This window comes from Carassius carassius, chromosome 11 (assembly GCF_963082965.1).
Source record: "Carassius carassius chromosome 11, fCarCar2.1, whole genome shotgun sequence".
NCBI classification, from domain to species: domain Eukaryota; kingdom Metazoa; phylum Chordata; class Actinopteri; order Cypriniformes; family Cyprinidae; genus Carassius; species Carassius carassius.
In genome coordinates, this window is record NC_081765.1 from 8,267,662 (window position 1) to 8,339,750 (window position 72,089).

General features: G+C 39.1%; 4 protein-coding genes across 7 annotated transcripts in view; 2 read left to right on the plus strand and 2 right to left on the minus strand.

The window, feature by feature from the left end:
- The first annotated feature begins 3,050 nt into the window (after positions 1-3,050).
- LOC132152567 (charged multivesicular body protein 2b-A-like) lies at positions 3,051-14,659 on the plus strand. Its single transcript, XM_059561320.1, has 3 exons — positions 3,051-3,150; positions 14,183-14,289; positions 14,573-14,659. The coding sequence occupies exons 1-3, from the start codon at positions 3,051-3,053 to the stop codon at positions 14,657-14,659; spliced, it is 294 nt and encodes a 97-aa protein (XP_059417303.1).
- Positions 14,660-16,034: 1,375 nt separating this feature from the next.
- On the minus strand, positions 16,035-23,711 carry LOC132152384 (pituitary-specific positive transcription factor 1-like). Its single transcript, XM_059561153.1, has 7 exons — positions 23,556-23,711; positions 20,812-20,973; positions 20,580-20,678; positions 17,148-17,372; positions 16,515-16,679; positions 16,337-16,397; positions 16,035-16,245 (listed from the first exon to the last, which is right to left on the minus strand). The coding sequence occupies exons 1-7, from the start codon at positions 23,695-23,697 to the stop codon at positions 16,035-16,037; spliced, it is 1,065 nt and encodes a 354-aa protein (XP_059417136.1). The 5' UTR covers positions 23,698-23,711.
- A 33,747-nt stretch (positions 23,712-57,458) lies between these two features.
- LOC132152720 (5-hydroxytryptamine receptor 1F-like) lies at positions 57,459-62,423 on the plus strand. The gene is made up of 2 exons (XM_059561557.1): positions 57,459-57,586; positions 59,248-62,423. Exon 2 carries the CDS (start codon positions 59,250-59,252, stop codon positions 60,321-60,323), a length of 1,074 nt encoding a protein of 357 aa, XP_059417540.1. The 5' UTR covers positions 57,459-57,586; positions 59,248-59,249; the 3' UTR covers positions 60,324-62,423.
- A 6,003-nt stretch (positions 62,424-68,426) lies between these two features.
- Positions 68,427-72,089, minus strand: part of LOC132152385 (uncharacterized) — a 9,619-nt gene continuing 5,956 nt past the window's right edge. For 2 of the 4 annotated variants that reach the window (XM_059561157.1, XM_059561155.1), the window contains exons 4-9: positions 71,985-72,058; positions 71,570-71,767; positions 71,339-71,476; positions 69,294-69,383; positions 69,035-69,178; positions 68,427-68,873 (exon numbers count right to left, since the gene is read on the minus strand). In XM_059561157.1, coding sequence (XP_059417140.1) covers positions 68,745-68,873; positions 69,035-69,178; positions 69,294-69,383; positions 71,339-71,476; positions 71,570-71,767; positions 71,985-72,058 — 773 coding nt within the window. In that variant the 3' untranslated portion in view covers positions 68,427-68,744. Of the gene's footprint in view, positions 68,874-69,034; positions 69,179-69,293; positions 69,384-71,338; positions 71,477-71,569; positions 71,768-71,984; positions 72,062-72,089 lie in introns of all 4 variants that reach the window. The other 2 variants (XM_059561156.1, XM_059561154.1) reach the window with 1 other exon arrangement.

Sequence of the window (72,089 nt, forward strand, 5' to 3'; positions counted from 1 at the left end):
CACTTCGAAACAGGTAGGTCACGTGGCCTTCATCTCTCTTTAAGTTAAAAACTGTTCATGGCTCAATATTTATGAGGATGACTTGAAACACTTCCCCTCGCTCCCTCCATTTACGTTAATTGTTTCATAAAAATGTTCATAATTGCTTCCCAAAGGGGGGCGGGGGTTCCTTTTTTCTTCAACTTTTTTGCAATTAGACATGGTTGTGCTTTGTTGTTGAATTTTTTTTTTAATGACCTATATTGTAAGATAGCTGCGGGGCAGTCTAACATGCTTACAGTGGGTCCAGAAATCTAATGTAATACAAAATCTTATTTACATATAAAGACACTTTCTGGATGCCTGATGCTACAGCTTCGTCTCACTCAGCTCTCATCATTTTTATCATGGTGCAACAGTAAAAAAAGCCCTAGTCCAGTCATATTTTGTTAGTGACAGGTAAACATGGGCAATATTCTCAGAAGCAGCGTCGTTGTGTGTTAAAGTAGGACATTGGGGTGTGTGTGTGTGTGTTTTGTTTAGCAGGCATCATGTGAGGTGAGTGCAGCACCTGCTCTAATGTGTGTGTCACTAGAGTTTATTCTGCCTAATGTGCCTTTTTAGCCCATCAGCAGGAGTTTACCTAAGAGACAAACATTAGGAGCACACAAGAGAAAACAGGATCTGCTGAGGTAACGTTAAATGTTTAAAAGAATATGCCTAGATATAATAATAATGACTGTCTTAAAGGTGAATTGTGTAATTTTCTGCACAACTAGTGAAACCAAACTGCATTATATTGTTTTATTTTATATTTTATATATTTTACACATTAAAATGTAATTTATTCCCGTCATGTAAACCTGAATTTTTCAGCATCATTACTCCAGTCTTCAGTGCCATGATCCTTCAGAAATCATTCTGATATGCTGATTTGATGCTCAAGAAACATTATCAGTTTATCAATGTAAAGAAAAAACTTGTGCTTAATATTTTTGATTATATTTGATGAATAAAAGGTTCAAATGAATAGCATTTATTTGAAAGAGAAATCTTTTGTTACATTGGAAATGTCTTGATTAATTTAATGCATCCTTGATGAATGAAGTCTACACTTCCCAAAACGCTTCTTCTACATCACCTGCCATCGTCGAAACTGAAATATACACTTTGGACCAGCCGAGTCTGACAAAACAACACAAAAATAAGCCCAAATGATTCCACATACACATTTTATTAATGACTTTATGAGTCCCAGTGAGTGGAAATGGCCATACTGCTTATATTCTTTATACATTACAGGAATAGTCCTCCCAAAAATGAAAATTACATTTTTTGTTTACTCCTTGTGTCGTTCCAGTCCCTGTAGCCGTTCCTGTTATTTTCACATGAAATGCAAAAGGAGACATTTTGAAGAATTGCTGCCCTGTTCCATACAAAAACAATGAGTGGCATCGTGTCACCCTCTGAAAAGAGCAAAACACATCATAACAGTAGACCATATGACTTCTGCACTGTTCCAAGTATTCTGAAGCCACACAGCAGCTTAAAAGCATAAGATGTTATTCATTGATGGCATGAGGCTCCATAAGTATTAAATAATTTAAAGTGCCCCTTTTATGGGTAATGAAAGGGTCATATTTTGGTTTTGGGAATCCCCAACAACAGCTTGACATGCATTCTAGGTCTATATTTGCATTCTTTATGTGCTGATTCACAATTTACTCATTACTGTTCATTTTTTCTATGATGCTTGAACAGAATTTTAAATATGAGACATATTGTTCCTTAGAGCAGCTGAGTAAATTGGTTTCTTTCTTTCTTTCTTTCTTTTTTTCAATAAATGTGAATTATTACTGCAATGTTTATGGTGTTTTTTAAGCAAGCTTTCTTAAGGACTTAAGAAGATCTTACCAGAAAAAGTTTTGGAATTTTTTATATGTATATAATATGAAGTTTAGTTTAGTTTAGGAAAAATAAGAGAATTTAAGCAACCCCCTCATTAGAATTCAAACTTGAGTTATTTATTATTATTTTTTTATTTTTTTAATAGTTTTTGTCTCAACTGGTTTTAAATTATTATATTTTATGTGTTAGTTAGCATTTTGGTAATTTGGTTAAGTTTTTGTAAATAGTTTAAAAAAATGTTTTTTATATATATCGATGTAGTTTTTATTCATTTTAATTTCAGTTTTGGTTATTTCAGTACAATAAACTTTAATTATTATTCTTTTTAGCTGAAAATTAAAATTTATTTTTTAAATTAAAAAAAACTTTTATGGTTTTAGTTTTAGTTAATAACCCTTCTATAAAAATCTAGTTAAGATAAGTTATTGATCATTAAAATATTGAAATATGTTCCAAACAATTTTATTGATTTAATTTAACTGGCATAAACAACACAGTTTTTTCCCTTAGAATAGCCTCAGCAATGGGATTACCTAACCCTAACCCTAACCTCTGGAGACAATATTTTGTTGAATAAGGAGACGTGCAAATACTCAGCATGCATTTCTAATGCACACACTTCACAAAGCACTGTTTATCTTTACCAGTCACTACAAGCATCGCATAAAATGCCACTCAGCCAATTCCTTCTCTGATCTTTCCTGTACTCCCACAAAAGATTCAGTGTGTCTGTATGCAATCCATACTGTATTAGGAAGGAAGCTATTCATGTTTCCTCACCTGATTGTTAATGCATCGTGGGATTTGTACTCAATCATAAGGAGGTTGCTGGTGTAACAGATCTGAGATGGATGATAATGAGGCTGTGTGTAAATAATTCTCCCTAATCAGACAGGACCCAGAAACCCAGAGGGCCAGTAAAACACACTTCTCTCCATGCAACCTATTTTTATGTTCTGTGTCATCTACATACTGTACTCCCGCTTCGCACCAAATGGTGTGAATTAGAAATTTATGTTGAGCTGCATTCAAAATGTATTCGTCCGTGGTGGATTTTTGTCAGCGCTTGTGCTATTTTTATTACTATTTGTGCACCGTAAGGATGCTCTGTTTATTCTCTGGGAGTGTGATGGATTGCTTGACTTCTTTCTGTCTTTCAGACTATGCAGACTGTCAATAAAAGATTGGACCCCAAGAAGACGCTAGAGACGATGCATGACTTCCAGAAAGAGAACTTAAAAACAGGAATGACGGAGGACACGAGTAAGTTCTTCAAAGCGTCTGACACACATTAGAGGCTGGATTTGTGGTTCTCAACTGACGGATCTGTTCTGGTCAGTTTTAAGAGGGGTAAAAACCTTGCTAAACGATACACTGAATATGCATTATATATTGAGTTGCTTTGTATTTTTTAAATTCATCGAATCATATACTTATGCGTCGTCAGGATAGCCAAATAAATAGGCTTATCCGCACTTCCCATACTTTACTTCATATCATAAGTTATTCAGCCAGTCAGTTCTCTTACGAGAGCTCTCTCGTACTGCGTCTTAGCTAAGACGCTACGGGAAAAGTCTCTTTTCACGAAATACTGAAGCAAAAAATTATCCTTAATTTTGTATTTTTGTAAAGCGCATTTGCAGCAGTACACAGCCATAGGCGAGACGGCTCGTTCGCTCATTGGCTTGTTCTGCGGCAACTGCACAGCCTATCGAGCGCAGGCTGATGCAACATCAGACCAATAAGGGCGCTTCGCGCCCTTCTTGCCACTTCCCGCCGAAACGGGTGTGGCTCAACCTATAAAAGGAGCTCGAAAAGGCTGACTCACCTGATTTTTCATCTCTTCAGCGAAGCTCACGCATCGCTGGATCACGAGGAAGCAAGCACCGTCTGGAAGAGCATATCAGCAGGACGAGCCATCCTGAAGCCGCTGGCACCGCCGCCTTCCACTGCCGTTCCTGCTGCGCTATCCGGCGGCCATATCTCGCGCCCGCTGCTCAGAGGCCCAGCAGACTGGGGGATATCGATAAGGAGCTGATGCGTGTACTCTCGTTGGCCGCGACGAGCCTCGGCCTCGAGTGGTCTGCACCAGCGCCCCCTTCACGTTCCCGGCTGGATGGTAGCTATCTTCCGGATGAGCGCTCTTCCTCAAGCTCAAAACACGCCCCTTTTCTTCCTGAGCTTCACGAAGAAGTGGCGAAGGCTTGGGACGCTCCATTCTCGGCGAGAATCCTCTCATCTGTTTCGTCAGCATTCTCCACACTGGACGGTGCTAAGAACAGAGGCTAGAAGAACAGAAGATTTTCCAGGGCGATCTTCTCCGCAAGCTGGATGAGATGGGACCTGAAGCGATCTGTCTCGCGGATCTGAGGAGTGCTTCGGATCTCTCCCTCCGCGCTACTAAGTCCGCTGCACAGGCCATGGGACGGGTTATGGCTTCCGCTACGGTGGCTGAGAGGCATTTGTGGCTGACACTTTCTGACATCAAGGAGTCTGAGCGCGCTGCGTTTCTTGACGCTCTGCTAACTCCTGCCGGCCTCTTTGGATCTTCCGTCAACGAGTTTGTGGAGAGATTCGCCGAGGACCAGAAAGCTTCACAGGCGTTCAAGCACTTCTTGCCGAAGCGCTCCAGTTCTGCAGCTAGCCGCTCTAGACCGGCCCCACAGAGCTCTCAGTCACGCCCACCGCCTCCTGCTGCGCCATCACGACAGCGTCAGCAACGCAGCTCGGGACCCCGTTCTCGCTCTTCGAGCCGTCGCCCCGCGCCGCGGGAGCCGCGGCAGAGGATTGCGGTGAAGCCAGAAGCCCCGAAAGCATCCTAGCACTGCTGGGAAAGCGCCGGTGTTCGAGTTCCGCTGCGGCCGAGCTCTCACCCAAGCGCGCCGCTGTTGCAGTTCCAAGAGTTGTGACTGCCTCAGTGTCTTCTGCAATGCACAAGCCTGCACGAGTGCCCGCTTGCCTGCACACAAAAGCCGTTATCACGGCTACCCAGATGTTTCACAAAAAGAGTGTGTTTTCTGGTGTTCCGGCCACGGCCGATGGTGCTATAAATGTTGTGACGATGCCCACTCCTCAGTGCCCATCTCCACATGTAAGCACAGCCCTACACACAGGGCCTGCGCCCATAATGTCGACTCAAGTCGGTCGCGCACACTACATAGTAAACGTGCCCACCCCTCAGTGCCCACAATTACTATGTCACACGCGTCATGTGGTTTCTGTAAAAACGAAACCCGTGCACGCTCGTCCGGCCACGGCCGATGGTGCTTTAAATGCAGTGACGATGCCCACTACCCAGTGCCCATCCCCGCATGTAAGCACAGCCCTGCACACAGGGCTAGCGCACATAAGATCGACACAGATCGGTCGAGCGCGCCGCATAGTAAACGTGCCCACTTCCCAGTGCCCACATACACTATGTCACTTACGGCGCGGGGCTTCTGTAAAAACGAGGCCTGTGCACGTACATTCTGCACAGGCAGACGGCGAGTTGAAAGTGGTAAAAGTGCACACATGCAGCCCACGTTTACTCGCAGATATATCGAGTCCCACGGGACCCGCTCAGCCTCCCTCCAGTCGGTTAAGCGCCGGAACGGGGTCGAGGATGAGCGATCTGCCCGCTGTGATCAGCGCGCTCCCCGCCTCAGATGCGCAGCACACTCGAGCGCCGCCGTTGCCCAGTCAACAGAGCGCGTGTCGCATCCAGCCCTTAGCCATTCATGCAGATGCATGGTCAGCGCTTCCAGGGGTTTCGGATTGGGTGCTAGGCATTATAAAGGGAGGCTACTCGCTACAGTTTTCTCGACACCCACCGCGCTTTTCAGCGCGCGTCGAAACTACGGTCAAAACAGAAGTAGCACACATACTTCGGGCCGAAATATCAAAACTGTTGAGCAAAGGGGCTGTAGAGCCTGTGTCTCAAGCTCAAAGCGACGGGGGGCTGTACAGCAGATACTTTCTGGTGCCCAAGAGAGACGGGGGTCTCAGGCCCATACTGGATCTAAGACAGCTGAACAAGGCATTGATGAAACGCAGTTTCAAAATGCTCACGACCAGGAAGCTCCTCGCACAGATTCGCAGAGGGGACTGGTTCATGTCAATAGATCTGAAGGACGCGTATTTTCAAATACAGATAGCGTCAAACCACAGGCGGTTTTTGAGATTCGCCTTCGAGGGCCAGGCATACCAGCTTGCAGTCCTGCCATTCGGCTTGTCCGTAGCTCCTCGTACGTTTACGAGGTGCATGGATGCAGCGCTCGCTCCTCTCAGACTCAGAGGCATACGAGTGCTGAATTATTTGGACGACTGGCTGGTTCTGGCCCGATCACGAGCTGAGCTCGTGGACCACAGGGCCGTTTTACTCGATCACCTCGAGAAGCTCGGCCTCAGTGTCAATTGGGCGAAGAGTTCGCTGAACCCCAGTCAGACGATCCTGTTTCTGGGTATAGTTCTGAACTTGTGTTCCATGACGGCGCGACTGTCACCACAGCGCACGATGGGCATTCAGCGCGCAGCGAGTTCTTTCCGCTGCGGCGCGACTGTGTCGCTCAAACACTGTCAAAAGATGCTGGGTCTCATGGCCTCAGCATCTCCGGTTCTGCGGCTGGGCCTGCTCCGCATGCGCCCCCTGCAGTTCTGGCTGAAGGCTCGGGTGCCGTGCAGAGCGTGGGCGTCTGGCCGGCTGCATTTCAAGGTCGATCAGAGCTGTGTTGCGGCTCTAGCACCTTGGACAGCGAACGGCTGGTACCGATCAGGTGTAAGCCTGGGGACTTCCCCGAGTGTGAAAATGGTGTCGACGGACGCCTCCACTTCGGGATGGGGAGCGCTGCTCGAAGGCAGACCGTCCTTTGGCCTATGGTCAGAACGGGAAAAGCTCCATCATATCAACTGCCTGGAAATGCTGGCAGTGGAGAACGCGCTGACGCTCTTTTGTCCCCATATCAAGGATCACTACGTCGTAGTCCGTTCGGACAACATGTCCGTGGTGTCCTACATAAATCGCCAGGGCGGTCTCGGGTCCCGAAACCTGTGCAGGCTGACGGAACGCCTCCTGATTTGGGGCTCAACGCAACGTGTGCTCGCTGAGAGCAGTGCATGTGCCTGGACTGCAGAATCTGGGTCCAGACAGGCTGTCCAGAGGCAATGTCCCTACGGGCGAATGGTCTCTACACCCACAAACAGTCCGGCTGTTGTGGGAGAGATTTGGCATGGCGGAGGTGGACCTCTTTGCGTCCCACGAAAACGCTCACTGCCCCGCGTTCTTTTCCAAGAACGAAAGCGCGCTGTCACGGAAATGGCCGTGCTGCCCGCTTTATGCGTTCCCTCCCGTCTCCCTCCTTCCGCAGGTGATAGAACGGGTGAGAGAACCGAGATGTTCAATACTGCTTGTGGCACCTCTTTGGAAGAACCAACCATGGTTCCCAGATTTGATGCAATTAGCAGATGTCGCCCCATGGCCGGTACCGTTGAGGAGAGATCTCCTCTCGCAGGCCAAGGGCTCGATTTGGCACCCTCAACCGGAGTTGTGGTCCCTCCATGTATGGGCACTCAACGGTTACCCGCTGATCTCGCAGTGGGAGTGCTAAATACCATCACTCAGGCTAGAGCTCCGTCGACACGACGTCTGTATGCCTCGAAGTGGTCGGTGTTCTCCAGCTGGTGCACAGCTCGAGGTTATTCACCCCTTAGTTGTGAGGTGACGGAGGTCTTCTCCTTCCTACAGGAGCTGTTGGATAAGGGCAGAGCCCCATCCACGCTCAAAGTTTATGTGGCGGCCATCGCGGCGTTTTCTGAAACGGCGTCCGGTCAGTCAATAGGAAGGAACGATTTAGTCATCCGGTTCCTCAGAGGAGCTAGGAGGCTGAATCCTCCCAGACCTCCGTCAGTCCCTATGTGGGACCTCGCGGCGGTTTTGGAGGCCTTGAAGGGTCCCCCTTTTGAGCCTATCCAATCGGTTAGCCTTCAGCATCTGTTGTTCAAGACAGTATTCTTGTTGGCTCTCGCTTCTGTGAAGCGTGTGGGTGATTTGCACGCGCTCTCGGTGAGCCAGTCGTGCTTGGAGTTTGGGCCCAATGACTCAAGGGTCATACTCAAACCTAGGCACGGTTATGTGCCGAAATCCCTCAACACACCGTTTCGGGCTCAGGTTATTGCCCTGTCTGCCCTGCCGGTGTCAGGGGAGGATGGAGACTCGAGTCTTCTTTGCCCTGTCAGGGTTTTAAGAGCTTATGTGTCTCGCTCTGCTGCCTTTCGGCAGACGGAGCAGCTATTTGTCTCGTTCGGTGGACGTTCCAAGAGAATGGCTGTTTCGAGACAGACTCTATCCAGATGGATAGTTGACGCCATAGCGTTAGCTTACGCTTCCAGGGGCCTTCAGTGCCCGTTGGGCGTCAGAGCACACTCCACAAGAGGCGTCGCCTCGTCGTGGGCGTGGTCTACTGGGATCTCCTTGCAGGATATATGTATGGCGGCGGGTTGGGCCTTGCCGTCTACATTTATCAGGTTCTATAACCTGGAGGTTCCCGCCTTGCAAGCAAGGCTGCTGTCGGTATAGAAGAATCGGGGCCCTGAGGGGAATTCTGAGTTCATGAGCGCTATGTCCGTAGCTCCTCGTAGGTTTACGAGGTGCATGGATGCAGCGCTCGCTCCTCTCAGACTCAGAGGCATACGAGTGCTGAATTATTTGGACGACTGGCTGGTTCTGGCCCGATCACGAGCGGAGCTCGTGGACCACAGGGCCGTTTTACTCGATCACCTCGAGAAGCTCGGCCTCAGTGTCAATTGGGCGAAGAGTTTGCTGAACCCCAGTCAGACGATCCTGTTTCTGGGTATAGTTCTGAACTCGTGTTCCATGACGGCGCGACTGTCACCACAGCGCACGATGGGCATTCAGCGCGCAGCGAGTTCTTTCCGCTGCGGCGCGACTGTGTCGCTCAAACACTGTCAAAAGATGCTGGGTCTCATGGCCTCAGCATCTCCGGTTCTGCGGCTGGGCCTGCTCCGCATGCGCCCCCTGCAGTTCTGGCTGAAGGCTCGGGTACCGTGCAGAGCGTGGGCGTCTGGCCGGCTGCATTTCAAGGTCGATCAGAGCTGTGTTGCGGCTCTAGCACCTTGGACAGCGAACGGCTGGTACCGATCAGGTGTAAGCCTGGGGACTTCCCCGAGTGTGAAAATGGTGTCGACGGACGCCTCCACTTCGGGATGGGGAGCGCTGCTCGAAGGCAGACCGTCCTTTGTCCTATGGTCAGAACGGGAAAAGCTCCATCATATCAACTGCCTGGAAATGCTGGCAGTGGAGAACGCGCTGACGCTCTTTTGTCCCCATATCAAGGATCACCACGTCGTAGTCCGTTCGGACAACATGTCCGTGGTGTCCTACATAAATCGCCAGGGCGGTCTCGGGTCCCGAAACCTGTGCAGGCTAACGGAACGCCTCCTGATTTGGGGCTCAACGCAACGTGTGCTCGCTGAGAGCAGTGCATGTGCCTGGATTGCAGAATCTGGGTCCAGACAGGCTGTCCAGAGGCAATGTCCCTACGGGCGAATGGTCTCTACACCCACAAACAGTCCGGCTGTTGTGGGAGAGATTTGGCATGGCGGAGGTGGACCTCTTTGCGTTCCACGAAAACGCTCACTGCCCCGCGTTCTTTTCCAAGAACGAAAGCGCGCTGTCACGGAAATGGCCGTGCTGCCCGCTTTATGCGTTCCCTCCCATCTCCCTCCTTCCGCAGGTGATAGAACGGGTGAGAGAAACGAGATGTTCAATACTGCTTGTGGCACCTCTTTGGAAGAACCAACCATGGTTCCCAGATTTGATGCAATTAGCAGATGTTGCCCCATGGCCGGTACCGTTGAGGAGAGATCTCCTCTCGCAGGCCAAGGGCTCGATTTGGCACCCTCAACCGGAGTTGTGGTCCCTCCATGTATGGGCACTCAACGGTTACCCGCTGATCTCGCAGTGGGAGTGCTAAATACCATCACTCAGGCTAGAGCTCCATCGACACGACGTCTGTATGCCTCGAAGTGGTCGGTGTTCTCCAGCTGGTGCACAGCTCGAGGTTATTCACCCCTTAGTTGTGAGGTGACGGAGGTCCTCTCCTTCCTACAGGAGCTGTTGGATAAGGGCAGAGACCCATCCACGCTCAAAGTTTATGTGGCGGCCATCGCGGCGTTTTCTGAAACGGCGTCCGGTCAGTCAATAGGAAGGAACGATTTAGTCATCCGGTTCCTCAGAGGAGCTAGGAGGCTGAATCCTCCCAGACCTCCATCAGTCCCTATGTGGGACCTCGCGGCGGTTTTGGAGGCCTTGAAGGGTCCCCCTTTTGAGCCTATCCAATCGGTTAGCCTTCAGCATCTGTCGTTCAAGACAGTATTCTTGTTGGCTCTCGCTTCTGTGAAGCGTGTGGGTGATTTGCACGCGCTCTCGGTGAGCCAGTCGTGCTTGGAGTTTGGGCCCAATGACTCAAGGGTCATACTCAAACCTAGGCACGGTTATGTGCCGAAATCCCTCAACACACCGTTTCGGGCTCAGGTTATTGCCCTGTCTGCCCTGCCGGTGTCAGGGGAGGATGGAGACTCGAGTCTTCTTTGCCCTGTCAGGGTTTTAAGAGCTTATGTGTCTCGCTCTGCTGCCTTTCGGCTCGTGGACCACAGGGCCGTTTTTCTCGATCACCTCGAGAAGCTCGGCCTCAGTGTCAATTGGGCGAAGAGTTTGCTGAACCCCAGTCAGACGATCCTGTTTCTGGGTATAGTTCTGGACTCGTGTTCCATGACGGCGCGACTGTCACCACAGCGCACGATGGGCATTCAGCGCGCAGCGAGTTCTTTCCGCTGTGGCGCGACTGTGTCGCTCAAACACTGTCAAAAGATGCTGGGTCTCATGGCCTCAGCATCTCCGGTTCTGCGGCTGGGCCTGCTCCGCATGCGCCCCCTGCAGTTCTGGCTGAAGGCTCGGGTACCGTGCAGAGCGTGGGCGTCTGGCCGACTGCATTTCAAGGTCGATCAGAGCTGTGTTGCGGCTCTAGCACCTTGGACAGCGAACGGCTGGTACCGATCAGGTGTAAGCCTGGGGACTTCCCCGAGTGTGAAAATGGTGTCGACGGACGCCTCCACTTCGGGATGGGGAGCGCTGCTCGAAGGCAGACCGTCCTTTGGCCTATGGTCAGAACGGGAAAAGCTCCATCATATCAACTGCCTGGAAATGCTGGCAGTGGAGAACGCGCTGACGCGCTTTTGTCCCCATATCAAGGATCACCACGTCGTAGTCCGTTCAGACAACATGTCCGTGGTGTCCTACATAAATCGCCAGGGCGGTCTCGGGTCCCGAAACCTGTGCAGGCTGACGGAACGCCTCCTGATTTGGGGCTCAACGCAACGTGTGCTCGCTGAGAGCAGTGCATGTGCCTGGATTGCAGAATCTGGGTCCAGACAGGCTGTCCAGAGGCAATGTCCCTACGGGCGAATGGTCTCTACACCCACAAACAGTCCGGCTGTTGTGGGAGAGATTTGGCATGGCGGAGGTGGACCTCTTTGCGTTCCACCAAAACGCTCACTGCCCCGCGTTCTTTTCCAAGAACGAAAGCGCGCTGTCACGGAAATGGCCGTGCTGCCCGCTTTATGCGTTCCCTCCCGTCTCCCTCCTTCCACAGGTGATAGAACGGGTGAGAGAAACGAGATGTTCAATACTGCTTGTGGCACCTCTTTGGAAGAACCAACCATGGTTCCCAGATTTGATGCAATTAGCAGATGTTGCCCCATGGCCGGTACCGTTGAGGAGAGATCTCCTCTCGCAGGCCAAGGGCTCGATTTGGCACCCTCAACCGGAGTTGTGGTCCCTCCATGTATGGGCACTCAACGGTTACCCGCTGATCTCGCAGTGGGAGTGCTAAATACCATCACTCAGGCTAGAGCTCCATCGACACGACGTCTGTATGCCTCGAAGTGGTCGGTGTTCTCCAGCTGGTGCACAGCTCGAGGTTATTCACCCCTTAGTTGTGAGGTGACGGAGGTCCTCTCCTTCCTACAGGAGCTGTTGGATAAGGGCAGAGACCCATCCACGCTCAAAGTTTATGTGGCGGCCATCGCGACGTTTTCTGAAACGGCGTCCGGTCAGTCAATAGGAAGGAACGATTTAGTCATCCGGTTCCTCAGAGGAGCTAGGAGGCTGAATCCTCCCAGACCTCCGTCAGTCCCTATGTGGGACCTCGCGGCGGTTTTGGAGGCCTTGAAGGGTCCCCCTTTTGAGCCTATCCAATCGGTTAGCCTTCAGCATCTGTCGTTCAAGACAGTATTCTTGTTGGCTCTCGCTTCTGTGAAGCGTGTGGGTGATTTGCACGCGCTCTCGGTGAGCCAGTCGTGCTTGGAGTTTGGGCCCAATGACTCAAGGGTCATACTCAAACCTAGGCACGGTTATGTGCCGAAATCCCTCAACACACCGTTTCGGGCTCAGGTTATTGCCCTGTCTGCCCTGCCGGTGTCAGGGGAGGATGGAGACTCGAGTCTTCTTTGCCCTGTCAGGGTTTTAAGAGCTTATGTGTCTCGCTCTGCTGCCTTTCGGCAGACGGAGCAGCTATTTGTCTCGTTCGGTGGACGTTCCAAGGGAATGGCTGTTTCGAGACAGACTCTATCCAGATGGATAGTTGACGCCATAGCGTTAGCTTACGCTTCCAGGGGCCTTCAGTGCCCGTTGGGCGTCAGAGCACACTCCACAAGAGGCGTCGCCTCGTCGTGGGCGTGGTCTACTGGGATCTCCTTGCAGGATATATGTATGGCGGCGGGTTGGGCCTCGCCGTCTACATTTATCAGGTTCTATAACCTGGAGGTTCCCGCCTTGCAAGCAAGGCTGCTGTCGGTATAGAAGAATCGGGGCCCTGAGGGGAATTCTGAGTTCATGAGCGCTATGCGCTGCCGACTGTTATATGGGCAGTATTGCGTAAGACTCGCATTGCCACATTGGTCAGGCCTTGCCTCGGCTGTGTGATGTCATATTGCCGCATCTACGGATGCTGCTAGATATGGGACGGAGGGCTTTCCCCCTTTTCTGTCCCGGACTCTCTGTGAGTCCCTCAGGTGACTGTGCACTGTAAATCCTGGGCGTTGCTTCAGGTTTATTGGTGTGTGATCCCTGCGCGCACGGCGTTTTACATCGGGTTCCCGTAGCGTCTTAGCTAAGACGCAGTACGAGATAGCTCTCGTAAGAGAACGTACTCAGTTACTAAACGTAACCTCGGTTCTCTCTAGAAGAGCGAACGAGTACTGCGTTCTCTGCCGTGCGTACGATTCACTCTGGTTCGCTTCGGCGATGAAATAAATCAGGTGAGTCAGCCTTTTCGAGCTCCTTTTATAGGTTGGGCCACACCCGTTTCAGCGGGAAGTGGCAAGAAGGGCGCGAAGCGCCCTTATTGGTCTGATGTTGCATCAGCCTGCGCTCGATAGGCTGTGCAGTTGCTCAGAACAAGCCAATGAGCGAACGAGCCGTCTCGCCTATGGCTGTGTACTGCTGCAAATGCGCTTTACAAAAATACAAAATTAAGGATAATTTTTTGCTTCAGTATTTCGTGAAAAGAGACTTTTCCCGTAGCGTCTTAGCTAAGACGCAGTACTCGTTCGCTCTTCTAGAGAGAACCGAGGTTACGTTTAGTAACCGAGTACGTTTTAACACATTTTATCAATCGATTGGCTGAAGCAGCCAAATTAGGTAGATGCTAACCTGGACAGATTGTGTGACATGCTCTCATTCTCAAAAAACATATGTATAAACTGCATAAATTAAAAGATCATATGAATCAGACTATATTAAAACTGGCTCACTTGCAATAAGGGCATAGTTTGCATGCACAGTGAGTTCTGTGCAGTGAATCATTGGCTATAGACAGCATGAAACCATCCAAATTCATTACTGTGCAATTAACAATTTTGGCACTGTGTTGGGTTACCACTAGTTTTCAGCAGCTAGACCTTACGGCGAAAGTCCCAGTCCACATTGTAGCCTAAAACTACCTATCTAGACAGGATGAGATGGTTTGACCGTAGTTAAAACAGTTTCACGTTTAATGTGCCGTTTAGAGGTAGAAACAGGTAGTTAGAGGTAGTTTACAGAAAATGCTGAAAAAAAAAACTGTAGTAGATCAAATAATTCGTAATAATGGCGAAATATACTGTTCTGCATAACAATGCTGAATTTAATTAATTTAAAATCAAATTATTAGTTAAATCAACTTATAAGGTTATATTAGATATCAACTTTTGGAGGTTATTCTCTCAGATTTCACCATCTTCTACAACTTTCTGACCTCAGTCAACGATACGCTGGATGAGATTTGTGATGAATCGGGCGATGAGGAAGAATGCCAGGACATCATGAACCAGGTGCTGGATGAGATCGGCATAGAGATCTCAGGAAAGGTAAGACTCTTTCTTTCTGTCTGCGGCTGCGCTGTTCTAGCGACGGCCCCAGTGGTGGCTCTCAGCAGATAGCTGGACTCTGGCTGTGTCTGTGATTACTGTAGGAGATGCAGAATCATCAGATCTGATTACAGCAGATGTTGTATTCCTTTGGGCCAAAATGTAATACTCATATTACCGTATTAAACAGGCTTATGCTGGTAGAGGTGCAGCACCAGGTGATCTGTGAAATCTGAAGTTTTACAACTCTAATAAAGGGCTTCGATTGTTATTGTCTCCACAGATGGTAAGAGCCCCCTCAGCAGGAAAGATCCTCCCTGGCGCCCCACCAGCGAAGTACGTTACAGAAAACTGTTTTCCTTTGCAGTGAAGTTTGGTAGAGCTTTTTGGTAGAATTTGATTTTCTAATTAATAAACTGGTGTTTCAACCTGTTTCAGCATTTAACTGTACGGTTAGCTATGACCATTAAGAGGCCAACTGAAAATGAAGAGGGCTTGTACTGGTCTGTTAAACCTTTAAGCTGTAGTCAAAATGTTATGAGCCTCTACAATTGTTCTAATGGCCTTTCAGAGCATCTCATATTTCATTAAATTAGACATTGTTATTCATAATCATACTGAACCGTGATTTTTAAATAAGGACTTAATGAGTTTGTAGAGTGACCTTTCTTCAGTGATGTAGTCCATTAATTTTAAAGTAATTTAATGAGGTTCGGATGTGTGACCGCTGAAAGCATTTCTGCAGGACTGAAAAACCCTTCAACGGCAGAGTCTGCTGAAATACATAAGGACAAATACATCATTTTATTGTTTTATGTATTATTGTATGTGATTTTATGTATGAAATATGCTTAAAATGTCAAATCCTGCCAACATCATCCCAGAGTATTTGTTGCATTATTAGATCAGATGGGGTGGTAAGGGATGAGCTGCTGACAGTCAACAGCAGGAGAGGATGATCATCATATACAGTAGATCATCAGCCTCTGCTGAGAGCACTTGTGTGCAGGTGAGAGGCTGAGCTGCCTCGTTATAACACTGTGAGGAACAATGCAATACTGTAAAGAAAACCCAGCAGAGCTCTGATGATAACACCATCTGCAGTAGACCACAAATTAAACGAACGCATGCCACATACACACATGATGCTTAATTCTCTCTATACAATGATGTTTGATTATATTTAATAATCTGAATCACAACACACTTACCATGTTACAATTCATGTGAAACATGGAATTCACATTATAATAAACAGATTGCAGCAGAGCCGCTAATGACTTGCAGGATCTTATAATAAAATATGACAAATCAAGCGTGACTACAATGTAAGTTATTTATTTGGACAACATTTCTGTACAAATGGTATCACAAAATGTTTGGTTGCTTCATAGAAAACTGGTGTTTTTTTTTGTTTTTTTGTTTTTTTTAGAATATCTGAACATTTTGCTAATATATTAAACTTTGATTGGAATTAATTTAAATATGTTAATGATAAATACATTATTTTAACTACTTTTTAAAAAAGTATCAAGATTCTATTCGATTCTACCTTCATAAGGACTTACATGTCCTCTTCGGGTTATAGAATCACAAACATTTCATTTGAGAGCAAATCATTTTCATCATGTTTTTGGGGTCGCTCCATGTCCTCTCTCACTCCTGCTGCTGAATCGACACAATAAACCCACTCACTGCCAAACGTTGGTGTTGATGTTTTGATGTTTCGCTGAGACCCCGGATCTTCAAGATCTACAGGCTGTGATCTCTTTGGCCATGAAGGAGCTGTGTTGTAGGGTGGTTTTGACCCTCTTCTCTCTCTGCCGGCGGTTACAGAACCAAACCCGCACCACCTCCTTCTCCAGAAAGAGACCCTCCGCCATCCGCACGATCTCCTGAGATGATGGCTTACTCTTCTCCACAAAATTCCTTTCTAAGGCTTCCTTAGCCCCAAGACTGAGGGAGGAAATTAAGAACTAATTAGGAATTAATTAGAGGGAGATGCTGATATAATGGCTTTTGTTTTTTAGTTCAGATCCTAATCTACCTGATGGTTGTTCTCCGTTTGCGTTTACGCTCTTGCATGCCCATCTTCTCATTTAAAAGAGCTGATGGGAATCACAAATTAGAGCCAGGTAATGCTACCATCTTGTGTTTTCATTAAAAACTAAGGTATGATAGTGGTAAATAAATAAGCAATCTGACGCAGGAGTGTGTTGACTCACCACCGGCTTGCTCAGCCTCCTCCAGCCACGTTGATAGGATGGATTTGAGCTTGCAGGCGTTTTTGAAGCTGAGCTGCAAGTTCTCGAAGCGGCAGATGGTGGTTTGGCTGAATTCAGAGCCGTGCACAGCTGCCAGCGCTTCACCAACATTGGTCTGTGTGTAACCTGTCAATCAAAGCTAAAAGTTAGGAGAAGCTTTAACCCTTGTGAAAAAGCAGTGTTCTGAATTGTATTGAATGTGCACTTTTAATGTACCTAAAACCTCTTAGAACATATTTTGTTAGATGGGATGGTAATGAAATAAAAGGTTTATGTTTCGTAACACACGTAAGTACCGATTCTTAAAAAGTGCACTTTGTAATAACATCAAATTAAAAGTTTTACTTAAAATAAATTTGATATTCTGCATGTAGTCTCATTCACATGTGCTGATTATTCTGGTCTAGAGTTGCCAATTTAGGCAGAGAAATGACCAAACAAAAATCAAACAAACAAACTGTGCAGCTGAATGTAGATAATAGCTCAACAGTAAACCGTCAAGGAAATAACTAATATAAACAAATCAGCTAAGCTAAATAAACTTATGGTGCAGCAATGTTTTACAAAAGTATATAGGCTAAAACATGGTCCAACCTAATTTGATCCTCCTCAGTTTGAAGTCGTTAGCAAACTTCTCCAGTTCACGGATCTGAGGTGAGTCCATGTCGGGCGGCTCTTCCAGGGGCCGGCTTTTCCTGCGCAGCTCCTGCTTGATGTCTCCTAGAGAGGGTTCGTCCGTGAGCAGGGCCTGGGGCAGCGACGGTAAGCCCCCGCCCAAACTGTGCTCTGGGAACTTATAGAGGCGTGGAGCCAGAGCTCCTGCGGGATGACCGGACACAAATGAAGCTTTGATTTAATGATTTATTGACTTTACAGCATCATTACAGGACATTTTTCATTAAGGGACACTGAATTATTTTGCTTTTACAATAAAACGGCAATATCAATTTACTTCATATAAAATACAAAAAATCAAAAAAGAAAGAAATTAATTAAATTACACAAGCCCGTGTCTTTGAGCGAATAACTGAAGGTTAGACTAAGATACACTGGGACGTCTTTCAGTGCCCTGCAAACTAATACTGTGTGTTAGTTATTCTGAACAATAGGCCAAAAATAGGCAGTTTATTAAAGATGCTGTGAAGTCCTGCACGGGTTGCTTCCTGATGCATTTTAAATTGATCTATTTCAGTGAGATCTGTCTGAAATAATTTTTGTTGTGAATCACCTTTTAAAATTAACATGTATTGTGAAGATGATGTATTACAGAATCGGCTTTTGTTAAAGGAATATATAAGGGACACAGAAAAAACAAAAACAAAAACAAAACTATAAAAGGATTACCAATTAAACCCAATTACCATTTCCACACATTCCAAATAATAATTAAATAAAAAAAAAACACCTATTACTCCCAAATAAACTGCACTTTTTTCCATGTGTATGTTTGCATGTGTGTGTGTGTGTGTGTGTATATGTTGGGGCAGAGCTGACTGCTACCAACCACGTCCATCGGTGGCGGATAATGGACATTCCTTCAGATATGAAGGTAAGCTACGAAATAAGCTGGGAGCTCCGTGCGGTGGTCCCCAGACGAATAAGTAGTCGTGGACCAACAGCGGAGGTCTATCAGGTATGGAGGGACTAGTTGAGTGGCATCACTAGATCCATTGCAAAAACTCCATTTATGCCAATGATACTCCTCGACATAGCGAGTACAGTCCGCCATCAAATAAGACTGCTGCCTCCACTGCTCTGTGGGTAGTCTTCCGTGAGCATTTCATCTTCTCAAGACAAGGCCGTGTTGGGGACACGCGAGAGGCAGGCTCAACAGACAGAGACCTGGCAGCCCCCTGCAAAATCTCCACCAACTTATCCAGATAATATGGGCACAAAAAGCTGTTCCACAAGGCTGGAAAGACTCTCACATTGTTACTATCAACAAGAAAAAGGGCGACAAGTCCATCTGTGGAAACAGTCGTGGGATATCCCTGCTCTCTGTGGCAGGGAAAGTATTAACAAAGGTCACAGTGTGGCTTCAGAAAGGATCGGGCCACCTCCGACATGATCTTTGTTCTACACCAATTGCAGGAGAAGGCTAGAGAACAGAACAAAGATCTGTTCATTGCCTTCATTGACCTGGCAAAGGCTTTTGACACCATTGACCGCCAAGTCCTTTGGGTCATTCTGGAGAAGTTTGGAGTGCCTCCAAGGTTTCTGGAGATCCTACAACAGTTTCATGATGGCATGCAGGCTCGTGTGATTGTGGGTATATCTCAATCCCCCTCCTTTCCTGTGCAGGTAGGAGTGAAACAGGGGTGTGTACTGGCTCCAGTGATCTTCAATCTCTTCCTGGCAGCAGTCACCCTCCTCTCCCGCAATTCCCTCAGCCCCGCCAATGGTGTTTGCCTACAGTTTCGTCTGGACGGGAACCTCTTTAACCTTCGCCGCCTGCAAGCCATCACCAAGACCACCACAACCACAATTCATGAACTGCAATAGGCTGATGACTGTGCCCTCCTAGCCCATAGCCCCACTGCACTGCAGCACACACTGGATGTTGTATGCGCAGTCTACCAAGCTTGTGGCCTACGAGTCAACATCAAAAAGACTGAGATCATTGCACAGACCAAGGCCCCCATCCTTACACCTCCTGAATTCTACATCCATGGCACACCAGTAAAGGTTGTTCAGCATGGAGGCAACCATTGCTAGGCGGCAACTGCGATGAGTTGGACACGTTATCCGCATGCCCTCCCACCGCCTACCCCGGCAGGTCCTCTATGGGCAGATATACGCAGCCAACAGGAGACCTGGGGGTCAGAAGCGTCGCTACAAGGACCACCTCAAGTCGACCCTGAAAAACTGCAGCATCAACCCTGGAGTCCTGGAAACAACTGCTGCCGACTGCCAGGCATGGAGCTCTGCATGTGGTCTGGGGGCCCAACTGATCGAATCACAGCGTACCCAACACAGAACTGTGCTACGTCAGCGCAGACACCAACGCGCCCAGCCACAACTACACCCATCCTCAGATTCAGCACTCACATGCCCCGACTGCGGCAGGACATGTGGCTCTCGGATTGGGCTTTATAGCCACCTTCAATGGCACCGCCGACAGCAGCGGCTGCCTCAACACTCCAACAACGCATCCTAGAAGTGACGTCATCTTCGAAATCGATGGACTGCATAAGAAGAGAAGTGTGTATGTATATATATATATATATATATATATATATATATATATTGTTTTATAAATTTAGATATTATTTTGTATTGTGGAGTATATATATATATAAAACTGTTATGTGAAATAGATTATTCAAAATGCAATTTTGAAATTATATATATATATATATATATATATATATATATATAGTATACTGTTTTAAGAATAAATTGATCTGCATCTCCCTCTAGTGGCTGGATATTTTCAGAGCAATATCACCTCTTCCTCACACACACTGTATTCAGTTTTGATTATGTTTGAAATTCAGTGGCGAGAATTATAGGATCCAAAAGGTAAATCAATGTAGCCTATTTCTTTTATATTAACAATATTCATAATGTATAAACAATAATATGATTCTATTATAAAGTTATAATCCAGTACAGGCAAATGTGAAATCAAAATTTGCAAAGGTTAATGCAAGGGTTAATTATTTGTATTGTTTTTTTTATTTTTATTATTTATTTATTCTGTATGCATCACTAAACCTAACGCTAGACACACTTGTTATTTCTTGCCACAGACACTAGGTGGAAGCACAAACATATTGAAACGACCAAGTAAACGCTCACATTTCTAGTAGTGCAAGTCAAGTGTGCGTGGCACAAACGGGCACGCGCTGCTGTCATTGTCGTGGATCATCATTTTTCTCGGATTATACATTTTTTATTCTGGCTGACTTTGAACTTTTACAATATGTACACTTGGCTGTTCTGTTTGCCAGCTCTCAATAGGAGTGCACTGCACACACGTGCATGTCATGGGGCTGAAGGTTTGGATTTTAGCAAAGGTTGTACCTTGCAGTGAGTTGGCACTGTTGACCATGCTGGCATGAGGCATGCTGCAGGTCTGCAGGATGCGGGTCTGAGAGATGCTGGCAGAGAGCATTTCCTGTGCTGGAGACAGAGATCATACATCACACACACACACACAAACTAAACCCTGTATTTCTGTGTGTGTTTATGATGTACAGTAGTACATATGCACAGAAGAGTGTAACTTGCATAACTTGTGCGTAACTTGACTTACCTGCCATCATGCCGTAGGTGGTCTGCTGGTTGCTATAATGACATGGGGGCATTGAGTAGTGCAGGCTGGCTGATGCATTGCCCAAAGCAGAAGCGGACAGGTGCATATGAGAGCGTTTGGATGACTGGACCAGAGGGAGACCTATGGGGAATAAACCAGACACTAATATCTGTGATACATCCTAGACAGAGAGTCAGACAGCAATGCATGCAGAAGATTGGCATTGAAATTATGCGATCAACCTTTGTTTTATCCAGAGTGCCAGCAGTTAAATCCTCAGATACACTAACAACCACATTATGATGAATAACTCTTCAAACTTTAGAAAGCTGTAAAATCTGACATTCCCAGCCACTTTACGCAGGTGTAAGAGGGACTGAGTTAACGGAGGGCATATGTGCATGAATAAAAATGCCAAAACATTTCATTTGAGAGTTTTGCATCTTCTGGCTCAGAGCCCGGGCTGAATTGCACAGTTCAATAATTATGCATAAGAACTATGATTTACTATGGCAAACAATGAGCAGAGATTTACTAAATTCACTGAGTTTCTGACAAGACTTTCACTTATGTTCTCTCGCGTGTGAGACAAAACCGGGACAAAATAAGTACATGATAATTTATCCATCAACTTGTCAACATAATAATATGTCTGCTTTGATAATTATCTTTGAAGAAGTAACAGCTGTGCAAATTGAGCTGATTAGCCACGTCTATGTAATTTCGACTTATTTCAACAAATTAATGTTTGTCTTGTCTTGCTCCTGATAGTGAGAGGTGTCACTAAAAACCATCTGATAAATTATACACTACCTTTTAAAAGTTTAGGGTCAGTCAGAGTTATTCCTTTTTTAGAATTTGAAAGAAATTAATAGTTTCACTCAGCAAAGACGCATTAAACTGAAATGTCAGTAAAGACATTTATAATGTTACAAAAGATTTCTATTTCAAATAAATGCTGTACGTTGGAACATTCTGTTCTTTAAAGAATCCTGAAATCTATCAGTTTTCAGAAAGTATTAATCAGTTTTCAACAATGTTACTTGAGCATCAAATCCTCATATCAGAATGATTTCTGAAGGTTCATGTGACACTGAAGGCTGGAGTAATGATGCTGAAAATTCAGAAAACTGTTATTTTAAATGTATTTCCCAATATTATTAATATTTATTCATTTATTTATTTTTTCAAATAAAGGCAGCCTCTGTGAACAAAAGCTACTTTTTTTTCAAAAACATTATATAATCTCACCTGCTCCTCTAATTTGAATCGCAGTAATATGTTTTTTCTGATATGAAAAGGAATCGTTCAATGCATTTACTTTTGATTTGGTGATATCTCTCCAAAAACATTTCCCCTGGGATAAAGAGATGTGATCTTTGGAAAGGTCACCTCCTCAGAGTGAGAGTCAGACAGATTGTGAGTGATGACAGCAGTGAGGACTGGAGATAATATCATATAATGAACTTTAGGGTCATATAGACTAGGTCTAAAGAACATCCGCTCGTAGTCCACTGTCTGTCTCTTTCATCACCTTGAGCTTGTTCTGTGTGTTTCATAAAAACCTGAAGGAAAGTATTACCAATGGACAAATGCTATCATTTGCAGAGTTGAGAATGATCTATAAAAGTACAACTATAGACTTAGACTATATAGACTTAGACTATAGACAGCTTATTTCGGATGCAACTTGATTCATAGCTATGAGTTTTTTGTTTTTTTTTGGAAATGATTCATACAATAGTGATGTATTTAGTGATATAAAATTTGTTTTAAATAAACAAATGAATTTATTCAGCAAGGATTAATTGAAATGTTCAAAAGTCATTTATAATATCAAAAAACTTCAAACAAATACGTTGAACTTTCAATTCATCAAAGATTAAATAAATCTCTCACGGTTTCCACAGACATATTAAATGAACACATCTGATCAGCAAGGATGCATTAGATTGATCAAAAGTGATGTCAACATTCTATTCATAAAAAAGAAGAAAAAAAAATCACAGTTTCCACAAAAATATTAAGTAATTTTAAATTGTTTTGAACTTAAAAAATCATGTGAAACTAAAGACTGGAGTAATAATGCTGAAAATTCAGCTTTGTATCAAAGAAATAAATGACCTTTTTTTAAAATATATTACAATATAAAACAGTTATTTTAAATTGTAATAAAATGTAACTGGTTTTACAGTATTTTGGGTAAAATAAATTGCATTGGTGAGCATAAAATTTTACAGACCCCAAACTTTTGAACTGTAGTGTGTGTGCATTTAATAAAATGTTTAAATAAACATTTTTTAAATCCTTAATTATAATTATAAATCCTTAATTTGATCGGTTGTGCTAAGCTGGGTTTGTTTCAAATTTATTGAATATAAAAGTAAAAAAATAAGTAAAAAATCTAACATTGAAATGTGACAGAGTCTAATGGGAAAACTGACAATTGTGAAAATAAATAACAGCAGAACTGTACCAGCCAAACACATGGATCAAATACTGCATTAGCATCATCGCTAAATGCAAGATGGATTTGCACCAAAATACTGCACAGTTTTGACACCAAAAATAAAAGATAAGCGACACATTTCCTTGTCATTTTAAACATTTATTAAGATGATTTATTTAGGTACCCTAACTCTACACAATTAGTTAGTTGCATTATATTATTATCATTCAGCATGATGTTTTCCCTGCTCTAAGTTGTGAATGACTGTGTGATCGTCCAAGAGCATCAGATTTACCTGGAGGCCCCATGTTGGCCGTGTGGCTGGTGACGGGCAGACAGTCTGCGGCTCCGGTGTGATGCATGAGCAGCGGCAGAGCAGACGAGTCTCCGCTCAGAGTAGTGAAGCAGTCCGTGGTGCTGAAGGCCTGACAGGTCATGACTCTAGATGTTCACTACTACAGCACACCTGTGTGACACGAGCAGGGCGTGTGCAGGTATTTATACTGAGCCCCCTCAGACCCCCTCATCCATGATAATGAGCTCTCGCTGTTAACAAACCATGACGGCCCGCTTAGGCAAAGCTCTGGTAATTAGGGCAAAGAGGTGCAATCTGATACTGTCCACTTCCACTGTGTGTGGCTTCCAACAAACACCAGCGACAGCTCTGACAAACCACGGCTTATCTGATTTAAGATTAATTAGATGTTTAAGAATGTGTTTACATCTACATTTGAGATGCATAGAGGGAATGAGTTCAGTTGCATAAGTATGGAGTTATCACTGAATGTATGACACAACAAAATCACACAAGTATTAAATCATAGTATAGTAATAAAGAATTCTGAGGAGCACATTAATATTTATGAATTATATTATATTTATAAATTTTTTCAACATCAAGATTTTAAATTAAAACCAGAAAGGTTTGGTATTTCTTTACAAGATTTTTTTATACTCTATTGAATTTTTCTTGTGTTTCAAAATTGTTTAAAAGTTTAGATTTTACTGAAGGCCGATAATGTGCTAAAGGGGCATGTTGTAAAAAAGGTCAGTGTGTGATTAATTAATATTTTAATCTCATTTTCTAGCCACCATTGGTGGAATTGCATTATTATTATTATTATTATTATTATTATGCTTTTTTTGTTAAGCCTCCAATTGTTCTTGTTCAAATATGAAACTACAAATACATTTTTAAGAGAAAAAATATTTAATGTGTTTTCTCAGTTAATGTCATAAAAAGTATATACAGAATATAATAGAGCTGAAGCATTTTTAAATAAAATTTAATTTAAATAAAAGCATGTTAAACTGCTGATGAATTCCAGAAGATCAAACTGCTTTAAAATACACATTAACTATTCAATTTTTTTATTTATTTTAATTTTGTATTTTTACTATGATAAACATGAGTGAGCTATTTATGGGGCATGTTGTCCCAAAAGATCAATGCAGAATCAATTAATATTTTAACTAATTTATTTTCTAGGGAGCAAGGGTGGAATAATACTAGTAATAATAATTTTTGTTACGACTTTAACATACATTCCTATTTCTCACCATTTTAATGACTAAAACGCATCCACTAATTATTTTAAAAGAAAGAAGAACTATAACAAATGTTTTTAAAAGCACAAATACTCCATGCAGTTTCTCAATTAACACGAGGTCATAAAAGTATGTCAAGAATAATTACAGAGGAGCTGAAACCTTTTAGATGAATTGCAGAATTAGATTTTAGATGAATTGCAGAATGTCACAGGCATTCAAACAATGTTTCATTTAGTTTGGTGAAACATGCTTTGGCTTGATTCCACACGAGTGTGAATGTTTACATGACTGGTGTGTTGCTGGCCATCTGGTCACTGGATAATTAGTTTGTGTTTTGTGTGTTCTGGCACATTCACTTGTTTGTTAAAATAATCTCCAAAAGCCCTAGTCTTGAGACAGAGATGTTGTGACTTGCTTTATTTGTGATCATCTAAATCACTCTGCTTAGCTGAGCAGGTGCCCATCTGCAGGCTCAGGTACAGCACAATAGTTCACTTCAGCACAACATCCTGAGGCTTTCTGGTGCCTGAATGACTAATTAATTTCCTGAAGACTATCTTCCTTTTGCATACTGAGGAGGATGTAGAGAATATTTCTCATCAGAGTTGTTAACTGTTGTACGGCAGCTTGTGATTTTTTTTCTTTACTTTCTTTGCGCATCTAACACACAATGGCTGATTATTAAATACTGCAGAATTGTAAATTAAGTTCTTAATCATGGATTTGAATAATGAAAATGCACCATTATATACCCATGTCAAGATTTACATAATTTAATCATTTGCGTGTTTAAACTTGAAGAAAACTTGAATTCAAAGCAGTGGGGAAATGTTTTGCCTCACACATCCCTGACACAAACTCCAGATCCAGTGCAGATTCCTACTGAAATGACTGTGTTACATCTGTAGTTTTTTCAGTATGCAAAGGTAAATGTGACTGTACCTTTAGCCAAGCACTGTAAATGTATACAATGGCAGCAACCGAAACATAATAAACAAATAAGGACAGTTATTAAAGGGGCTATATGTGAAAGTGATGTGACATATAGCCAAGTATGGTGACCCATACTCAAAATACACACACACACACACACACACACAGGCCTGAGATTCAAACCCACAACCCTAGGGTTTGGAGTCAAACTCTCTAACCATTAGGCCACAACTTCCCCTGTAAGAATTACCAATCACTTTGTATTGCCAATGTGTGAAGAACTTGTTACAAAACTTAAAAAACAAGGTCCAAGGGAGAGCATTTATGAATGGCAGTGACATGTGACAGTAACAACATGGTAGATGTACTGTAGTACATCTGAATCTCATTCATACTACACAGAACATACTTTGATAATGGCCGATAAGTAAATACAAATTCAAATGTAGTAGCCTACCTATTACTACTAGTCTACGCAAGGGATTAATTAATTTCGTGTTGACCGTGCATGTACTGGTTCTTGTCAGGAAACAGAAATGATTAGTTCATCTCTCAAGTCTTCGGTTCTGAGTCGTTCGTTCTTTTGTCACGTCACATGACAGCAACTATGAATTCAGAAATTAGTTAATAATTCCAGTCTTCCTTATAAACACACACATATGAATTTTTTTTAACAGTTTTAACAACAAATTGTAGATTTTTATTTCTTTCAATTTATACTTTTGTGAATTTCTGTCATGATGGTTCTTTTCCATTACATTGAATGTGAGTAATAAAGAGTAAATTAATTCTTTCAACCTTATCCGCATGATGGGGGGAAATCACTGATAAAGACAAGGTGGCTATAAATCATAACAACAGACAGTTAATATGTTATTTGTTATTAAAGGGATAGTTCACCCAAAAGTGAAAATGTTATGTGTATCTTCTTACCCCCAGGGCATACAAGATGTAGATGACTTTGTTTCTTCAGTAGAACACAAACTGAGATATTTAACTCAAACCATTGCAATCTTTTAGTCATATAATGAAAGTGGATGGATATCACGGTTTTTAGAGTCAAAAAAACAAACACACAAAAAAAAAAAAAACAATAAATTAAACCATGCGACTCGAGATGATACATTGATATGTAAAGACACAGTATGTTTTAGTTTTTTTTTTTTTACCTCTGATTCACATGATTACCAGCTGGCTCATCTTCTTGGTTTACAACTTTTTTAGACTAATTTACGGTGGATCACAGACTTATAATTGCATTACCGCCACCTATCTCTCAAGTGGACCATTGACACTCCTAATTGAGATTGTAACTAGAGTGCCAATGGTCCATTTGCGAGACAGGTGGCAGTAATGCACTTATAAGTCTGTGATCTGCCATTAATTAGTGATGGGAAGTTCGGATAATTTTACCAATTCTGACATTTGAGTCTCGTTCAGCAAAATGAACCAACCTTTTTTCGAGTCATTTCGTTCATTTTAGCAAAATGTACTTAAAATGTTATGTGTTACTTCCCTAACACATCTAGTACTTACACAAACATTGATTACACTACAAACAATATAAAATTAAATGCTATAATAAACAGAAAATATTAATTCATCGTTTACCTGGGTCTTCAGTCTGTGATTAGCTCACCTCATCTCTTGTCTGACAAGTCTTCGGTTCAAGTCATTCCTTAATCACGTGACAGACCCATACGCTAAACCATGCAGTCCGAGCCGGAAAGAGAATTAATTAGTTCATCTTATGAGTCTTTCGGGTCGGGTCGTTCCGTAATCACGTGACAGACCCATACGCTAAACTAATGCAGTCCGAGCCGGAAAGAGAATTTGATTAGTTCATCTTATGAGTCTTTCGGGTCGGGTCGTTCCTTAATCACGTGACAGACCCATACGCTAAACTAATGCAGTCCGAGCCGGAAAGAGAATTTGATTAGTTCATCTTATGAGTCTTTCGGGTCGGGTCGTTCCTTAATCACGTGACAGACCCATACGCTAAACCATGCAGTCCGAGCCGGAAAGAGAATTTGATTAGTTCATCTTATGAGTCTTTCGGGTCGGGTCGTTCCGTAATCACGTGACAGACCCATACGCTAAACTAATGCAGTCCGAGCCGGAAAGAGAATTTGATTAGTTCATCTTATGAGTCTTTCGGGTCGGGTCGTTCCGTAATCACGTGACAGACCCATACGCTAAACTAATGCAGTCCGAGCCGGAAAGAGAATTTGATTAGTTCATCTTATGAGTCTTTCGGGTCGGGTCGTTCCTTAATCACGTGACAGACCCATACGCTAAACCATGCAGTCCGAGCCGGAAAGAGAATTTGATTAGTTCATCTTATGAGTCTTTCGGGTCGGGTCGTTCCGTAATCACGTGACAGACCCATACGCTAAACTAATGCAGTCCGAGCCGGAAAGAGAATTTGATTAGTTCATCTTATGAGTCTTTCGGGTCGGGTCGTTCCGTAATCACGTGACAGACCCATACGTTAAACTAATGCAGTCCGAGCCGGAAAGAGAATTAATTAGTTCAAAGTACCATCCTGACAAAAATTAAAAGCAACAATTTGAAACCAGAACTGCATCACGTAACTGTAAGAGTAAATAATAATTAAAATAATAAAAAAAGTACTATGAACCCATTTGTAAGGAAGGTTGTAAATTAAATAATAACTCTAGCCAATGTTGTCACATCACAGGACAAAAGAACGAACAACCCAAAAACCCGAAAGATGAACTAATCAATTCATTTTCCGGCTCAATCTTCAAATTATCAAATAATCAAATTTTTCCTCACTCCCCGAGATGACTCGTTCTTCCCGAGACACATTAAAGATTCGTTCAAAATGAATGAATCATTCAAGAACGACACATCACTACCGTAAAGCAACAGGAAGAAGACGCCTCATGTGCAGGCTGTATCGAGGACGTTCAGGCATTTTAGTGCATCAGTGGAAAAAAAAACTATATAAATACTGCTCAGTATCTTGCACAGACTGATCGTTTCGTGTCTTTACACATCAATGTATCGTCAAGAGTCACAGGGTTTAATTTGGTTTTGTTTGTGTATGTTCTTTTGACTCTCAAAACTGTGATTCCCATCAACTTACATTATAAGACTGATAGACTGCAATGGTTTGAGCTAAAAATCTCAGTTTGTGTCTGAAGAAACAAAGTCACCTACATCTTGGATGCCCTCAGGGTAAGCAGATAAACATAAAACAGATAAACATCTCTTTAACCCTCTACTGCATAGCGTTGCTCTCAGGCAACGGAAAGTGTTTTTAAGTTTAATTTCCAGTACATGTTTCTTTAAATAATTGCAACCAATCAAAATGGTCAAATGATTGCTATAGAATGGTCCAATAAGGTGTGGGAGTCACTATCAAGCATCATTTGAAGGCGGGACTTCCTTTTCTGACATGTGGTCACAGGAGCACATGGTGTGAGAAGAAGGTAAGATTATTTGCTTCAGTAATCTTATTTACAATGACATGAACTGTAAATAAAAAATATATGTATGCGCATGAAGGTGTAGAGAAGCCGTTTGTCAAGTTTTATTAACTTTTTTTTTTTAATTTAGCATGTTAAGAAATTCAGTTTTTCTTCTTGTTGACTCAGGGCAACGTTATGCGATAAGGGGTACTTTTTATGGAGGTCTTTGCTGACAATGTGTTTGAATGTTATCACACATCATTACATGTTATTTGTGCACAATATGGTAAAATAATAATAATAATTAAATTGTACTTTTACAGGCTAGTGTTCAGTGCAATAGCAATGCTAATGGTAGATATGTGTCTTTCTTGAAGGCCAAAATCAGTGTTTTTGCTTTTTCTGCACTGATGTTTACAGGAAAATGGAAGATGAGACAGGGATTCACTGCTCCAATCCCAGTCCCAGATGTGCGGATGGATGCTACAGGCCACTAGATCATCATGGATGAGAAGAAGGGGAGGTGCAGAGTTCCAGGCTGCAAAGGCACTCCAAAAGCTAAATGCAGGAAGTGTAACACCCACCTCTGCTTTACAAGCACTTCCAACTGCTTCTTGAAGTTTCACACAGAGTCAGAAAGTGAACTGTTCAAACAGGTTCTACAGTGTTTGAAAAAAGAAAACTACCTCTGTTTGATGGATTGACAAATAAGTTTTAGTCAGATTAAATACTTTTTACTTGCTAAGACATATTTGAAGTGTTTTTAAAAGGAAAATTACCACTGTTTGATGTGTGTAAATGGACCAAATGTTACAATTAAATATTTGAAACCCATTATTAATTGAAAAGAGTGCCAGTTCCCTCTTGATTTTCCTAATAAACGTTGAGACAATATTACATTTTTCTCTGTGATTTCCTACCTATACTGCATAGCGTTGCCCTGAGGCAACAAAATAAAATCTGCTAAGGGGGTGGGTTTTAAAAAAAAAATTTTTTTTTTTGTTAATCTGTTATCTTAAATCTTCAAGAAAATAAGATTTAAAAAAAATTATGCAAAAACATAATTCATGCATTAGAGGGTTAAGTCGGGAAGCGGGAACATGCAAAAGAATGAATGACTCAAAGCGGAAGACTCGAAAGATAGCATTATAGTATATTTTTCTTATTCTAAATGTGATCAGAGTTGCTTAAATAGATGTGTTGGGGAATTTGGCTATTAACGTGTAACATTTTAACTATATTCTGCTGAAATGAACGAAATGACTTGAAAAAATATTTGTTCATTTTGATGAATGAGATTCAGAGATCCGAGTCAGTAAATCCATCCAAACTTCCCATCAAGTGTGCACGAGTGCAAGCACGAGCAAATAAGTTGCTGGTTGCAGTTCACTTAACAGCAACCGGTGCCGCTAAAAACAAGGGTTTCTGAATTTTATTTTCATGTCTATGTAACTTGCAATTGCAACCAGTTCCAACCCAGGCAGAATTTAGAGTCAAAACTATACTTTTTATCCAATTAAACAATAAACCTTGCTAAAGTTCAAAGTATTTTTGTTTTTTCTAATAATTTTTCCCATTTTAAATCTAAAGTTTTAGTAATTTTGTTATGTGGTTTGACATTTTTATTAGTTTAGATTTTTTTTTGAATATGCTTATATACTTATATAGTTGATGTATTTTTTTTTTCTTTTCTTACTTTTATTTCAATAGCCTATTAAGTTTAGTTGAGTAGTTTTAGTACATCAAATTTAACTAAAGGACAATGATAAATGTTGCCTTTGCAACTTGAAATGTTTTTCATTATATTCATTTTATATTTAGTTACTTATAATTAAATCTGCATTTTAAATGCTCTAATTACATGTCATTTGTTGTTTAAAACTCATATGACTGGCTGAAAAACAGCTGTGGTCCCTTGAGTAAAAATTATAAGTTTATAATATCATGTGTTCTGTGCCAGCCGAGTCATTGAGAGGAACACTAACACATGCCTTAGTTATTGTAGAAGGCCTCCTTAGTGAAAACAAGCACAGTATTTTTCTAAGTGCCACAAAGTTCACATTTAGAGATCAATCTATGAATAGCTTAAACTCTGCACTTATGCAGAAAAAAAAATGTTTTAACAATGAATTAATGACATATTTAACTGTTAACTATTTGATGAAAGAATAAATGGCTGAAATTATAAATGGATGAAGTATTAAATAATTGCATTACTAAGAAATGGGATTTAAAAAATAAGTATTATTAACAGTAAAACAGTCTGATAAAGCCATAGACAGCAGGAAAAACAATGCTTGATGCATGGGAGTTTGTTGTCTTATGGTCATTCATTCATTTAAATACAGTAGATAAATACATTAGACAGTGAAGACCTATTTTCAGCACTAATGACATAAGCAAATAAATCCCTACGAATATAGGGTTTTCGTTATAATACTGTATGAACAATTTTGGTTAAATCTGGTTCACAAAGCAAACGGCTAATCTAAATGCTTGTACTGTATTTTCCATTTCAAATGAGCATAAATAAATAAGCATTATCAAAAGAGCAAGTGTCAAATGTTCAAATGCAGACCATTACTGCTTGAAATTTTTTTTATGCATTAGGAAACATTTATAAATTCAGATCAGCCAGCACAGATCTTACGGTTAATAGGAAAATAAGGGAAGAGATGGGCCGTTGTTAATTACATTGCTGAACAGTCATTACCCCTGGTTTTTACTCTAAGAGTGTGTGATGAGAAATCAGAATTTATAATTCTGAAGTGCTGGAAGAACGTTGCTTACTGAGTTTCTCTTACACTCTTTAGAAAGGAGCTTGCAACTTGTTCTTGTTTCATGCACATTAAGCATGTGACTTTGGCTGTGATGAATGTCATCTGTAAGTAAACAGGCCAGAGCTCAGGAGCAAAGTGTATTGAGCAGCCTCAATTCCTTAATTCATTATGCAAACATGATCTATTGCCAAACCCAGTGTACTGATTAATATCAAGAGAACCTTATGTTTAAGTCCTATAACATCTGTCGAGAGGGATCAGTCATTCAGACTTCAATGCATAAACATGCAAAACCGAGGCAATAAAGGTAATTTCATCAGTATATTCAACATCAGCCCTCATTCTGAAAGGTTAAAGCAGAAATCCAGCTCGCTATAGTGACCACATGATTTTATCAGTTATCTAGCAAATCTGATTTCCACTTGTTTATTCTCGTATAATTCATGAATTGCATATTTTAAGATAGTGTATGGATTATATAAAAGCATTTTCATTTGACGTACTGTATAGCTCTACAGTAAAGGTACAAAAGCTGTCACTGGGACAGTACCCTTTCAAAAGGTACACAACCGTACCTTATTTGCCCCTAAAGGGTGCATAATGGTATTTGTACTTTTCGAAAAGGTACTGCCCCAGTGACAGCTTTTGTACCTTTTGTGTAGAAATCCTTAGCCTTTAAGACACTGTACAACATGGGCAGGTTTTTTGAAAATGTTATTATTTAATTTTATGGTTTTCTAAATTATCTCATATTTTTGCAGCATTTTTCAGCTATGTGTTTTGCATGGTTCGGTATAATATCAAATAAAAAAGTACCTTTGTTTTGACTTAGTAGGGCTTTTTAGTAAATCGAGCAAACACTCAAGAATAAATCAAATTGCACAGAAGATAAACATACTGACTCACTGAATTGAGTGATTATTATTTTATACAAAATGGAAAAAGGTACCTACCTTTCAAGCGGAAACAGATTTTTTGTTCTGTCTGTATTTTTCCCGTGGACTAAAAAGCATCTAAAAGCATCCATCAGTACGAGTGTCCTCTTCTCAACAAACTGAACTGTGCTGAACTCGCCCCGAGGAATTGCATTTAACATTTCTCAAAAAAAACAAAACAAAAAAACAATCATTGAAATAAATGTGATGTTTAAGGAGTTTTAGTGCAGCTCCACCTGTTTGAATCTTCTCTCTCAGCCTCACAGCTTTCACCCGTGAACATCAGGTTGGGACGTTTTAAATGTTTACTTATGCAGCTTCCAAATGCTTCATCCATACCTTCTCCATTTTCATCATGTGTCCAGTCTGTGCAGTTTACAGCGTTCGGCTCTAAATATTAATATTTGTGTGTCAACAGCAAGTCAATCTTGATATAATTATTAATTTATTCAGCTTTTCTTGACAACTTCCTGTAAATATTTCACTTGCTATTGCATTTTCATAATGTGCGTGGAAAATGTACATATTTTGTATTTTTATGATAATGAGCAAAATCAGTAGATATGTAATGCAATGAATGGTGACAAGGATGAAATTCACAGGAAAATCGATTACATCCACATCATCCACCGACGTAAGATGGAAACATTTAGAAATTGCAGGTAACTAAGCAACAGGCTGAGCGAGGAATGCTTGCTGCTGTGGACAGAAGATACACGCTCTGCATATCATGCTGCTGTCTACCAAAGCACACTATAGTAACCTACAATATCTACAGTTTATAATTCTTAGGATTTCCTTTGTTTCTCTTTATGTAGTGGAAAATAGCAACTGTACAATTTAGGACATGTATTTAAAAATATACTAGGTTTTACCGAATGTAAAATTCGAAAAACCAGTCATCTACCCAGAAAATATCTAGTTAGGGTAGATGACCTTCAAGAACAGACAGCAGGTAAAAGTGGTTCAGTCACAGTAATAAAGGCTTTTCCAGACAATGTCTACTTGTGAACCTCAAAAGGATACTTCGGCACAGAACAATAGCCTTTCATGTCCACCAGAAGATTCAGAGCACTCAACAACAGCCACAGAAAGGCCCATTGCATGACCTCAATTCACTGACACATGCTTCTGGTGTTGATAGATGCCCTTATTTCTTCCTGAAGGAAGACTCACAAATTGAGATACAATATTGTGTATCTTCAAGTATAAGACCACAATGTATTATATTATTAAACATTTTACTTATATACTGTAAGTATTCTGTATGTGGTTTAGCTAAAGGTCTACATTGATTTCAAGAGTTGTAAATATCAGGGGCATCATCCATTATTTTTTAAGTGCCACCCCGGCAGTCCAAGATCACTTGAACCTGCAGTTGAGCAAGGTGCAAGGAGCAAGGTATATACAGAGAATTTATAAGTTGTAAAATATATCTATCTTTTCTTTTTTTCATCTTTCCTGTCTACAGCACTTTAGACAAATGCTTTTTGCCCACAACAACCATGCAACTTTTTTCTTTTTCTTTTTTTTTCTTTTTTTTGTGGCCATGAGTCATGATGGAGCCATTTGAATGGGTCTCACACTCTTGGTAAATATTAACACTTCCCCCTAAGGGCTCAGTTAGAGGGATGTCATAATGTTGTGGGCCTGACACATTCTAATCTCCTATTCCCCGTGCAGCACTCTCATTTACCTAGCATCTGTGTTTCCAGCCCAGATAATAATTAGCTTCACTTTTGTTTTAGTTGACAAAAACTAATCAGCCAAGGCAAGAGGTTAGAGATTAGAAAGCAAGACTTTTAATGTTCTTCCACAGTTAAAATGGTTTCTAGCTGGCATTTCCATCACCATTTATGGGTAGTATTGCCTGATCAGTGGTTTGGATGCAACCTTTGCAGATAAAAGTGCCACAGCTAATGATAGGCTACTGCTGGTCCTTTAATATGAGCATGGAGGTTGAGATCAAATAGACCATGATGAAAGTGGCTTGCTGCTGTCTTGTTGGACAGAGATTCAAAATTAACTATAGCAGGCCCATGGCAGTTCACCTTATTCTTTTGGATTCTGGGAGCTTCATTGATATAATGCCATACAGAGTGTAATCAAAAGATAATGTCAAGTGTCCTTGTAAAACAGCTGTTGTCCGCTTAAGAGTCAATGTCATTTTGACAGTTTAAACTTTGTTGGAACTGACACAATTTTTTTCGGTCAAAGCCGACCGACTAGGGTTTATTTAATATGAGTGCCTAGGAATTCAATTTAATTAAAAGTTTAATTGTAGGGTGTGACCAAAGGGACATTATGATAATACATTCACAAGAGCCCAAGTGGCAGCTCCATTTGAAATTCATCATATGCGAGGCGTGGGTTGACGTCAGTTTTCTTAGTGTGGTTTCAAAAGACCTCTAAATAAGCTCTTGCAACAAGTGCAACACTACTGACAGGGAATGTTCTCAGAACTTTGGTGGGTTCTTTTGGCATGGTTCTCTCAAAGTCGCTTTAAAGCATTCTTCCAGAAACTTTAATAGAGTGTTTGTTCAAAGTGATCTGTGCTGCGTCTGAACATATCTGCTTCCATACTAAATAGTATGAAAGTAGAAAATCTCTTCTCAATATTAATAACTTGTCGTTATCTTTAGGTCATGTCCCAAAACCATTCAGACTGGTGGTTTTTAGATCTCTTATTAAGGAACCACAGCTAGATCCTAGTAAATTGGCAAATTACAGACAGATTTCAAATCGTGCTTATGTCTAAAAAAAAAGAAAAAAAAAAAAAAGTTGTGTCTGCTCAATTGTGCTCCTTCCTGAAAAAATATCCCTATTAAGAATACCAGTCAGGTTTCAGGCCCCACCATAGCACAGCAACTGCACTTGTTTCAAATGATTGCTTCTTCCGTCAGATCAAGGCTGCATATCATTGCTAGTTTTACTTGATCTTACTGCTGCGTTCGACACTATATCATGACATACTCATAGATCAATTACAAAACTATACAGGTATTCAAGGGCAGGCTTTAAGATGGTTTAGATTCTACCTGTCCAATCACTACCACTTTGTTTATTTAAATTAAGACTAGGGAAAGTCATGGCCTAATGGTTAGAGATTCAGACTTGCAATCCAAAGGTTGTGAGTTTGAGACTTGGGCCGGCAGGAATAGTAGGTGGGGGAAGTGAATGTACATTGCTCTCTCCACCCTCAATACAACGAATGAGGTGCCCTTGAGCAAGGCACTGAACCCTCAACTGCTCCCTGGGTGCCGCAGCATAAATGGCTGCCCACTGCTCCCTGTGTGTGTTCACTGCTGTGTGTGTGCACTTTGGATGGGTTAAATGCAGAGCATGATTGGGTCACCATACTTGGCTGTATGTCATGTCACTTTTTTTTCCTTTCACTTATAAATGAGGAGTCATCTCAATTATCACCAGTAAAATATGGAGTGCCACAAGGATGTGTCTTAGGCCATCTGTTATTTTCAAAATAAGATACTGTGCAAAAGTCTTAAGCCACTAGTATTTTCACCACATATTTTTGTTAAGTTATTTCTATGTGTTGCTGAATTGTGTCGGTAGAAAATATCAGCTTACATTTTCAAACATTATTTTTTGCCATTAAATGTAATAATCCAGTGCCATTTTTTTTGGCACACACACGCGCGCAAACGCACACACACACACACACACACACACACACAGGTGTGACTGCCACACAGGACATTTGTATAGATTACAATTTGGCAAATAAAATCAGTCACAAATTGAGAATACAAATATAATGGGGTGAGATATAATGCACAAGCATACAGTGTGTGTTATTGTTATCTAGTGTTCACTCTTCACTCTTCACACCTGTTCATTGCTGCGTATTGCTTAATTATTTTTTTACACCCTTTTTAACATTTAGTTCACTGAAATATATAATATGCAACTAAAATCTGACTCTAAGTCTTGTCTTGTGACATTTTTCTGTACATTTCTGTGGCATTGTTTTTAACGTATTAAGGTATGATCTCTATTGCCCTCTGCTGGATATATGGTCAAACACTTTCTTTCTAAAACTGTAATTCCTAGGTTTTTCTCTAAACAACAGCTGGAGGGTTCTGCCTCTAAAACTTAGATCAATATCCAGTATCAACTTTTGTTTAATTTACATCCGTATTAAAGTGATTTTTTTGTTTTCATAAAAAAATAATATTTGTATATGCTATGCTTTTTTTATTATTATTTTTTTTTTTTAATTTTTTTTTTACAGTCACTTAATAAATGTTTGGGGTCATGCTAACTGGAGTCATTTGAATAACTTGTGGATTTTTGTGATGTTTTAATCAGCTGTTTGGACTCCCATTCACTGCAGAGGATCAAGTGTTCAAATAATAAATTTATCCAAATCTGCTCTGATGAAGAAACAAACTAGTCTATACTTGAGGGTGAGTAAATCTTAAGCAAATGTTCCTTTTGATGAATAGTTATTTTAAGAACAAAACTTGACGTGAAGGGAACAAATAAAAGGAAAAATATACAGATGACTTTTCCTCTGCCTCAAGGACCTTTTGTATTTCACTTTTTTTTTCACTGCAAATTAACTGTATGCAATGACCTTCTGACAACTTAATATTGTGTCATCTGCACTAGGTCTGTATGTCTAAAGTAGCTGTTTGAGAATAAAAGATGGTCACTATGTTCTCCTTGAATTCAGCAATGCAGTCAAAACTAATGTCAGTCTCTCAGCATTCATATGACTGTAACCTCTGTGATGGCTCAAACTGTAATAGCAGAGGCTAAAGAAGAAAGTCTTTGGTGACAGGCTGTTAGTGGGAGATAAAAGACTGATTCAGACACTCAGACAGCTACGTAGATCATTTCATGGCTCTTTAACCACCTGGATAAAAAGCAGACGACTATATACAGTATAAGGCTCTGTGAAATGAAGGACAGATTGTAAAAGAGGCAAAAGATGTGGGACAGAGACGGTACCAGGAACAGACTAACTGGCGAACACAGAGATGAGGAGAGTTTTCATGGCTGTAATGAACAAAAATCAGCATCTGCCTGGAAAGCCGTGGTCATATATCTTTTCAGTCCATCTGTTTCTCATCTGCTCATCGCTGTTTGAAACTTGTGCATAATGTTGTCTCACGGAGCCCACACACCGTATTGACAGTGCTACTCGTCTACAAATTATCCAATGTTTTTCCTCAAAAGATTTTACATATTGCCTTTAAACTATGGGTCAGTGCTCTCTAAACAATAAATGAATGAAATACAGAATAAATAGGTTTTTATATATTTATCATACATCTTTTAATCAAACCTGTCTGTCTACATCCATACATCGCTCAAAATTTTGAACAGTACTTTGTTGACCTTTAAAATATGAACAAGCTTTTTCAACAGACTATTTGTCTCTCTGTAGCTGAATGTGTTATGTAATCAATAGAGAAAACTTTCATGTCAGTATTTGCTTTTAATAAGTCAGAGGTACTTCATTATTCATTGGATTTGAACTTTTCTAAATTTAGAGTCTGATTCAATGGTCTTGTTGGTTGTTTGAAGAGGACTGACCATAGTTTGAAGAGATGGAAACAAAAAAATCAATTGAGTAAAACCACAATATTCTCTATCATTAATTATGCTGAAACATGGGAATGTTTAACAGAAGCAGCTTCTGCTGGCACTCCATGCAAAATAATGTACAAAGTAATGTAATGTAAGCTTTTAATTATAGCAATTCAGAACTATTTGAGGCTTGGGAATGGATGCACAGAGAAAATAATGTGAGTGGCTAAAGACGAACATTATTGCACGTCTGGTATGGCTGGGAATTCTTGAAAGCAGGAAATTGCAGTGCTGTGTAGTGCATGTAGAACATCCTCATTAGCAAAGCTCTGCGGAATTCTGTTCTAATCACACTTTGCTAAGAAAACCTCGGAGGAAAGAAGTGCCGTATGGTTGCGCCGCAGTGTGTTTTGAGTCTAATTAAGCATTGCTGTCACTTTTCTATTGGGAGACAAACAAAGGCCGATGAATCTTCTGGCGGGTTTCATAAAGATGCTCTGGGACCTGAAGCAGGAGCACTCATTAAAATAAATAAATAATCATAACTCTGATTGCAGCTAAGAGGCAGGTCAATTCTGAAGTACTTAATGGTTGTTTATCTAACCATTATTTATGATTACGTTACGTTATGTTGAATTCATTATGCATCACCATTAAAATGCTGCATATGCTTCATTTATTCTTGACCCTGGAGCACAAAACCAGTCTTAAGTCTCTGGTGTTTATTTGTATCAATAGCCAACAATACATTGTATGGGTCAAAATTATTGATTTTTCTTTTATGCCAAAAATCATTAGAATATTAAGTAAAGATCTTGTTTTATGAAGATATTTTGTACATTTCCTACTGTAAATATATCAAAACTTAATTTTTGATTAGTAATATGCATTGCTGAGAACTTCATTTGGACAATTTCGAAGGCCATTTTCTCAATATTTAGATATTCAGATTCCAGATTTTCAAATAGTTGTATCTCGGCCAAATATTGTCCAATTCTAATAAAACCATATATCAATGGAAAGCTTATTTATTTAGCTTTCAGATCTAAATTTGACTATGAATTTGAATATGACTGCTTTTGTGGTCCAGGGTCACATTTTTAAGATGCCGATTTTCATTCCAAACTGCTAGCTTTTTCAGTCAGTGAAAAGTAATTTTCATGACTTTTTATGAATAATGCATTTCCTGTTTTACATTATTATAATTTTTTTTATTTGTTTTATATATTTTAATAGTAATGCTTTTTTAATGAAAACTTCCAAATAACAAATTCTCACGTTTTGTCATAATTTCAATCTTTCTATATTTGTAATAATGGTTCTTTACTAAAAGACATTTTATGAAATGCCACATTCTCAAGTTTTTCATAATTTACAATTAGTTGCATATTTTTTATAAGAATCTTTTCAATAAAAACTTTTGACACAATTTTTCATAATTCATTCTTAACACATTTTTAATAAAATTATATTTTTTTTCAACATTTCTTAAACTGTTAGTTGTTAGAATCTATTCAGAATGATATGTTGTGGTGATATAAAACTATAAAAAACAAAAACAAAGAGATCAGTTTAAAATTTGGACATGGTTTGATTTTTTAAATCAACTTTACTTTACAGCTCATTTCTAATTGGTTAAACTCATAGTCTCCCCATTAATATTATTTTCTAATATCTGTGTATAAAACCAAACCTAATATGAAATTTTGAATTCTAGTCTCAACAAGCCCTCCAGCTGCTGTCAGTCCGACCTCAAAGGAACTGTGAAATAGAGCAGTGTCTCAAAGAGTGCCATGTCTTTGATTCACTGAGCTGAATGATTTATGATTTTAATATTTTCTCTCTTTTTTAAATCTGACAGTTTCCTCCCAAAGACCTCCCCAAAAAAGTGTTCAGGCATGTGTTTCATGCACAGTTTTAAAGCCAAATGTTTGAAAGAATCTGCAATGCTTCAGATAACAAACTGGCATAATCATTAGTAAGTAATCATTTTAATTCCTACAAAGGTTAAAGCTTTAATTGCGAGTTATACAGCATGAGGTTCCTATGCAAGCTCTTTTAATTTCCCACTGAAGCAGAACATGAAGACCATTCAAAATGCAAATGTCCAACTGGGATTTTTATTGGATTATTGTCCAGGGAGAGCCAGAATGGTCAGGAATTGTGAAAGTGGAAATCACACATGATGTGATACATTGCACTTGTGCCAAGTGATTATGCCCTGGTCATTTTTTTTTCTGCCTGCTTTCACTTTAAATATAACAGTGGTACTGACCATTTGAGTCCATACATTCATATGTCTGACATGACATTAGAAAGGATTTGTTTTGCCAGAGAAAATATATATATAAAATAAAAAAAATGCACTTATGAACTCTGTGAATTATGTCTGAACTCTAAAAATGTGCTGCCTGTGTGGTGTCAGTCTGTATTATGATAAAATAACCATTAAAATGCAAGTCATATCAGTCCACTGAAATAAATTATTCATAATTGTATTCATGTCACTGGATGTACAGAACTGTAACACATGTTTTTATTGTGACTAAGCATATGATTTCATTCCTATATATTATTTAAAATTTTCCTTTCTCTTCGGAGTGTTACAAGCTCTTGGTGCATAAAGACGATCTGTAAAGTCTCAAATCCAAAGAGATATTCTTTATAAAAGTTAAGACTTTGCTACACCGCCTAAAACGGCTCGTTCAAACACATCTCTGCGTCACTACAGGTGCATCTAAAAAAATTTGAATATCACATGTCTTTATTTTTTTTTGTAATTTAATTCAAAAAAGCAAACTTTCTTATATTTTAGATTCATTGCACACAAACTGTTGCTTTGATAGCAGCCTTTAGCTCCTCTGTATTGTTTGTCAGATGTAACTTATCTCCTTCTTCACAATACCCCATAGATTCTCTGTGAGGTTAAAGTCAGGTGAGTCGGCTAGCCAATTAAGCAAAATAATATTATGGTCCTCAAACCACTTGGAAGTGGTTTTGTCACTCTGGGTAGGTGCTAAAGTCCTTCTGGTAAAAGAAATCAAAATCTCCATAAAGCTTGTGAGCAGTTGGAAGCATAAAGTGCTCCAAAATCTCCTGGTAGATGGCTGCATTGACTTTGGACTTGATAAAACACAATGGAGTATCACCAGCGGACGTCACGGTTCCCCAAATCATCACTGACTTCAGAAACTTGACACTAGACTTTGGATTCTGTGCATCTCTAGTCTTCTTCCAGACTCCGGACATTGATTTCCAAATGAAATGCTAAATTTACTTTCATTGGAAAAGAGGACTGTGGACCACTGAGCAACAGTCCAGTTCTTTTTCTCCTTACCCCAGTTGAGATGCTTCTGACATTTTTTTCTGGTTCAGGAGTGTCTTGGTTCTAGGAATGTGACAGATGTAACTCTTTTCCTGAAGACATCTGAGCGTGATGACTCTTGATGCGCTGACTTCAGTTCACTCATTGTAAAGCTCTCCCAAGTTCTTGAATCAGCTTTTGCTGACAATCTTCCCAAGGCTGTGGTCATCCCTGTTGCTTGTGCACCTTTTCCTACCACACTTTTTCCTTTCAGTCAACTCTCTGTGAATATATTTTAATACAGCAGTTTGTAAACAGCCAGCCCTTTCAGCAATGACCTTCTGTGGCTTACTCTCCTTGTGGAGGGTGTCAATGATCATCTTCTGGACAATTATCTAGTCAGTAGTCTTTCCCATAATTGTGTTTGCATGTTCTAAACTAGCCCAAGAGGTACCCAGTATTTATACTCAAAATTGATCAAACTAATGAAGCTCAAAATGGAATATGCTATTTTTTGAGATACTGAATTTTTTATTTGCCTAAGCTGTAAGTCATAACCAACAGATTAATAAAAAAAAAACTCTTGAAATATTTCAGTTTGTTTTCAATGAATCTAGAATATAAGAAAGTTTGCTTTTTTAAATTAAATTGCAAAAAAAAAAAAAAGATCATGATATTCAAATTTTTTGAGATGCACCTGTATATGGAAATATTTGCATAATGTCGCCCAAATGTTCACGCAACAAAAGAAGGTGTGGTTTCAGTAACTACAGTTAGTGTTGAAGCAGCCATGTCAGGGAGATGCTGTGTGCAAAAGCACTTTATGTGGTCTTCCCGAAGTAGATGCATTTAGGAATCTTTAAGATTACTTACAACAGAACAGCAACACATTTTATGGATGACTGTTACATGAACCTTGGAGAGGAGGTAATTCTGACTTTGCTACAACAGTCTGGCACTTCTGAATCAGCTACTGTATGTATGTTTTGTTATTAGTTTACGTATTTGCTTTTGAATGTTCCAATGCGGAGTTTTGCGCGTTGCACGTGTGTGTGTCTGTGTGTGTGTGTCTGTGTGTGTGTGTGTGTGAGAGAGAGAGAGAGAGAGAGAGAGAGAGAGAGAGAGAGAGATGGTCACACAATGGATTCAGTGTCTTAACTGTATATGGCTTGTTTACTGCAAACACATATGAGCTTCATCACTGTGTCCGTCACATGACTCTGTTACCCCTTCGGGCTTGAACTGATGGTAAAACTAAGGACATTATTAACTGTCTTTACATTTATTTTAAAAGATGATGCTCGCGTATATTTAAAAAAAAAAAGGGGCGTTACATTTCCGACGAGTGCTTGTGATGTTCGGCCAATCACAATGCACTGGATTAGTTGGCCAATCAGAGCAAACTGTGCATGTCAGAAGGAGGGACTTTGTAGAAAATGACACGTTTTAGAGAGGCGAGGCATAGAGGACCTACTATAATGTACAGTATTTGGAAAAATAATGTGTTTTTGAACATTAAAGCATGTCAACATATTCTGTTACACCAAATACACAAAATAATGATCTTTTAAAAAAGCATCATATGACCCCTTTGAAGCAACAGTTCATGATTCTGTCGTAATTTATTCACCATCATTTCTTTATAAACCTCTCTACTTTTCTTCCGTAAATCACAAAATGAGATTTTAGACCAACAGTCTGCTCCTTTCCAGAGAAGAAGCCGGCTGCAACATACTCTGTCCTACACCAACTACGCACAAATGTACTATAATTTATGCCTATGAAAGATAATCGAACCAATCAGAGTAGGTATGGGGCGGGGCGACACATGCAGCCCCGCCCCAGGTGCACCCCCTCCTCGATCTGCAGGCTGCAGCCGGGTGTACTTGCCTTTCCATGCAGTGAAAATCTCTAAATCAAAGTCAATATGACTCATGCACAATATTTCAAGTCTTTTGAAGCCATTTTATAGCTAAGTTATGCTATTATTAACAATTATCTTGCTTTTAATATTGTTTTTGACATATTAACCACCATTAATTTCTCAAAAGAGCATCTTAAACATTCAGACAAACATTATCTTTTGTGTTCTCTGAGGGACTGAAATTCGTATGGATTTAGAAAGACACGAAGGTGATTAAATTAATCCTTTTCTAGAGCTATCTCTTTAAATTTAAGTTGTATTAGATGGTTAGATGCATGTTAGTCATATATAATCCCAGGGTCATTTTAATTATGATTTGGAAACTGAATGAATTAGGAGAGTGCCACATAATATGCTCTTCTTGACTAGGCCAGTCCACATTAATCAATGCCTGTCAGTGTCACGGTAGGTTGTGCGTATCTAATTAAATGCTAAAATAAACTCTCATTAGTAAACAGGAGGCACTGCTTTGACATTACTTGTGAAAATACACCTGGTGGCTCAGATAATCAGCCTCCGCATTCCCTTGCTTGTTGGAATTGAATTCTTTGACATTTTACTTCATCTTGAGTGTAATTCACCTGGGCTTATCAGTGTGCTTATTTCCATATTGTCTTAAAGCAGGACTGCAGTAGCCACTGCATCACACTACAACCTTGTGCTATTTTCATCAAATAAAACGTCCACTGTTTGACAAACATATCTGAGAGATTATGATTATATGAAGTGGTGGTATGTGAGTTAATAGAGTACATCAGCTGTTAATACATCAGCACATTAATTTATATTTATATTTTATAACTTAAAAGGTGTCATTGAGTTTTCAATAAACTAAACTGATATTTTCTGAAAATATTTGCCACACTCTTGGCTGTAATTTCTGTGGCACTGGTATCATCAAAAGTAAATAGGAAAAAAAATTGAATATGCATAATATACCATTAATATGCAATCTACATGTTTTTATGATGTCATCAGATCACGTGTTTAGTTGCATTTTGCATTCCAGTTTGTAGAAAAATAGGAGCTGAACAATGTAAGTGTAGCTAATTTTACTTATAGCTCATGTTATATCAAAATTGCATCTTAGTAAAACTAAATATCTCATTATCGAAGGTCGTCTCAATTTAGAGGATCGTTGGAAGGCCACCTTCATTTCTTTTGAATCAAGTGTATCCTTTGCATTCCTCCAATCACTCACAATCCTTCACAATCTGATTTATGAAAAAAAAAAGACAGAAAATGAGTGGAACTGAACAAATGTTTTATAAAATGCAAGGCAAATGCAATTTATTTTGTTGTTGTTGTTGTTGTAAGGTTAATCACATTACTCTGAACTGTCTATGACAAACAATTCTCATTCATTGGAGTGCAGGTTTGATAAACAAGTCAGGTTTAATAAAGGTTTTTAAAAAGTATATTTTCTAAATTAATTTTTAAATAGCATTTTTGTGCCATGACAAAAATTGTGTAACTCTGTATTATATAGTCTGACAAATATACTAGACAGTCTCATAGGAATTAATGCTGAGGAGGAATGTGTGCTTTCAAAGTGCTAATATAATTTTAAAGCACTAATTTGTACCTTTAAGGTTCTAATATTTACAATTTAGGGTAAATAAGTTACAAAGATGTACCTTTTAGCTTACCGTCTCAGTGAGAGCTTTGCACTATTTTTTCTGAGAGCCTAGGACTAGTGAGGACACAGTCTTCGGTTTGAGAAGCACCCATCCTTGCTGCTGTCTGCTGGTCAGGACAAAACAAAGAGAATGGAAAGAGCAATATTTTAATAGCATCCCCAGAGACACAGTGTTTCACGTTTTAAAGGAAAATCAGTATGAATCTCATCCTTGTATATTAAGGGGAGATAAGAAGAAAGCATCTTCACATCAAGAGCACACTTCACCTCTATTTTCAATGTGTCTTTTTGATTGCCCAAAATTGACTTTCAGTAGGTTGGCTTTTACTTTTTTCAAGCAGCCTAAACAATTGATTTTCCTCTGTCCAAAAAATTCCTCCATAAACCCATATATCAAAAACCATACGTTTTGCCCCTCGCTCAAACCATTTAAACCATACTGCAGAGACAGTGTACCGTCAGGGAAATGGTTTCTCAGCTAATACCAACAGAGAAAATGTGTCCATTGTTCAGAGTTAGCGTTATTTGCATGTGCCTACCGCACTTTATTCAACAGTTCCCAGATACTTGTCACAAACCTATGGGCTTAGTAAAGATGAAAGGACTGACTTCAGAGAGAGACAGTATTCCCCAAACTCTGGGTCTGAAAATGCCTCAATACCTGACAAAAACAGTAAGGGAAAGAGAAATGATCAAAACGCATCTGTGGCTGGCTGCATAATGCATGCTTCTGTATTAGCAATTGACTTCATTGAGACAGAGCACCCAGCAGGTGGCTGAAACAGAGAAGAAACCTAAAAAACCATAGTATTTTTTTGCATACTATGGAAGTCAATGGGGACAAGCAACTGAAGGTGAACTATCCCTTTAAAATGATGTGGCTTTGGTTAGAACATTGATAGACTGACAACTACAGTAAGCAATTTTCTATTTGTGTTTAAAAGCCTTCAGTTTTATAAAGAAACATCATTCTACCAACTTTTATCCTACACTATCAAAATGTCAGTCTAGTGCCATCCATTTCTTTGCTCCAGGCTAAAACTACTGGGTTAAAATTAGAACCATTTCGCCCTCGTGTCCTTTCAAACCTGCATGATTTTCTTCTGGAAGACAAAATATTTTTTTCTCTTTATTTTTTTCTGTGTGTCCAGTATGTGATGTTTTGGTGGTGCAAGGATGAGGTAAAGTCTGGTATCTTTGTTTTGATTGATCTCAATCATTTTGATATTGGTGAGTTCTCTGAAACCGCTGAGGCAGACCAGCACAGTCAAGCCATTTCTTAATCATTGGGTGGACTTGCCCACCTCAATGTCTGGTGGTTACAGCATGCATTACTTTCTCTGTAAAATGAAAATATTGCCCTACCAAGCTCGCATTAGAGCTGATTAGAACTAGGCAAAGGCCAAGCGCTCATGGAGACGGCTGGGAATGCTAACTGGGAATGGATGTTTTTGGATACTGCCTATTTAATTGGAGACATTTTACAGTTTCAGCTAAAGAGGGAGGACGAGACCAATTTACTCATGAAAAAGGCCTTACTGTTGCATGCACAAAAAAGTCAAAGACCACTGACAGTGACAGTCTGACCTTTTCAGCATCCACAGCTCCGCTAATTAAATTCCTAAACCTTAATTTTTCGCTTTTTCTTCATTGTCTGAGAGGCAGCTTGGCTGCTGAAATGCTTACTGCTTACAGTTTACTCACATATTCTATACTCTGGGTGAATGGAAACATATGCAAAATATGAACATATCTGAAAAGGAAATGTATTACTATGCATCACGTAAACCTTGATGATAAATTATATTTAGCTTCTCATTGTAACTGTTGGGTTAAAAATAGGTCATCTAGCTATGGAAAAACTAATGTACTTTAAATAGAAACCACAAAGGTAACACTGTTTACAAATAATAAATCATTCATTTCATTTCAAAGCATTTAATATAGAGGCAAACGTATCTTAACTGAAGTAAAAAAGTGATATCATGAGGAATTAAATTTTCCTTAATCTTTTGAGATAAAAGACTTAAACTGTACTTTGGAAACACATTGTGACTTTCAGAACTCTAAAATCAAGAAACTTACTTCGCTATAGTATTTTTTTTAACAGTAATCTGCAAAAGTGATGTTCGTGTTCACTAAATTATGACTGTTTTTGCTCCTAAAAGCTCCCAAAAAAAGAAAATTTACCCCATTGCGGTGCACCCCACTGGAAAAATTAATTAATAACATCATATTATGATATGACTGCTGTAGACTGTCAGTGAGTTAATAGTAAAATAGCTATATTTTTGGATACTGCATCCTCAAGGTGTTGTGCGTTGTTCTGTATCCCAGCCTTTCAAACACTTGTTCTGCTGTTTTGCTCTGTTTCATTACAAAATAAAAAAAAATGTCTCATAAGTAAGACATTATTGAGTCATATATTTATCTAAACTACAGTAAAGGTGTAAAAAGCCATTGAAAAAGTAACTGCTAAAGCTCATTTGCACTCAGCTAAAAGCGCAAAACCGACCTCAGCTACAGTAGAATATTTCCAGTGAAAGTCATCGGTTGAGCCTTTGATGATTCTCTGAGTGATGTCAACGCAAAAGATCTAGTTTCTATTCCTTTGTTATTTGAGAGAGAGAGAGAGAGAGAGAGAGAGATAGAGAGAGAGAGAGAGAGAGAGAGAGAGAGAGAGAGAGAGAGAGAGGGAGAGCCTTATAGATACCGTTTACTCAAACTAAAACTACCTGTATCAAGCAATCACTCCATATGGTAGCTCATTTACACAACTGTGCACGTGGGTCTTAAATTGCGCGCTCTCGGCGCCTGGTCGATCGCGGTTGAATGTCAGTATGAGCGCGAGCGCTGTGCGCCAGTGAAAGACATTCATCTGTCTCGTGAGGAGAAACATTCCAGCGTGCGCTTCCAGAGGAATGCCATCATCTCAACACACTGCATCTCAATGTAAGTCATTATTTCATTCTTTATGCTATTTTGGTGTTTGAATAAGAGATTTCTTGAAATTCCTGCGATATTAACGACTGTTTATTGACCAATTTAAAGTTGTATTTTAAATTTAAAGTTCGTTGCATGGTAATGGCTTGTTGGCAATATTGCAAAAATAAACTAGCTTATTAAGACACAAGTAGTTTTCAAACTCAAACGGATAAGTAGCTACGCTTTTCAATTAAAAACAATGTGGTTAACAATGCGAATCATTTAGTATCTTGCGGTATTATGTTATTTTCTGTTTCTAGCCCCTTCCCTTGTCTCGTGTAAACTAAAGAGTTTTACTAGACACATGATTTTATCAGATCAAATCTATAATTATCAAATTCTTGATCTGAATCATCGGGGGTTTTATGATTTATAGCACTGTTCAAGATGCGTCTTTTATGAACAGTTTAAAAGTGATTATGAATTTTGTCAGATAGCTATTTGAGGAGAATGTGTGTTTTACAGATAAACAGAGCATTCCTGTAGAAATCTACTCTAAACTCATTCATAACTGATGCAATTCTGACCGTTTAGTCTTATTCAAACAAATACTGATACAAACCTATGGATGACAACATAAAACAATGATAACAGAAAAAGTGTCATTATAGCAGTCGAGTGGAGCACAAAAATAGCACTTGCATAGCAATTGCATATATTTTATATATATATATATACATGCAATAATCAGTTCTATGTCATTAATATTTCCTCTGCTGCATGTATAACAATAACAATAGACTGCAGTGAATAATAAACACTAATTTGGTGTTTTTCCAATCATGCCAGCATAACCTTTTCTATTTATAACGATGTCTAAATTCCACACTATGTCTCATTACCATACTGGCCCGATATGGGCAAATGTTGTTTTTGTTCATTAGCATATTGGCTCAGGACTTGATAAGTTGGTCTTCATTTTTTCCCCCTTCCATCCAACATATGAGAACACTGTGTGAGTCATTATTTCATTTTCTTTACAATTATTGGAGGTTTCTGGTTAATCCTAGCTTTTGCTAGGTGCTGTTTTTTGGCAAATACAGTTTTCTGTCATTAGCATATTGGCTGCTCACCTGATACTTTACCATTAGTTCTTTGCATTTTTCTCCCTTACCTGACATGCAAATGATGGATGAAAGGCTACCTCAGAATCCTCTGTATCTCACCATTGTTTTTATATAATTATCCATATGAATATTGCAGTTCTTGAAATTTGGGTAAAGGGAAAAGTAAAAGGGGCTTCATAGTATATATTTAGCCTATATATAGGCTATATATTCTTCGTTCTAAGTGTGAAGAACAAAGGAACATTTTGTGCAAATGAAAGATTCCATGGAATCTTGGAACCATATATTCCATATATTTTTTGCATTGTAATTTTCATTCTTTTTTGCTGTTTAAATATTGCTTAAAAAAAGAGGTAAGAGTCAGGTTCCAACGTGACACCTTACCCCATATAAGTAGGACGTGTTGTCATAAAATGTGACATCTAAATGTGTTCAGTGTACTGTATTGTTTTGCTTGGGCAGTAATGATGGATGGAATATTCTAAAACTTTTTTTTTTTTTTTTTTTGTAGCCACAATTTTAAGTTGAATATCTGTAAAGACATACATATTTGACATTCTTAAAGTTTATAATGTTTTAGTTCAAAAATTATTTTTTAAATGCCAATAAAGAATATTGAATGGGAAAAACACTTCCAAGGCCAGTGAAAATGTGAGCAGCCACTGTTGTGCTCAAATAAGAAATCGTGTATCTTGTAACTGTTTACATTTCCTAAGGCCTTCATCTCAGCAAATACTTCTCATGTTAGGCTATTATCTGATCTCATGCAATAATCTTATCTAATGTTATCTGATCTTTGCGAAGCTAAAGTTTAAAAACCAGCAGGGATTAATGGCATTTTTGTCACACAGCTCAGATGTATCCGGGTTATGTGGTTTCAGATCTGAAGATGTAGGAATTAGTGAGGACAAAATCTATAAAGTGCCTCCCCTGAGACATCTTGGAAACTGTTTTTATGTGAGCAACAGGACAAATAGACTGTGTCCTCAGATAGAATAACAAAGATATTTTAGAAATGGCCGTTGTGATGAGACAGGGTAATACAGTATAGCCATGTCTATTGTCTTAGTTCAAAACATGTTTGCATTTGAGACATAAGTTGCAAGACGTCTGTTTTGCATCCCTTTGATCCATATGGACCTGTTTAATATCTTATTGTCCCAACACCTCCATGGCTGGCATCATAACTGACAATAGGAAGCATATTTTCCCATGAAGAGCTGTCTGAGAATGTAACAGAAATAGCATACAATCTCCAGGCATCTCTTTGAGTAACGTTAATTGTATTTTTAAGTGCTTCAGCTCAAGTTTTGACATGGTACTAACAAAGAAAAAGGGACTTCTTTCAACAAGAGACCCTTTAATGGTTATTCCTTTGACACAAAGAATGTCAGGTCAGCTATTTTTCTCCCATCTCAGACGGTGCATACGAGTGTATTGCAATCACTTTATTCAAAACACAGCTGAAGAAGCGCAAATGGTTCCAAACCATACAATCATTTTATATATGGAAACGAGTAAAATTAAAATGTTGAATAAGGACTTGAATAGACTTTGTAATCAAAACTGCCTTGTTCCATGGCAAACAACAAATGAGGTTTGACATCAGCAGTGTTATGACCGATCATCATTGACGAATGCATTGTCGAAATGCAGCAAGTTTGAACGAGCAAATGTGCAAATTAGTGCTACATTTTGGTCTGTTATTCACACAAATCTATCATATCATAGCTATCATATGCTATCAGATTGCTTTATTATACTTTCACTGTGTTCTGTGACTGGATTCTCACTCACTTTTATTTATATGGCAAAGACTGGTGAGTACATTATTCAAGATTCCTCCTTTTATGTTCCACAGAAGAAAAAAAGCCATTCATCTTTGAAATGACACGAGGGTGGGTAAATGATGACAGAATTATCATTTTAATGAAGGACATGGTACTGTATCTCCCCAAACCCCAAAGTTATTCAACAAAGACAACACGTTGCGAAGGAGCACTTCGTTCCCCTCAAGTGGTGAAGGAAATTATAAAGCAACAGTCAAATGCTCAGGATAACTCATATTTGTGCTGCCACAGTATTTGTCCTTGAAATGCCTGGATCTTTGTGCTTGTAGAACACAGTTCCTGTTTCATTCAAGCAGATTACACATTCAGTTATCATCATGACTGCTGATTTTTGCCATTCTCTTATCATAGCAAGATATGCAAAATGTGGCTTGTAAACGAAAGCAGTAATTAAGCATGCATTTGATGGCATCCCTGCTTTCAAGTCAGTTTCTTATTTCTTCATTTTCTCATACACCCCTTTTCTCACCTATATCATGCTTTATGTAAGTACAGTCATTCTCAGTTCTGTCATATTTGGTACTGCCCTCGCTCTGATGACATCACTCATTATATTATACCAAGTGGCACTGTTATCTTTTTTCATTAGTACCTGCTGTGAAGAGGAAGTGTTTATTAAGCATTCTCATCAAGTATGCCATTTTCAGACCCAGTGTTGAGAGGCACCTCGCTCAAAATGCAATTAGAGCTCTTTCTCGATTGCTTAGACATCAAGAGGTGGTGCATCTTGTCATCTCAAACTTCATTCATAGCTTACCATCTTAGAAATGTTAAAGTTTATACAGTTGATATCAAATATTGATGTATGCTGCACAAAGGCACCTTTTTGCTGAATCGCTCAGAATAATACTCGACTGATTTGCCTTTGGGAATTTCCAGCTGTTAGCGAAGGTCTTTCTTTGACATAAAAGCATCACTGATCATGTAAATGAAATAATATCATGCCTATTTTAATATACAGATATGATAAGCATGTTTTTTGGGGGGGGGGGTTTGGTCTTAAGCCTTTTTTTACATCTGTGACAATATCAATGTTTGCTACAAACGCAGCTACAAAATGGTGTTGTTTTATATTATTAGCAAGATATGGGGATATTTTTCTGTGTTTTTAGCGGAGTATTATCAGTGGGGAAAAATATTCAGCAGTTTTGCATTTACTCAACAGCAAGTGATTTTAAAAAGATGTATGAAGTCACTTTTCTTAGGTTCACACAGGTGTAGCTCATTAAATATGGACATAATCTGAAGTTGTCACAATATTTTTTTATTTTTTGATCATTACAGTATTGTAAAATTTAAAACTTGATAAACCTTTTGTAAAATGTTTTGCTTACGCTGTCTTTATCTAAAATAAATAGCAATTAGCTTAATATGCTGTATTCTAATGTAATGACATTAGTGTTGTTTTAGGATTATTTTATATACTGTTATAGTATTTATACACATTTTGAAAGACCTTTTATTTTTATATTTATTTAAAAAATATATTTTTCGGGTTTATTTCAAACTTTTTTTTTTTAAATAATGATTTTAATAGTTCTTGTTAACAATAACAAAACATATATGAATGATATATGGTTTGAATTTGCAAATACTCTAAGAAATCACTTTTTTGAGCTCATAAATATAAAAGAAAAACTTACATTGGTAATATTTTGAAAAAACAAGATAAAGACTGCCCTAGAATCACAGACTGCAAATAGTGCAATAAATACTAGGCTAAATATGTATTGAGATCAACTTATGTTCAAAGTGCAGAAGGTTTCATGTCAAATCTTCCAGTTTTTATTCATTACTTGATCCTTGTTTACATGTTATTACATTTTTGAGACATCAAAGTCTTTTTCAATCATTTTGTGTGCCAGATGTTTGCTTTAAATATTCATACGTGTTTATGATTCTAACTAACTAATCTTTGGTGTGTAAGGTCTGATAATTGAATTAGAAATCTATGCTGTTGCAGTGAAAAATTATTTGATTTAACTGAAAACAAATGATTCCAGCATTCCGCAAAATGCTCATTCAGTGGATTAGAAATGCATTTCAACCAACAAATAGCAAAAGCAACTGGCATCTGTCATTTTGCGTATGAAATGTGTTTGCACTTTGGGTCACACAGTTCATTTAGTCCATGAAATTGCATCGTCAGGTTACACTTGGCACCCTATAAAAGACTTTTTATTAGTCATGGATCTTGGAAAAACATTGTGAAGAACATAATGTGGCCTGTGGCCTTTTATTTTAATTTAATACTATTATGCTGGTTATCAGTGTATTTTAAGGTTCAGAACAGATTGTAGTTTGTGTTAACATTATATTAGTTAATTATATACACATAAAGACATGCAAAATATACAAACATTGGCATACATGAAACATTGTCAATGCATTGTGTCAATACTTTGACAATCTGTATTGTTAAAAGCACTATATAAATAAAGGTGACTTGACTTGACATTGTTTTTAAAGTGAGGATCTGGCAACCACAGTTACCTTCTTTTTTCACTTTATATTTAAAAGGAGTTTTTACATTGTCAAATTCAGGAATAAAAGTCAAAATGTAACATTTAGTTTCAGGAAGTTACTCTGCAAAAATATTTTAAATATTGCAACATTCTTCAGTGATGTTCTTATGCCTTTTTGTATTATTTCTGGCAGTGTCAGTGTACCCTAGAGAATCTCCACACAAGAGCGAACAGAAAGCATGTGGGGGGAGACAGTGAAAACAGAAAGTAAAAAGAAGTTTGTTCTGTAGGAAAGAACTGCTTAAGTTAGGAAGCGCAAAAACAGTAAAATGCAAGAAGACTCATGGGAAATTAATTATATTCTCATAGCGTTTCCAAAATTTTATTTTGGTAGTCCTCAGACATACCTTTTAGCTTTTGTAACTATCAACAATGGGGTTTTGCCAGTTTTAGTCTGTCTGTCTTGTGCTAATGTATAGTAAAGATGCTAGTATTCATATGCACGTTTCAGTTTTGAGGAAGTAAAAAAATGAATGACTCATTCTGCATGTAGAGGCATTTTGTGGACTAAAATGCTGTTTAGTATGAGCATGTTTCTCCCTCTAATAGCACCTGCAACTAGAATATCTAGAGAGAGCGATCAATTAACGTTCCCATTCATCTGAAAAGCAGTTGCTCAGTTGGCACATGCACCACTCAGGAGTATGTGAATTGAAATAATCTACATTGTGTATATCATGGAAACAGTTACTCTGGAGATTCAGGAAAATGATATCAAGAAACTGATTGGATGAGACCCATGACATGCCCAAATGTTTCATTAGGAAACGCCAATCATGAATAATGATGAGTGAACCAGAAAACTGTGATCGCCTGATGATTACATGAGATCAGTGAAGAGTGTCGTCTGATCAATATAAGCAATTTAGCAATGTGGCAGAGTGTCACTGAGCTGAATAACTCCATTAGCTGCAGAACCAACAAAATACTTTTGTTGAGAGCCTGTCCTAATGTCTGGTGCTTTAATAGATAAATTGGAAGAATCAACATAATCATTTGTTCTATTCTATTTCTGACTGTTTCAGGTTATACATTGGAAGGAATAATTTGTCAATAATTCAAATATATATATATATATACAGTACAGACCAAAAGTTTGGACACACCTTCTCATTCAAAGAGTTTTCTTTATTTTCATGACTATGAAAATTGTAGATTCACACTGAAGGCATCAAAACTATGAATTAACACATGTGGAATTATATATGGAATTATATACATAACAAAAAAGTGTGAAACAACTGAAAATATGTCATATTCTAGGTTCTTCAAAGTAGCCACCTTTTGCTTTGATTACTGCTTTGCACACTCTTGGCATTCTCTTGATGAGCTTCAAGAGGTAGTCACCTGAAATGGTCTTCCAACCGTCTTGAAGGAGTTCCCCCGAGAGATGCTTAGCACTTGTTGGCCCTTTTGCCTTCTGTCTGCGGTCCAGCTCACCCCTAAACCATCTCGATTGGGTTCAGGTCCAGTGACTGTGGAGGCCAGATCATCTGGCGCAGCACCCCATCACTCTCCTTCTTGGTCAAATAGCCCTTGATGCCTTCAGTGTGACTCTACAATTTTCATAGTCATGAAAATAAAGAAAACTCTTTGAATGAGAAGGTGTGTCCAAACTTTTGGTCTGTACTCTATATACACACACACACACACACACTGGCCACTTTATTAGGTACACCTTGCTATTACCGGTTTAGACCCCCTTTTTGCCTTCAGAACTGCCTTAATTCTTCGTGGCATAGGTGTTGGAAACATTCCTCAGAGATTTTGGTTTCAGATTGACATGATAGCATCACGCAGCTGCTGCAGATTTGTCGGCTGCACATCCATGATGCTAATCTCCCGTTCCAGCACATCCCAGAGATGCTCTACCGGATTGAGATCTGGTGACTGTGGGGGCTATTTTAGTACAGTGAACTTATTGTCATGTTAAAGACACCAGTCTGAGATGATTTGAGCTTTGTTACATGGTGCATTATCCTGTTGGAAGTAGCCATCAAAGGTTTGGGTATACTAGTCATAAAGGCATGGACATGGTTAGCAACAATGCTTAGGTAGGCCGTGGTGTTTAAACAATGTTCATTTGGTACTAAGGGGCCCAAAGTGTGCCAAGAAAATATTTCCCACACCATTACACCACCACCACCAGCCTGAACCGTTGAGATAAGGCAGGATGGATCCATGCTTTCATGTTCTTTACGCCAAATTATGTCCCTACAATCTGAATGTGACAGCAGAAATCATCAGACCAGGCAACATTTTCCCAATCTTCTATTGTCCAGTTTTGGTGAGCCTGTGTGAACTGCAGCCTGTTTCCTGTTCTTATCTGACAGGAGCGGCACCCGGTGTGGTCTTCTGCTGCTGTAGCCCATCTGCTTCAGGGTTCGACGTGTTGTGTGTTCAGAGATGCTATTCTGCATACCTTGGTTGTAACAAGAGGTTACTTGAGTTACTGTTGCCTTTCTATCATCTTTAACCAGTCTGCCCATTCTCCTCTGACCTCTGACATCAACTAAACATTTTCGTCCGAACAACTGCCGCTCACTGGATATTTTCTCTTTTTTGGACCATTCTCTGTAAACCCTTGAGATGGTTGTGCATGATAATCCCAATAAATATTCCCATACAGAGAGAGATTCCACAACAATTAGCTTAAATCTATGAGTTCTTCAGATAAACTGACCTTACATCTAAAACAATCTGACTAATAGACTAACATCATCATGTTGGCAGAGAAAGAGCTTCTAGAGTGTTTAAAATCAATTGTTGTTGAACAGCTCTGGCCTTTTGGTCAGAAAGTCCATCCCCATGAGTCTCTATGACAACCATATTCTCAAAGCTAGCACTAATACAGACACACTGCCAGCAAGTGATGCAGTGTGCATCCGTACAACCATTTTTATTACTCACTCTCACACTTTTAAGCTCATTGCATAGGTATACAATGTATGTGTGCATGTGTGAGTATTATAATATATTGTATATTCTATTCATCAAATAATCTTAAAAAAAATTACAGTTCAAAAAAGAGCAGTACAACTGCAAACTTAAGCAGCATAACTGTTTTCAGCATTGCTAATAATAAATGTTTCTTGATCTGCAAATCAAAATATCAGAATGATTTCTGAAGGATAATGTGACACTGAAGACTGGAGTAATGATGCTGATAATTCAGCTTTGCATCACAAGAATAAGTTACATTTTAAATATAGGCTAGTACGAAAGACAGTTATTTTAAATTGTAATAGTCTTTCACAATATTACTATTTTTACTGTATTTTTGATAACATTAAGGACAATAATTAGCTTCAGTGTGAATAAAAAACATTAAACTATCCCAATTATTCTAAACTGTTGACCAATAGTTTATACATTTTCCATCTATGCTGACAGCAGCAGATTGTGAAAAAGACATCAAATGCACAAGTTCAAGGGACAGTCATAAACAGCTGATACTTGATGTAATGAAAATCAGCAAGTTCAGTCAAATTCCTCGCTGTACTGAATAGAAAACATCCTGCGAGCTCTCATGTGGCTCTCTCTGGCCCATTTTCCTTTTAAAAGACAGTGATTCAGATGCGCTTTAGAGAAAATTATATTCCTCTTTCATCAATGATTTCAGCAGCAGTCATAACATCTATTCCCTCCCGTGTTCTGCAAGTACAATCTGACAAACCTTCCTTTGACATTAACACTCCTTTTGATATTTCAGATGATTTGTGGCAAATGATGGAATAGACCACCATGGTCAAGATCTCTGAACACAATGCTGGGATGATGTGCAGCTCGATTAACGCACACAGACAGAAGCTGTCAGATGAATAAGCAGCACTTCTACAGGTATGAATAGTGAAAAGCACTTCATGATATTTCAATAGAGTAAACCAGGTGAACTCGGAAGTGTTCCCCAGTGAATAAAAGAGGCCACACAAGAAATTTCCACATTATTTAATGCCCATGAAGGCCATTAGGTTTATGCTGTCTTGTTATATAAATCACACTGCAATAGTTATCCGTTGATTTCTATTTGGACAAAAATGAAATGTTTGATGACTTGGGGAGAATTAGTGAGAATGCTTATTAGAATGATCAAAACTGATAACTGGTGAGTCATTAAAAGTGTGTGTGGTCTTTGTTTTATTTCAAGCTTTCTGCTCATCATTACATTTGATAGCAAGCTTAAAACCTTGCTACATTTCAGTCTTAGTAACAACACTAAAAAAACATTTTTCAAAGAAAAAATAAAACAAGTATTATTAGAGTATGTTTTATAAGAAATGCTGTTTCAGTCTTCACATTTATTTCAGTATGTTATCTGTCATATTTACTCTACTTGTAAATCTTACAGCAAATCTAAATGAAAGTTTGCTGAAAAGGCCACTAAAGATGTAGATGAGTTTGATTGTCCATATGAACAGATGGAGAAATTTAGCATTTCATCACTTAAGGCACACTGAGTCAGAAATTTTTGTCAGAAATTTTCGCACGTTAAAAAAGAAATACGATCTCACATTCTGTCAATCACGTTTACACACTGCCTCCAAAACTTTCATCCTGATCGTGTTCGATTTTCTGCGTTTAGCAAGCATTTTCAATTCAATTTAATTCTGAGAGGTGTTTTGACAATTCAGAGCCACCATACAAGCAAGGCGTCTAGCTAGTTGATCCAATTCTTCTCCTTGCACACTGAGTTGGAAAAGAAGAATTGGGTGGTCTTCTTTTTAATATGTGGCCCCAGTATCACTAGCGAAGCATCAACCTGAGCCATTGACATCCTGAAGTAAACATTGGATAATCCCAAAGCTCCTTGATAAGCAGGTGGAACTCTCCTTGGATTGGATGATGGATCCAACATTTCCTCTTTCTTTTTCTCTTTTTAAGAAAAGAGAGGCCAACACAATCATCCTCATTGCTCGAAGACTGCATTTTGTATTGTTTTGCGGATTCTTTCGCTGCAGGTTAATTAATACGCATCAGTGGGCAAGGTTTGTGTGCGTGAAAATTTTTTAGGATGACGAATACGAAAAAAGCATATGAAAATTTCTGACTCAGTGCACAAGGAACTTTACTCCCCAGTGGATCCTCTGCAGTGAATGAAACTGATGAAAACATCACAATAATCCACAAGTAATCCACACCACTCCAGTCCATTACACTGGAGTAATGATGCTGAAAATTTTACTTAGAAAAATATATTCAAATAGAAAAGAGTTCTTTTAAATTAAAATTGTCATTTTTATTAAAGTCTATCAGGTAATACATAAACTCACTGAAATAAACCAATCGACTCCAAGTTGGAGACTTGGAGTAAATATTCTGTAAATATTTTGTTTACATTGAATAACTAATCATCTTAGTTTAATGTTCAGTTTAATCCTCATTTATGCGCAGCTAAACAACATTGTATCATATACACAGCTGGTTCAACAAGCCCCATGTGAACTCATCAGCAGATTTTTTTATCCTGTCTTAGTGATTCTGCTTGTCCTGTTCTGTCCTAGGCATGAATTCAAATGAAACACATACAGACACATGGGGCGTGATTGTCCTCTCCCTCACGCTTTCGTTTCTTGCTATACTGACAATGGCCATGAACTGCTTGGTCATTACAGCCATCATCGTCACACCAAAGCTGCACCATCCTGCAAACTATCTCATTTGCTCATTGGCCATGACTGACCTTTTGGTGGCCATATTAGTCATGCCCTTCAGCATTGCCTACATTGTGATGGAGACATGGGTCATGGGTGAAGTCATGTGCAACATCTGGTTAATCGTGGACATAACCTGCTGCACGTGCTCCATTCTGCACCTCGCGGCCATCGCTGTGGACCGATACCGTGCCATTACAGATGCCGTGGAGTATTTGAGAAAGAGGACATCTCTACGGGCCGCCATCATGATAAGTGTGGTGTGGCTCCTCTCGATAATAGTCTCTCTGCCGCCAATGCTATTGAGAGGCCACCAAGAAAATGAGTGCATCATTAAACATGACAACATTGGCTCTTTACTTTACTCCACGTTCGGAGCTTTTTACATCCCGCTAATACTCATTCTCATTCTTTACTACAAGATCTACCGAGCAGCAAAGACTCTTTACAAAAGGAGAGCCAGCCGCTTCAACAAGCCAGAGATAAATGGACACATGCTTCCCAAGTGCAGCGACCAGGAGCCCACATCCCCGGACACCCTAAGCCCTCCGGAGAAATCAGTGTCAGAACCCTCCACCGAAGGCGACAGAGTGTGCATCGCTGGGAAAAGCCCAAAGACTTGGTCTTTCAGAGAACAGTCCATCAGGAGAAATCGCATCTCCAGCACGCATGAAAGGAAGGCCGCCACCACTCTGGGACTCATTATAGGGGCTTTTGTCATCTGCTGGCTGCCGTTCTTCATCCATGAGGTGATTGTTAACATGTGTACGTCCTGCACTCCATCTCCTCAGGTCACCAACTTTCTGACTTGGCTGGGATATCTGAACTCTCTCATCAACCCGCTGATTTACACCATCTTTAACGAGGATTTCAAAAGGGCTTTCCAGAAGTTAATCAAGTGCAAGAATTATCTCCAACACCAATGAACGGATTGCAAAAAAAAAAAAAAAAAAGGAAAGAAAACCTTCAAAGAACTTAAAGGGGACATATGATGCACTTTTAGAAGTTGTTTGAACTGAAATGTGTGTTGGCAGTTTGTGTACAAATCCACCCTATAATGATAAAGACACAGTGTTTTTTTTGTTTTTTTTTAATCTGCTTAAATCTTTACCCCTTTCTCAAATCGAGTCTATCTCAGATGCCTGTCTTTGTGACGTCACCCAGGCCCCTCCCACAATAGTTTGATTGACAGAAGTGTTCCAGCACCGACTGGACTGGTGTTTTACCTTAGACTGCCCTGAGTGACTGTCATCAGTCCACCACTGTTTCACTGCCGGAGCAGATGTAGACAAGAATGCCTCCTAAGTGTTCTGTTGTTGAATGTAATAATGAACACAGCAGTCGTCATTTACTCCTGAAACCTGAGCCGCCGAAGACGCAGTGGATTCATGTTACATTTGTTTGTGAAGGGAATGCAGCCCCAATCTACATAAATGCATCTATGTTTGCACAAATCATTCGTGATCCAGCTTCACCAACAGAAGAAGTGAGTGTAAGGTTTTTTTAATGAATCTTTGCAAATCGCCTTTCCTTAATACTGTACTGATTAGCAAGTTTCACGATGAATGCGGCTAAAGTAAACAGCCCCTCAGAGAGCAGCTGGAAGAGAGGGGCGGGGTCAGCAGAGCTCATTAACATTTAAAGGAAAATGCTACAAAACGGCGTGCTCGGAAAAGAGCTGTTTTGTGGGCATTCTATTACTCCTTTAATTAAATCAAGCCATTATTCTGCACAGTTAAATATTGGTCTTTTAAATTAAATGTTTTGTTTAAATTTATCCCATTCAAAATTAAATGTAAATAAAACTGAACAACGTAAAACCAAATAATTTTTCGAGAGTAATATGAAATACCTGCAACAAACTGTGTAATTTCAGTAGATCTGTGAGGCAGAAAAAGAACTGCCACTTTTATACATTTTCACAAATGTCTTATATTTAGAGAGAAATCCATATATGCAACTAGATTACTTAGAGCTGAACAATATTTTAGTGGGTTTTAATATTATAGATTTCAAACAAACCTTTTGTATGTGAAAATCATACTATTTTTCATAAGAGGAAGAAATTCAGTGTAACACTTTACAAAAATGTCCCATTTAGCTGACATTAGTTAGTGTATCAACATAAGCTAACAATGAGCAAGACATTTGGAAAAGTATTTATTAATCTTGGTTAACATTATTTAATTAAAATACAGCTGTTCATTGTTAGTTCATATTGGCTCAAGTTCATGAAATAATATTAACAGATACGACTTTTGTTTTTAATGTATTAGTCAATGCTGAAAATAGCATTGTTGTCAAAAAATACAGATAGCTAATGTACCTACTGTTAACAGATTATTGTAAAGTGTTACTAAATTCAGTGTACAGCCCATTACATAAATATTTAGCCATATGAAGGGCAAAATATACTTGTAGATTATATGTAGATTGGAACATTGCACTTGCATTTAATTAAAATTGCACTACCAGTTAAATGCTTGGACACACTTGACTGATCTCATGTTTCTGATGGTCTTCATCAGAAGAAAACTTCCCATAATGTTATTGTTTTAATGGCTATAAATGTAAGGGAATGTCCAGATGTTTCACTGGTACATTACACAAACAATGGAAAGGTTTATTCTTAGACACTTCTTGCATTTGGGCTTCTGCTGTAAATTTGTTAGGCAAATATGTTGTGCATTTGTTTATTTCTTTGGTAAGAATGTTACTCGGATGTTTTATCTGATAAGATTTATGTGTGTTCCTCCAAATTATATTGAGACCAAAGACACAAACAGAGAATTAATTCATATATAATCTTTTAGAAACTGATGATTTGAGAAGGGCCTGTGATGTACAAAACATTTGATCTCATAATGTAGCTATCTGTTGTTCATGTTAATAAATGTTTTGCATAATGTACAATATGTTGATTATACTGATTGTATTATATAAAGTGGCACACCAGATCCTGAAGTATGGCCACATATTTCTAAACTTTAAACAAAGGTAAGCAAGTTGTACAAGATGTTCGACAAATGTTGTAGCATTAAATGATTTTATAAAAATGTTACGCTCATGTTTTCTTGCATTCAATTAAAACTGGTGCATAACATCCTGTCGTCCCCTTAACCTTTATGAAATCTATCTTCATCTCACACTGTAATAATTCCATTAAACATAACACAGTTACTCTCATACAGTTCATATTCAGAAATATACATATTCAGACTATCATCGCTGTCCGTCACACTAAATGACTCCAGCGTAGAGCTGCAAGTCACAATCATTTTAGAGAGTTTTGTTTTGATAGTTCATTTCAGTTGGCAGCTTCATTAAACTGATTCAGTGTTTTGTTTGAGTCATCATCACTCAAAAGTATTCCCAGAAGTCTCCACATCACATTTGACACCCTTAATTACATCCTAATTGTGTTTGTGCTTGTTAAACCCAGCTGATTTTATGTTGGTGTATTAATGTGTATTCAAAAAAATCTAAGCACATTTAAATGCTTCTTCAAAATGGTGCTAACTACATGAAATATGGAGTAGCACTGAGCACCATCACTTTCAAATAGTGCTCCAGTTCATCATTAGAATTGCCATGGCTTTTGTACGACAAACTCAGTTTATCTCAAGCTACTCCAGGGTTGATTTGCTCATGTGTGACTCTTGCAGCCTGTCTCCGTATTTTGCACCATCCATTTCCCTAGGTTTTAACAAGATGTCCAGTTCCTGCAGATGAAAAGCAGCCCCTCAGCAAGAGGCTGCACCACCATACTTCACCATGAACTACTGTATGTGCTTTCTGAGGTGTAGGAAGTGTCAGATTTGCACATACGACTTTGAATTCGGGATTAACAAGCTCTATCTCCATCACATCAGACCGTACTATCTTTTCCCACACCGCAGCTAGGTCACTATTATTGTTTGTTCTGCACTGTTCTGTCGAAGTAATGGCTTTTTTCTGCTGTCCTAAATCATTGGCCAGTGTTATTCAAAGCTTTTAATGTGGTCAGGCTGTTTTGATGTCATGTTCATTTCCTGATAACTCCTCATATTAATACTGCCCACTGCATACATAAGGATATTGTAGGCTATCTTTTCCTAAAAATAACTGTTGTATTGAACATTTTATTAAGAATGCTCTTCAGTTGCACATTTTCCTACCTGAATAATGAGCTCTTATCTGTGTGGTTTTTACACAGGAACAGGTAGTTATTTTAATTATTCACAGGAGAGGCAAGTGTAAGGTGGCTGTGTTCTCATTAGGCCCATTTATTTTTTATATGTGAGTGTGTGGAGCTGCTGCAACATTGGGGTTCAATATTTCAGCACTTCAAAGTATTTTTCTTTCCTTTTTTTTTTTTTAAAGAAAAACACCACATTACAATAATTTTGGTTTCAGGGATTAGAAATAACATTACAGAGAGCTTCAGGTTTTATAATTGTGTACCTTGAGAGAACTGGAGAATGAATACCTTACTGTGCACAATCAACCTGATATCATAGGAAAATATTGCTACTTTATGGGCTGGAGATTTCATATGAATTTGTATGATACTAATCTTACACAAACAAAGTCCCTCCTTTGGGTCACGCTAATCTGCGGTGATTGGTCCGATTGGTCTCATTTCCATTCCATCAAGTCTGTGATGCCTGTTAAAGCCCCAGGTAAAGCAGCGTTTGTGAGCACAGTGCTGCTTTGTGTACAGTGTTACCGGGAAACAGCTATTTTTACTGCTCCAAAAGCGGCATTTAGTGGCAAAAAATAATAACTTAATTTGCATTTTCATTCAGACCAATGCGAAAAGATGGGTGTGCATGCTAATATTTCATGTTGATGTAAACGGTTTGGTATTCCTCTTAAAAACGACTCTCAATGATTCAGAGTCGACTCTTTCTTTTATACACGGTGTACTCTAAGATTTAAAACTTTGCAGGATGTTTTCATTCACTTAGAGCTGTGTAACACATTGCATGAAAGGTCATTTTCAAAATCCATATTGGGGTACTTTAAAGTAAGCTTGAAGGTCCACCCCATAACATAAACATCACTGGGGCTTAAAGGAATAATTTGCTGGAAATGTACACATCCTCAGGTCATCCAATATGTAGATGAGTTTGTTTCTTCATCAGAAATTTATCACCACATCACTTGCTTACCAATGGATCCTCTGCAGTGAATGGGTGCCGTCAGAATGAGAGTCCAAACAGCTGATAAAAACATTTGCTCCTAGCTAAAATACAAGTCCTTAAGAAAGTCCTTAATCCATCAAAATGAAAATGATCTCTCTTCGGACATGAAGTCTGAAAATGTTTTCACTTCACAAGACATTAACTGATGGACTGGAGTGTTGTGGATTACTTGTGGATTATTGTGATGTTTTATCAGCTGTTTGGACTCTCATTCTGACGGCACCCATTCACTGCAGAGGATCCACTGGTGAGCAAGTGATGTAATGCTTCATTTCTCAAAATATGTTCTGGTGAACAAACAAACTCATTTACATCTTATGTGGCCTGAGGACAATACATTTTTCAGCAATTTTTTTTTTTTTTTTTTAACTATTCCTTTATGTATATTGTACTAAAACATACAAATGACATTGTACCAGTTCAAACAAATTAGCCACCAATTTGCCAAGACGTTACATAGTTATGAATTGCCATGAGATTGTGTGGACACAGCACACATTCAACATGCGTTACTGAGAATTTCTTCAGTAGTTCACAGGAAACCTTGGTGGAGACCTTGTTGGTTTGTGAACAAAAGACATAAAACAACAAGCTGCTGATTCTCTATCTCGCCTCAGCATTCATTTAAAACCTTTATATTTTTGAAATTTTGTTCAAACTGTTAAAAATCAGCTGACATTAGCGACCTAAACAACAACCGCCCAGTCAAAATGGACTTACAGTACTTTGCAAAACTTTTTATCTAACCAGTGCTTCCACCCTCCTCTCTCTTTATAACACAAAATGCATTTCTTAACCCAAATATGTGACCACAAAACCAGTCAAAAGGGTTAATTTTTCGAAATTGAGATTTATACATCATCTGAAAAGTGATAAATTATCTTTCCATTGATATATGGTTTCTCACACATTACACATAACATCTGCATCCTGTGCGGTTCTACAGAGGTTTAATTTATCTACAATATATTTGTTTATTGTTGCTGAGACTTATGCTTATTTGACAACAGGCATTTACGTTTTCTAGATTTATTCATGTCTGCATGCAATGTTGCAAGGCGAGCTCATCAGCTGTGGTTAATATGTTGTGCCATTAGACGTGTATCGTGAGAAACAACCGTGCTATGGTTGGTGAGATGAAGAATTGGCTAATCTCACAATCATGGGCTCAAATTATGCTCAAGGCACAAGGGTTGCAAAAAGCTTCTCAACAGCATGCAAAAGTCTTATAATGTTCAAACCTAAGACTGTAAGATGGCGTAACAGTGCCATTTTCATTTTAGACGTACTGACTAAGCTATTGAGTTTGCATGACAGTGATGACTAACCAGAAATGCATGCATAGTGGTGTTCAAAGGTTTGAGACCACATGGAGTATCTGAGAATTTAAACATGGCATTAACCATTTATCTCATGGGATTAACTCAGTTAAACATAATAAAGAAACCTCATTCGTTTTTTTTTTTCAACTTAAAACAAAGAAAAATAAAATAAACATTTCTAATTCACTAATCAAATGTGAACAGGGTTTTCATAGTTAACTAAAAATAAAACTTTCAGCTAGTTGCCAAAGCAACGTTTCTCATTTTAAATTAGTTGGTAATATGATGTAGATAAAAATAGATAAAACACTATAATGTTAAATAAAATTAAAATGACAATATTAAAATAAAAACCGATTCAAAATACTAATAAAAACTGTAATAGTATCTCAAAAACGCTGAAATGACACTGCATGTGACTCATTTGTACACAGACAGATGTTTTTGCCTTATCTCATCTTCATGAGATCATATCAAATCATACCGGAGAACATGATAAAAGTTTTAAACAAACTTGTGGAGTTGTACATGACAGCAAAAGAGAGACAAACCAAAAACTAAAGCTCATGTTTACTTTTGAGTTTAACTGTTCACTCAGATTATTATCATGAATGCAAATACAAAAGCTTAAAAAAGGTTGCATTCTATATACATTAAAAAAACAGTTCTTGTTTTCATTTATCATTATTAGATCTGTATATAAACGTATATAAAAATGCATTGTTTTAGTGAAATTGAACATAAAGCAACAGTGCCTCCCCCTGAATATAACACACACTGCAACATATCAGTGATTTTCAGCTGTTCTTGACTATACATTGGACATCAAGTGGCAACCCAGAATTATTCACTGTAAAAAGAAACCAAACTAAATTTATTAATTGTTGTTTTATTTATAAAAGACAGTACAGTATTGCTCTAGATCATATCATTAATCTCCATGCATAAGAATCAATCCAGTCTTGACATTTAGTTCAAGGTGATTGCATTGCATTGATGTCCTTCCTTACAGTGGAAGAGAAAAGACTGAGGTAACTCTGGGACCTTCTCACGGGTGAGCTATGATTCAGAAATCTCTCTGCTTGCAGATGAAAGTTTCAAATGAACTGATTTCCTGAAGTAATGGGATGTGTGCTCGAGTGGAGGAATATGACTCTAAGAGTCTCATGCAGAGCTGAAAAGGCACTGTCTGAAACAGGAGGCACTGAACCTCATTTTACTCATGCATCTCATCCCACAGCATCAGCCCTTGCAATACTATAGTATCACATGCATTACTATTCAATTACATGCCTGTAGGAAAATCAACATCTATTAAAACAGCATCTTTCAGATCCATGTTGCTCACAGAAAAAAAAGGAAAAGAGAGAAAGAAAAAAGGCTTCTGAGTTCTGGAGGATTTTCTCTGCCTTAAGCAAGATGAGGAATCGCTTTTCAGAAAGTTTCAGTCTGGATCTCATTTTCTGTAAAAAAATATTATGGGAATACTTTTTAACCCTTGATCAAATCACTGAGCTGCATCATACGAAACAGGCTGTGTTTATGAGAAACCAGTTATGAGATTCTATCAGCCCTGACGCCTTTTTAATAATTGATTGAATAACATCATATATTACAAAAAGTATTGGATGCTACTGGCTGGTGTCATTCTGATGAACTGATATGTGCTCTGCTCGCTTCTCTGCTGAAGACATCCATCATTCAGACAGACTGAGAGTCAACAGTACAACAAACAACATGAAAGATGCACAAACCAATCCAAGTCTCAAAATGTGCCATGTCCTACGCATTTCCCTACAGATCTACAGAACAGAAGCATGTCTGGATATAAAACAGTGAAACAGTGGACAACACTCAATGTACAGCAAATTAAAAATATCAGTGAATGTATTGAATCTGATCTTCATAAAAAGCTATCATATATCTCTTTTAAAACTTGGAATATGACTTAAAAAGTCATACTGTATATTTTTATGATGCATTTTTTCCTTTGTGGGGGAATAAACATTTTATTGCCATTCACTTTTTTGTTTAATAGAAGAAAAGAAAATAATATTAAGTTATATTATGAGTAAGTAGAACCTTTTTATTTCTTGGTGAAGTATTCTTTAAAACAACATTGTGAATAAATAGATTTTTCAAATATATATATATATATATATATTTCTGTGAATTTAGATATTGTGCCATCAATTAAAATTATATAATAAAAGTATCCGTGCAGTCATATATTTAAATGTTTTTGTAAAAATATAAATAGGTAAATATTACTGTTTATTATTGTGTATTGTTAAATTGGTGCACACACACATTATATATATATATATAGGAGTGTGTGTGTGTATAAATTAAATATAATTTTTCCTTGAGGTCTTTTGAAAAAGTGTAAATTACAAGCAATTTGCACAATAGTTCAATCTGTGCAAAGTGTTTTGTTACGTTCCATGGTACTTTTTCACTTTTCATAGTGTTTCTGAAATATATTAAATAATTTAAACAAATAACAACGTCCACATATATACATTACAATACATATAATAATGTGGATAAATTAAAGACATCCTTGCATGAGAATATTTCTAACATGTAACTGCATAATAATCAGTGCAAAACACTGCAATACAATTTGGAAAATTATAGGTATAAAATTTCATTAGAAATATTAGGCTACAGTATCACATTGCCCTTTGGGAGGTGGAAGATCAAGGTAAAGGGATCGAAATGCATAGTTTCAGGGTACAGTTTTGTTCTGAATCGCTCGTCCAGGCTGCACGTGTTCAGCAGAAACACACAATACGTGAGCGACAGAGTGATCAAGTGTGTGAGAATGTGGTTTAGGTCAGTCTGTGCTGTTTATAGACCAGTCATAGGGCAGATAGCTGACTTTGACCTTTCCTTCTGACAGCAGAGCCTGTAGAGTCCTCTTCTTCTGTGACGCTCCCATATGCTCAAACACCCAGTTCAGCAGCTGATAAAGAAAACATTAAGAACTCAGCAAGTGACAGAACCAACCACTGAATGGAAAAGAGCAGCTTCTGCTTTAGTTAAGAACTGATTTATTTATAACTATTGCTTTAAATGAAACCAAATGTGCATGAATTGAGAGTGATGATATATTTTTATTAATACCTTCTCATCGCTGCCTCCAAAATCTGCCTTGTACCACTTGAAGATCTGGCTCAGTTTCACTTCTCGCCCCGCGCTGTCGATCACGCAGCTGTCGTCATTCTCCAGGAACGCTTCTGCTGCGGCTCGCAACTGACTGTCAATGTCCTGATGTGACACACGCAGGGAAATCTGACTGTAAAACACTACATGCTGTACTCTGCCAGAAAGAATGTATAGACACTTATAGACTATTGTAATTGAGAGTATTTTGGATGTTAACCTGTGATGTGTATGTCTTAATTGGAGGGCAGCCCTTTGCACCACAGTTCAGTGCAAAATGAATGAGAGGCTCAACATCAGGAAGTGCCACCTAATGGAGGAAGACACGCATTACTAATGATACTAGCATTCACTGATAGCTTTATGTTTCTCAGTCTTTGTCATAACAGTTTTAGTACACTATCAAAAGTTTGGGGTTGGTGAGATTTAATTGAGTGTCTTATGCTCACCAAGTATTGCATTTAGTTGATCAAAAATAGAATAAAAACTAATATTGTGAAATACTTCTTCAGAGTCACATGATCCTTCAGAAATCAGTATAATACGCTGATTCACTGCTCGAGGAATGTTTATTACTTTATTATTCAAAAGAACAGCATTTATTTGAAATAGAATTATTTTGTTACATTTTACATTTTTACTGTCACGTTTGATCCATTTAATGTTTTCCTTGCTGATTTAAAACATTACTTTCTTACAAAAAAAAAAAGAAAGAAAGAAAAAATCTTACTGACTCAAAACATAAATTGACAGGTTTACACCGACATATAATATTTTTCACTAAACGGGTTAAGCCATTAAATTAAAAAATAAATAATAATACAGTGAGTTTTTTAATCATTATTTTATTCCTGTTTTAGTCTTTTGACAGCCGTTGTATTTTCTGATTTATAGGCTTAATAAAATAAACTTGAAATATTTTCAAATTTCACCTGGAAACTGCTTAAACGACTGAAAATGTTGCCGTTGATATAAAAGTTTAAACACTTTAAAAAAGGTGTTCACCATGATTCCAAAGAAAAAACATTTTTGGTTCCCTTAAGATCGTATGTCCACGCACACGGCACGAGTGAGTTTATCTGAAAATCGTACGGACGAGATGATATACTACACGATTTTACAACCCGCGAATTCCAGAAGCAATCGCACGAAGTTGATAGACGCTTTAGCTTGAAGCTCCGCTGTACGCACAGAAGGATCACTGTATGACATTAAAGTACCGCGAGAGCGCTAAGAGAGCACAATGCATTCGAATCGCTCTCGCGGTACTTTGATGTCATACAGGTGATCATTCTGTGCAGCGCTGCTTCAAGTGGAACGCGCCTAATATAACTGCTCTGCTCTCCCTCTCTCATAACTGCAAATCAAATATTGATACGAGCCATGACTGTTTCCTACACGTACAGGTTATTTTCAGCAATAGGAAACCGGGACGTTTGGTCACCCTGTGTGTGATAGCTCACAAACTTTTTAGACATGTTTAAAAATGATCGGGAGGTCGGGAAATGATCGTAAGCCACTCTGCTCGGCTCGTAATTCATCGCAAATAATACGAGCCGCGACCATACGAGCATACGCGATTTCCACACGATTGAAAAAAATCGCATGCGAACTCGTACGACAGCAAAAATCGCACCGTGTACGCCCGCCTTAAAGAACCTTTCAGTTCTTAAAAGAATCATTTTTCTTAGTACAAAGAAATTGAATTTTCACAAGAGTTAGTTCACCCAAAAATGAAAATTAGGCCATAGACTACTCACCTTGAAGGCATCCTAGGTGTACAGTATATGACTTTATATAAAGTAAGTATATTAAGTAGATACACCTGAATGTAGCTTGTGCCAACAGTTGTACACAGAAGTAGCTCCGGGCTGATGATGTATGAGGTCAGCGTTGCGCATGTGCTGGTGAGTTTCGTGAAAACCAACACTTGTTAACAGGAGCACAGGAAGCAAAGTTTAGCTCGAAATCCCATCGAAAAAGTTTTTGGATGCGCTTTTAATTAAACTTCTCTTGGACTGATGCATGCAACACCTGCTGAGTGGCATCAAACAGCTTGAAAGATGAAAGACAATTTTTAATATAATTTTTAAGAAAAAAGTTGTATACACCTAGGGTGACTTCAGGGCAAGTTTCATAAGTTTAATTTTTGAGTAATATAACCCTTTAAAGATTCTTCATTGAACCATAGATACCCATTAAAAAATGTTTTATATAATATATACCCGGAGTGAGAACAAAGTTCACATCCTTTTCCTGGAATACCTGCAGTCGAGGGTCGTTCCTGGAAAAGGGCTTCAGGAGCTGTGCCACACCTTTGCGATTTCCTCTGAGCACCCCATTTTCAATATCCTGCAGTGTGTACACCTCACCGCCAATGAAGTAGCTCACATAGTTGAAGAACTGGAAAACAGGAGACCAAACGTACAAGCACTGAAAGCATTTCACATTTCCTCTTTCTATTGTTGATCAAAACAGCAAAATCAAGTCTCTTACCCGATACCTTTGCCATATGTTTTTGGGAAAGCCAAGACGCAGGTTCCCGTGGATGACGAGGGCGTTGTAGATGTTGATAAAGAAAGCCAGTTTCTCTTCACGACTCAGAGACAGCAGATCCACGCGCTGAAGGTGGACAGCTAGATCACAGTACCGCTCGAAGAACGGGCTTCGGGACATGGCCTTGTAATCAACTCTCTGGTCAAGAGTGGAGACAGGCGGTCACTACCACACACAACCTTTCTTATTTAAAGCATAATATTATGGCGTCACGCTCCTTAGGTTCATTCACCCACCACTAACATCAAATGTCTGAGCATGCAGCGTTTGTGTCTGTGTCGAATCCATTGAACATGGTCTTGACTCTGTTTGATATGCAGTGTGTGATGAGATGAGTGGTGAAACAGTGCAATACCTTGCCATCTTCAGAAAGATGATCAGAGTAGAGTTGCAGGATCAGATTCCTCAGAGCCTCCGAGAGCTCACAGGCTGCTTTGGGCAAGTAACACAAACATGAGAA

Coding starts and splice junctions, on each gene's coding strand:
- LOC132152567 (XM_059561320.1), top strand. CDS start 3,051: ATGCAGACTGTCAATAAAAGATTGGACCCCAAGAAGACGCTAGAGACG. Junction 3,151..14,182: donor AGGAATGACGGAGGACACGA/GTAAGTTCTTCA, acceptor TTCTGACCTCAG/TCAACGATACGCTGGATGAG. Junction 14,290..14,572: donor GCATAGAGATCTCAGGAAAG/GTAAGACTCTTT, acceptor TTGTCTCCACAG/ATGGTAAGAGCCCCCTCAGC.
- LOC132152384 (XM_059561153.1), bottom strand. CDS start 23,697: ATGACCTGTCAGGCCTTCAGCACCACGGACTGCTTCACTACTCTGAGC. Junction 20,974..23,555: donor GGCCAACATGGGGCCTCCAG/GTAAATCTGATG, acceptor CACAGATATTAG/TGTCTGGTTTATTCCCCATA. Junction 17,373..20,579: donor CAGTGCCAACTCACTGCAAG/GTACAACCTTTG, acceptor GTCATCCCGCAG/GAGCTCTGGCTCCACGCCTC.
- LOC132152720 (XM_059561557.1), top strand. CDS start 59,250: ATGAATTCAAATGAAACACATACAGACACATGGGGCGTGATTGTCCTC.